Source organism: Drosophila yakuba, chromosome X (assembly GCF_016746365.2).
Source record: "Drosophila yakuba strain Tai18E2 chromosome X, Prin_Dyak_Tai18E2_2.1, whole genome shotgun sequence".
Taxonomy (NCBI): Eukaryota; Metazoa; Arthropoda; class Insecta; order Diptera; family Drosophilidae; genus Drosophila; species Drosophila yakuba.
This window is the reverse complement of record NC_052526.2, coordinates 14,350,540-14,422,628: the sequence shown is the minus strand read 5'-3', so window position 1 is coordinate 14,422,628 and position 72,089 is coordinate 14,350,540. Positions and strand designations below refer to the sequence as shown.

At 40.6% G+C, this 72,089-nt stretch overlaps 4 protein-coding genes and 1 long non-coding RNA gene across 8 annotated transcripts in view; 2 read left to right on the top strand and 3 right to left on the bottom strand.

Moving 5' to 3' along the window:
* The window catches only part of LOC26536230 (transcription initiation factor TFIID subunit 7-like), a 4,733-nt gene extending 3,611 nt beyond the window's left edge, over window positions 1-1,122 (bottom strand). Inside the window, exon 1 of one of the 2 annotated variants that reach the window (XM_039376082.1) lies at window positions 955-1,122. In XM_039376082.1, coding sequence (XP_039232016.1) covers window positions 955-1,012 — 58 coding nt within the window. In that variant the 5' untranslated portion in view covers window positions 1,013-1,122. The remainder of the gene's footprint in view (window positions 1-954) is intronic. The other variant, XM_039376080.1, reaches the window with a different exon arrangement.
* Window positions 1,123-2,381: 1,259 nt separating this feature from the next.
* LOC26535448 lies at window positions 2,382-3,200 on the top strand. 2 transcript variants are annotated; one of them, XR_005562141.2, is made up of 3 exons: window positions 2,382-2,820; window positions 2,889-3,038; window positions 3,101-3,200. It is a non-coding gene; the product is annotated as an uncharacterized LOC26535448 (long non-coding RNA). The 2 variants fall into 2 exon arrangements; XR_001453854.3 differs by having other exon boundaries at window positions 2,382-2,824.
* An 18,038-nt stretch (window positions 3,201-21,238) lies between these two features.
* Window positions 21,239-65,275, bottom strand: LOC6525421. Of its 2 annotated transcripts, none has more exons than XM_015190798.2 (9): window positions 65,198-65,275; window positions 64,349-64,449; window positions 25,461-25,761; window positions 24,890-25,403; window positions 24,604-24,822; window positions 24,306-24,533; window positions 23,952-24,245; window positions 21,464-23,886; window positions 21,239-21,378 (listed from the first exon to the last, which is right to left on the bottom strand). In XM_015190798.2, the coding sequence occupies exons 3-8, from the start codon at window positions 25,716-25,718 to the stop codon at window positions 21,470-21,472; spliced, it is 3,930 nt and encodes a 1,309-aa protein (XP_015046284.1). In that variant the 5' UTR covers window positions 25,719-25,761; window positions 64,349-64,449; window positions 65,198-65,275; the 3' UTR covers window positions 21,239-21,378; window positions 21,464-21,469. The 2 variants fall into 2 exon arrangements, with proteins under 2 accessions (XP_015046284.1, XP_015046285.1); XM_015190799.2 differs by having other exon boundaries at window positions 25,461-25,723.
* Window positions 43,351-43,876, top strand: LOC6525422. Its single transcript, XM_015190801.3, has one exon. It carries the CDS (start codon window positions 43,467-43,469, stop codon window positions 43,824-43,826), a length of 360 nt encoding a protein of 119 aa, XP_015046287.1. The 5' UTR covers window positions 43,351-43,466; the 3' UTR covers window positions 43,827-43,876.
* Window positions 51,799-53,120, bottom strand: LOC26535967. The gene has a single exon (XM_015190800.3). It carries the CDS (start codon window positions 53,009-53,011, stop codon window positions 52,013-52,015), a length of 999 nt encoding a protein of 332 aa, XP_015046286.1. The 5' UTR covers window positions 53,012-53,120; the 3' UTR covers window positions 51,799-52,012.
* Window positions 65,276-72,089: the final 6,814 nt, after the last annotated feature.

Sequence of the window (72,089 nt, the reverse complement as noted above, 5' to 3'; positions counted from 1 at the left end):
AGAAACGAGAAACTCGACGAGGACGACGGCTTGGTGACTGGTGACTTGGCCACTTGAGCCACTTGGATCGCAATATCTTGGGATCCCGAGGGTCTGGAAAGTGAGTCCGGTATGGTGAAGCTATGGATTCGCGGCACTGGATGGCACTGCCAACTGGCCATGGCACGCACGAAAGGGTTTCAACTTAATTAAACCGTTTCTTCTTTTTTCGTACTTTTATTTTTCCCTCTTTTCGACGCAATTGAAAATGGTCGGTAATATGCCGGGGGGGGTGGAAATGGAGGGGGTAAATTGGGGGGAAAAAAGGGGGTCTAAACTGGCAACTGTCATCGTATTGGCCACTGCGAAAAGTGGGCACAAATTGACATCTAAAGTGCTTAAAATTTTCTTTAATTAAGTGTGACAAACTGTGGGCAAAATAACCCAGAGACGGGTGATGAATACACTGACAAGGAGCAGCTTCTGCGTGGCATTGTGAAATGTTAATAAAATGTTTTAAATTAGAGCAAAGTTATATGCTTTGCTACTAAACAAAGTAGACTTTTGAATATGTGACAACTGAATAAGCAACTCGAATAATACACACACGAATGCAAGTTCGCTTCACGCAAATGACTCATTGCGCACCTTTGGTATCCCAATAAATAACCAAAAAGTGCGAATAAAGATTGAAAAAGCCAGGTGAGGACAAAAAAAAAGAAAAAAAAAAAACGCAGGTGAGGAACAGGAGCTGCCCACGCAGAAGCAGATAAAACGCGGAGGACACTCAATGGTAGTAATTTGGAGCTCGTAAATAAGCAAAGTGCAGCATTAATAGTTGCTGATTAAGGAGCGCCTACGATAAATTAAAATTAAGTAATTTAGACCCACGTAGTATGTACATATATGAAACCGAACCGCATAAGAACGAACTGGTTAAAGTGTTGTAGTGAAACTGGAACTTGAAGAACTTACCGAAATCGCCATTCGGGGCATTCGAGAAATGTAAGAAATCCAGCTTGCCACTATCCATTTTTGCTTTTATTTCAAGTTACAAAATATATATGAAATTTTTCGAATAAAATATATTCTGTTGAAAGTAGCACGACCTTCTCACAGGCTTGTAGTTATACAACTGACCTGAAACTCAACAGAACGAACTCACTTGCTTTCACACAACTAACAAAGCCAACTAAGATGCATTACATTTTCAAACAACCAAACACAGATAATACAAATAACTTATCCATTTAAATTAGTCGCTTTTGAGCTGAAGAGTATTCCAAAAGTATTTGAGTATTCCAAACCATTTAGAACTATGGCCAAATTAGCTAAGGGGCAGAGGCAATTGGTCTCAATTCGACATAAATAATAATCAATTTGATATCAAATCGAGCCACCAACAGACGACAATGTCCTTGCCGAAAAGCGAAAGAAAACCAAACACAAAACACATGAAAAGAAAAAAAGGAGAATCAGAATTGATGATTATTGCTTTTTGACAGAGATTCGCCAAGGCGACAATAAAAACAAGCCGGGCCAAAGGAAAAGTCCGTACTCACATGTCCTTTTATGAGGATTCGTGGGTTTTTGTGTTAGTATCAATAAAATAGCCACACAAACACACATACGCATACACCAGAAAACTGGGAGGCCGAAGCAAAAATATTTATGTGCATGTTATAGTAAGTGCAAAATAATAGCCGGCGGTCGAAATTAGGGGGGTGGAGTGACGAAAAAAAGGGGGGTGGAAATGGGGATGGGGATGGGGATGGGAAATGTGGTTGGGTTGTAGTGGCAAAAAGGACGCAGACACGTAGCACGCAGACTAGTACTAAAAATGTTTCAACAATTACCAAGGAAAATGATATGTGCTTCTGTTCGGTGTTTGCGTGGGCGAAGGCATATGTGTGCGTGCGTCTCCTTCTGTCTGCGTGTGTCTGTGTGTGTGTATGTTGGCAATAATGCACTCGACACTTTTATTTCTTTTTCATTAGCCAAAAAGCGACTTTCGCTTCGTTCCTTTCCTTTTCTTGGCATTTGCCATCCAATTCCCCCTCCACTTTTTGGCTCGTGACCTACACATGTGTGCCTCGCCACGCCCACTAAAAAGAGAGAGGCGATATAGGCACTGAACCAAAAACATTTTCAATATCTGCAAGACATAATATAATAATTATATAACATAATTTCTTATAATATTCAGAATTATACATATTTGAAGTGATTATCTTTTAACTCTAAATTGGCAATGATTAATAATATTTTAATTTAATTTATTTTAATATTTTAATATTAAATCGTGACTTAGGGTTTTATTAAAACAAAAAATAAAATCTAGTTGGCATTCATAAAAGCAAATATTTCTGATCAAACTATCCATGCTTTGTACTGTCACTTCCAAATTTCCACCTAAGCTCACCGGCCGCAGCAGAATTCAGTCAACACACAGATCTCGTAGAGGTAACAAGTAAAAAATTCCAAAATAAATAAGCATTCAAATATTTTCGGCCCATTTTCGGTTAACTTTTTATTTCTGTTCAATTCAGTATTTTGTTTTTGAGTTTTTATTGTTTTGTTTTTGAGTTTTTATTAGGCTTAAGCATAAAGTGTCAAGTATTGTGGAGCGCTATAGAATCAAAACCATTTTCTAAAACGCTATAAAATCAAAACCATTTTCTAAACACACAAAATTAGATTTAAGAATACCATTTAAAAAAAACACTTGAAAAATACGAAATCGCTGTATGCTGCTGCAAATTATTTAAATGGCAAAAGCTTACAAGTTGAAAAGGAACTTACACTCGAGTCACTCAAAAGGAAAAAGAAAATAGGGTTGGTGTAAGTAAGTACATATGCAAAAGCTGTGTGTTGGTGTGTATGCATGATGTTAATCATCTAAATTTTAGCTAGCAATTAACTAAATAAAAACACGCCAAAAACTATGATGCACACAAGAAGACGATGGACCTAAATTCGCAGTTAAAATGCAGACAAAAATTCCCGGAAAAGCAATGCTACTTATCAAGTGCAATGCCATTGATCATCAAGGAATATGGGTAAGTTGTCAATATATAGTTTGTGTTGTACTTCCCATGATAATGTTGCCTATATATTTCAGAAGAAGCCTGACTCCAGCCGGAAACGGTTGTAAATCGAAGAGCTGCTCCACCAAGCCATTCCATATTCCATTCGACCATGTCTGCAATTCCTATTCGGCACTATTTGTTAAACAAAAATACACTTGCCAAACAAGCAAAAACTAACTTCGTCTTTGTGTCTTTGTGTCTTTGTTTCTCTATATAAATTCCAAGATTTACGGCCAAGGCGCAAATTGCCCTGCGCTGTCATAATTTCTAATACCCCAAGGCCCCAAAAATGTATAGCGCTGCATAACCCTACTTTATTGGCATTATTAGACGCACTGTGTGTGTGGTGTGTTCGCCAATAGTTTGCAATTAGATGGCGGGCAATAAAAATGGCAATCAACATAAAAATAATCGGGAAAAATCCGTAAGCTGGTCATTTGTAGAGTCTTGTCTTCCCTTACAGCAAATGGCAAATGGCAAATAATTGAACATGCCACGCCTACTATGCAACATACTTATTATCAGCAAACAACAACTGCGCACATTTCCCACCGCAGAAATCTATTAAAAAATTTGGTAGAAAGTAGCCCAAAAAGTGAGTTTTCGTTTCGTGTGCGCGTTGTAACGTACAAATTATGTAAACATCGTGGGTCGAGGGGGTGAAAAATTATGAACCTTGAGGCAGATTGAAGAGAGGTTTTTTTTTTTGGATTTTCATTTTTTATTTTGGGTTGGAGGGCGGTAAAAGAAAACAGGGACAACTGCGGGCCCAGATGAAAAATTCGACCCTAGGCAATATTTACAATTAAAAAATTAACGTAAAACAGACCGAAGAAGGACGAAAAATTGGGGGTTGTGGCTTACGGGGCTTGCTTGAAATAAAAATTGTGGGGGGTGGGGGTAAAAATGGGAAAATTTCGGGGAAAAAACTGTGAAAAAGCCCTAAAATCAATAGGAAAAAACCTCAAGTGGAGTGAGCTGTGAAATATCTGACAATGCTTAAGTTTTGCATGCATACACTGCAATGAAAGCGGTAGTAGTTCTGATCGTATATTGCTGGCTACTTTATATCATCATTTATTACATACTTATCATTTATTACTGCATACGTCTTTAATAAAATAATAATTGCTTTGACAAGTGTCTCCTAAATAAATAAAGTCCTACAATATCTATTAGTTGATGTATAATAATCATTTAAAATATATTTTAGGAAACATTGTTACACATATCGATAAAATGAAATTTTTGCTGTGCATTTATTTATATGGATAAGGAAAAGTATGAATGCGGTTCCAGGGGATTTTCCGCGAGGCCTAATGGAAATTGTATTTATCTCGTTTGAAGTTTGAAGTTTTCCTCGTTCCACCACCGAAAGTCGTGTCTCGCACCTTCACCACCCACTTTTCCCCCGCCCACCGGGCGACACTTGGCCTCACCTTGCGACCCCCCCTCCCAAAAAACGGCCACCCCCCACCCTTGCCCATCAAGCGGCCTCAAGCGTTTTTTCATAAATTAACAAACGAAGAAGCAGCAGCGCAAAAATGATCAGAAAAAAAAGCATAAAAAAAAGGAAAAGCGAAATGAATATTTTTTTCCTGATAATTTCCCTACCATTTTCATACTCAGTTTGCGGCTGTCACGAATGCAGGGGGAAAATGAAAATGTTTTAAATATTTTCATAGGTAGTTCGGTGGTGGATTGGGTTATTCGCCGCTGATCCTTAGTGTTTTTTGGGCCAATTTAAGCGTTAAACCGACTCCGGACAGCTAAAAATATAGAAAAAGTACAAAAAGGGGGAAGCTGTAAAATGAACAGTTGGCTGAGTGATTGGGCGGATGGCAGGTGGGTGGTTGATGGTGGGTTGGTGGGTTGGTGGGTTAGAAATTTCCGGATTGGGGGTGGGGTGCACCAGAACTGATTATTTAAATCCGGAAATCTGTGGGGCCAATTTGAATTACTCTACTTTGAGTATCGATGGCATAATTTATGAAACAAGTTAACACCCAAGAAATTAAGTAAATACAAAAATGGAAATAGGAAAATTAGTTAAACATTTTTTGAACTAGAATAATGAGCCTTCAAAGTGATTAACAGATTTTTCACAACACTTGATGATGCATTGTTATGCATAAAACAAAGTTGAAATACTCGTTTCCTAAGCGTTTTGAGTCTAAAAATTGAGTGCTGGCTTCACTTTTAATAGCCAATGCCACATAACACATATCAACACAAAATAACTATTTATACGAACACGTACGTTGCAGCGCTTGCAGAACACTTCACAAAATAGCCAAAAATTGCCAATAAACTTTTGCACAGATGTACAGATACAGATACATATGTACAGATAGAGATACAGATATACATATGAGGAGTTTCATAATGAATATTCCCATTTACAATTGGACACGTAAAACGTGTATGTGGTGGCCAGGACGTGCCTGCTTTGGCCAATTGCCGCTTACGCTTCGATGATGGGAAAACTTTTTCGATAATACTCAAAAATAAGTGCGAAAATTGTTGAAAATGGTTGAAAATGTTTGAAAATTGCACAGGCAAATGCACACACAAACAATTGACAGAGTTATGCACATAGACACCACACACAACACACTGCATTAGATTTTATTGTATATTCAGTGAGGAGGAAAATCAAATGAGTTTTCACGGAAAAAGGGTCGAGAAACTTGTTGCAATTCTTTTAATGACGAGCTTTAATTACGAGCTCAACGAGGTATGCCACTCCATATTCGGACCAATATTTCGAAAGTTATGATCAAAATACTGATATTTATAGTCGCAAAATAACAGAAAACCGATTTTCGGCAAAAATCATCATCAAAAATTGGAAAAAAAGTGAAACAAAAATAATTTTTTTTCTGAAAACACAGTTCGATAGGAAATTTAATTACGAGTTCAACGAGGTATGCCATTCCATATTCGGACCAATATTTCGAAAGTTATGATCAAAATACTGAGATTATAGTCGCAAAATAACAGAAAACCGATTTTCGGCAAAAATCATCATCAAAAATTGGAAGAAAAATGAAACAAAAATAATTTTTTTTCTGAAAACACAGTTCGATAGGAAATTTAATTACGAGTTCAACGAGGTATGCCATTCCATATTCGGACCAATATTTCGAAAGTTATGATCAAAATACTGATATTTATAGTCGCAAAATAACAGAAAACCGATTTTCGGCAAAAATCATCATCAAAAATTGGAAAAAAAGTGAAACAAAAATAATTTTTTTTCTGAAAACACAGTTCGATAGGAAATTTAATTACGAGTTCAACGAGGTATGCCATTCCATATTCGGACCAATATTTCGAAAGTTATGATCAAAATACTGAGATTATAGTCGCAAAATAACAGAAAACCGATTTTCGGCAAAAATCATCATCAAAAATTGGAAGAAAAATGAAACAAAAATAATTTTTTTTCTGAAAACACAGTTCGATAGGAAATTTAATTACGAGTTCAACGAGGTATGCCATTCCATATTCGGACCAATATTTCGAAAGTTATGATCAAAATACTGATATTTATAGTCGCAAAATAACAGAAAACCGATTTTCGGCAAAAATCATCATCAAAAATTGGAAAAAAAGTGAAACAAAAATAATTTTTTTTCTGAAAACACAGTTCGATAGGAAATTTAATTACGAGTTCAACGAGGTATGCCATTCCATATTCGGACCAATATTTCGAAAGTTATGATCAAAATACTGAGATTATAGTCGCAAAATAACAGAAAACCGATTTTCGGCAAAAATCATCATCAAAAATTGGAAGAAAAATGAAACAAAAATAATTTTTTTTCTGAAAACACAGTTCGATAGGAAATTTAATTACGAGTTCAACGAGGTATGCCACTCCATATTCGGACCAATATTTCGAAAGTTATGATCAAAATACTGATATTTATAGTCGCAAAATAACAGAAAACCGATTTTCGGCAAAAATCATCATCAAAAATTGGAAGAAAAATGAAACAAAAATAATTTTTTTTCTGAAACCACCGTTCGATAGGAAATTTAATTACGAGTTCAACGAGGTATGCCATTCCATATTCGGACCAATATTTCGAAAGTTATGATCAAAATACTGATATTTATAGTCGCAAAATAACAGAAAACCGATTTTCGGCAAAAATCATCATCAAAAATTGGAAAAAAAGTGAAACAAAAATAATTTTTTTTCTGAAAACACAGTTCGATAGGAAATTTAATTACGAGTTCAACGAGGTATGCCATTCCATATTCGGACCAATATTTCGAAAGTTATGATCAAAATACTGATATTTATAGTCGCAAAATAACAGAAAACCGATTTTCGGCAAAAATCATCATTAAAAATTGGAAAAAAAGTGAAACAAAAATAATTTTTTTTCTGAAAACACAGTTCGATAGGCAATTTAATTACGAGTTCAACGAGGTATGCCATTCCATATTCGGACCAATATTTCGAAAGTTATGATCAAAATACTGATATTTATAGTCGCAAAATAACAGAAAACCGATTTTCGGCAAAAATCATCATCAAAAATTGGAAAAAAAGTGAAACAAAAATAATTTTTTTTCTGAAAACACAGTTCGATAGGAAATTTAATTACGAGCTCAACGAGGTATGCCACTCCATATTCGGACCAATATTTCGAAAGTTATGATCAAAATACTGATATTTATAGTCGCAAAATAACAGAAAACCGATTTTCGGCAAAAATCATCATCAAAAATTGGAAGAAAAATGAAACAAAAATAATTTTTTTTCTGAAAACACAGTTTAATTGGAAATTTAATTACGAGTTCAACGAGGTATGCCATTCCATATTCGGACCAATATTTCGAAAGTTATGATCAAAATACTGAGATTATAGTCGCAAAATAACAGAAAACCGATTTTCGGCAAAAATCATCATCAAAAATTGGAAGAAAAGTGAAACAAAAATAATTTTTTTTTTGAAAACACAGTTTAATTCGAAATTTAAATACGAGCTCAACGAGGTATGCCATTTCATATTCGGACCAATATTTCGAAAGTTATGATCAAAATACTGAGATTATAGTCGCAAAATAACAGAAAACCGATTTTCGGCAAAAATCATCATCAAAAATTGGAAGAAAAATGAAACAAAAATAATTTATTTTCTGAAAACACAGTTTAATTCGAAATTTAAATACGAGCTCAACGAGGTATGCCATTTCATATTCGGACCAATATTTCGAAAGTTATGATCAAAATACTGATATTTATAGTCGCAAAATAACAAAAAACCGATTTTCGGCAAAAATTAATCAAAAATTGGAAGAAAAGTGTAAAAAAAATAATTTTTTTTCTGAAAACCCAGTTTAATTGGAAATTTAATTACGATTTCAACGAGGTATGCCATTCCATGTTGGGACCAATATTTCGAGAGTTATGATCAAAATACTGATATTTATAGTCGCAAAATAACAGAAAACCGATTTTCGGCAAAAATCATCATCAAAAATTGGAAGAAAAGTGAAACAAAAATAATTTTTTTTCTGAAAACACAGTTCGATAGGAAATTTAATTACGAGTTCAACGAGGTATGCCATTCCATATTCGGACCAATATTTCGAAAGTTATGATCAAAATACTGATATTTATAGTCGCAAAATAACAGAAAACCGATTTTCGGCAAAAATCATCATCAAAAATTGGAAAAAAAGTGAAACAAAAATAATTTTTTTTCTGAAAACACAGTTCGATAGGAAATTTAATTACGAGCTCAACGAGGTATGCCACTCCATATTCGGACCAATATTTCGAAAGTTATGATCAAAATACTGATATTTATAGTCGCAAAATAACAGAAAACCGATTTTCGGCAAAAATCATCATCAAAAATTGGAAGAAAAATGAAACAAAAATAATTTTTTTTCTGAAAACACAGTTTAATTGGAAATTTAATTACGAGTTCAACGAGGTATGCCATTCCATATTCGGACCAATATTTCGAAAGTTATGATCAAAATACTGAGATTATAGTCGCAAAATAACAGAAAACCGATTTTCGGCAAAAATCATCATCAAAAATTGGAAGAAAAGTGAAACAAAAATAATTTTTTTTTTGAAAACACAGTTTAATTCGAAATTTAAATACGAGCTCAACGAGGTATGCCATTTCATATTCGGACCAATATTTCGAAAGTTATGATCAAAATACTGAGATTATAGTCGCAAAATAACAGAAAACCGATTTTCGGCAAAAATCATCATCAAAAATTGGAAGAAAAATGAAACAAAAATAATTTATTTTCTGAAAACACAGTTTAATTCGAAATTTAAATACGAGCTCAACGAGGTATGCCATTTCATATTCGGACCAATATTTCGAAAGTTATGATCAAAATACTGATATTTATAGTCGCAAAATAACAAAAAACCGATTTTCGGCAAAAATTAATCAAAAATTGGAAGAAAAGTGTAAAAAAAATAATTTTTTTTCTGAAAACCCAGTTTAATTGGAAATTTAATTACGATTTCAACGAGGTATGCCATTCCATGTTGGGACCAATATTTCGAGAGTTATGATCAAAATACTGATATTTATAGTCGCAAAATAACAGAAAACCGATTTTCGGCAAAAATCATCATCAAAAATTGGAAGAAAAGTGAAACAAAAATAATTTTTTTTCTGAAAACACAGTTCGATAGGAAATTTAATTACGAGTTCAACGAGGTATGCCATTCCATATTCGGACCAATATTTCGAAAGTTATGATCAAAATACTGAGATTATAGTCGCAAAATAACAGAAAACCGATTTTCGGCAAAAATCATCATCAAAAATTGGAAGAAAAGTGAAACAAAAATAATTTTTTTTTTGAAAACACAGTTTAATTCGAAATTTAAATACGAGCTCAACGAGGTATGCCATTTCATATTCGGACCAATATTTCGAAAGTTATGATCAAAATACTGAGATTATAGTCGCAAAATAACAGAAAACCGATTTTCGGCAAAAATCATCATCAAAAATTGGAAGAAAAATGAAACAAAAATAATTTTTTTTTTTGAAAACACAGTTTAATTGGAAATTTAATTACGAGTTAAACGAGGTATGCCATTCCATATTCGGACCAATATTTCGAAAGTTATGATCAAAATACTGATATTTATAGTCGCAAAATAACAGAAAACCGATTTTCGGCAAAAATCATCATCAAAAATTGGAAGAAAAGTGAAACAAAAATAATTTTTTTTCTGAAAACACAGTTCGATAGGAAATTTAATTACGAGTTCAACGAGGTATGCCATTCCATATTCGGACCAATATTTCGAAAGTTATGATCAAAATACTGAGATTATAGTCGCAAAATAACAGAAAACCGATTTTCGGCAAAAATCATCATCAAAAATTGGAAGAAAAGTGAAACAAAAATAATTTTTTTTCTGAAAACACAGTTCGATAGGAAATTTAATTACGAGTTCAACGAGGTATGCCATTCCATATTCGGACCAATATTTCGAAAGTTATGATCAAAATACTGAGATTATAGTCGCAAAATAACAGAAAACCGATTTTCGGCAAAAATCATCATCAAAAATTGGAAGAAAAGTGAAACAAAAATAATTTTTTTTTTGAAAACACAGTTTAATTCGAAATTTTAATACGAGCTCAACGAGGTATGCCATTTCATATTCGGACCAATATTTCGAAAGTTATGATCAAAATACTGAGATTATAGTCGCAAAATAACAGAAAACCGATTTTCGGCAAAAATCATCATCAAAAATTGGAAGAAAAATGAAACAAAAATAATTTATTTTCTGAAAACACAGTTTAATTCGAAATTTAAATACGAGCTCAACGAGGTATGCCATTTCATATTCGGACCAATATTTCGAAAGTTATGATCAAAATACTGATATTTATAGTCGCAAAATAACAAAAAACCGATTTTCGGCAAAAATTAATCAAAAATTGGAAGAAAAGTGTAAAAAAAATAATTTTTTTTCTGAAAACCCAGTTTAATTGGAAATTTAATTACGATTTCAACGAGGTATGCCATTCCATGTTGGGACCAATATTTCGAGAGTTATGATCAAAATACTGATATTTATAGGCGCAAAATAACAGAAACCCAATTTTTGCAAAAATCATCATCAAAAATTAAAAGAAAAGTGAAAAGAATATTTCTGCTGAAATTCTCGCACTGGAAATATTCCTAAAAATCTACTTTTTAGGTTTATATTCCTCAACGTGTAAACAATAAACGCAGACACTGGGAGAAGGGCGGCAATCCTTTCCATCGGCCTTCTTAAATGTGAGCATCCGTTTCCGCCGGGAAATATTTGCATACTGCCAGCGAAAGCGATTCGATGAGGCTGCCAATTGGTGGGGGTTTTTGTGTTGAGAAGAGGGCCTGTCAAATTTTATGATAGCGCCACACATAACTCATTGACAGCTTTGCATTTTCACATGCCGCCCTCGCCACGGGGGGCCCTGATATTTCCCGAGGGGGTGGGGAGGTGGTGGGTGGTGTTTGGTGGGTGGCGAACTTTGTCGCCTTCTGCATATTGCACAAAGTTATGAGCCGCAAATGATAAACGGCCTTGAGGGTTATCCTGCTCTAGCGATTTGAAGACGGGGGCCAAGTTATTGATTTTTATATGCTTTGCATATTTAAGAAATTATTAACATCAATAATATGACTGTTTTATTCTGCAGCAGGCAGCAGCACTTCAATTTACGTTTTCCAATTCCATTACGTATGTTCCTTTTCTATTTTTTTGTTGTTCTTGTTTAGCTCATCAGCAGCGCGTTTGTTTTGTCATCAAGCTAATTAATTAATTAGAAGCAGCGGCAACAACAGCCAAACGCAAGTGGTGTGAAAAATCGCCGGGACACACCTCGAAAGGCACACACACCCCGCCCCCCTTCCACGACCTTCGAACTCTAAGTGAGTGTGCAATAAAATGGTGTCCCCAGTCTAATTAGACGTGTAGTTGATTCCAGTTGTTGTTTGTGCTACTATGCGTGTAATTCATCAAATGTCAAAGCCAAAAGCCAACTGACATCGACTGCACCTTTTGGGCGTGTTGTTTTAATATGCGTTGTACCCCTAAAACGAACTCGCTTTCTACCTTCAACTTCATTGCCCCCTTGCATGGCAGTCAAATAATTCAATAGTTACTACTACTTTTGCTATATAATCTTGATAGCAGTAGTTCCTATCTAACATTCCAGAACACTATCCCCAGCATAGAGATGACTTCATCGATGGAATATGGAATATGAGATCAATTTGGAGCAGATTGCCGTATATTAAACCCTTTCCGATTCAAGGACCCTTCTTCACCCCTCGAAAAATAAATATGCGAACAAAAAACACCCAGACAAGCCGCAAAATGCTGTTAAATCTCTCGCTCTTTGCGACGATTTCCGTCTTAATAAAGATAGCATATTCTCATATATCCGGAGTTGTCGCCAATTCATTTTTATTGCTTTGCTGTCAGTTCATTTTTTTTTTCCCTTTCTTTTTTTGTATTTTTATAGACGTTTATAGTTTTTTATGGCGCATAAATTTCTTTGTCGACAAGGGCACCCAAAAAAAAGGGTAGTTCAATTGATGAGGGGGGTTTTTGGATTTTGGGGCATTTTGTCAATTTCGATATTAGCGCGTGCGCCAAAAAATATGCAATAACAATTGTCATGCATGCAAATGACTTCATTTGCTGGCAATACTTTCGTCATGCTCTCGCCATATCTATGTATATAGTATGTCTATGTATGTACAGCCGCTTCCAAAAATTTCCCCCCCGCGATTTTCCTCTAGTTTCCTTTGGCTTTTCCGCTTTATATTTTTTTTTAGTTGGTCGCCACTTTGCATGATTGAACCGACTTCTGGAGCTTATGCAAAACCCCCAACCATTCCATTCCATTCCAGTCGAACTCATTTGATTTCTTTACAGTCGCTGGCTTGGAGTTTTATGAATTCTTGAATACTTTCAGGCGCTGCCCCCGTCCTTGAGTGTTGGGTAGGGGGTGGTGTTTGGGTGGTGTTTGGGTGGTTTTTGGGTGGCTTGTGGGTGGCTTCTGGCGAGAGAAGTGGTTCCTTCTATGACCAAGTTATGCATGCAGATTGCGTGACGCACGTAAATTTATTTAATTGTATTATTTGCAATGGATGGAACTCTGTGTGTGTGATTGTGAATTGAGAGTGAAAAGAGGGCAAGTTGAAAAGTGAAAGATTAAAGCAAGCTTGGTAATTGAATAAATCACTAGGCATATTGATCACAGATAATATTTTATTTATTTATTTTCATTACAAGTCCCATTTTGAGCCACTCTAATCCAAAGCCCATGTGCCACCAAAGCTCACGATCAGCAAATTATAAACAAAAAGAGTAGGAAATAAATAAATAAAAGGAATGCATTATTGAGTTCTTTATACACAAAGCTGAAACATGATTGAAGAATAAGTTTCTACACCGAAAGTAACATTCGCAAATAAATATCGCCGTAAGTTTGATAACTTCTAATCTATTAATCTGATTTATAGTGCAGTCAAAGCATATTCTTTGTTTTTAAGTGCTTGTTTCGCTGTTTCCCCCACAAAAAAAGTGGGTTTCCCGCCCCCTCGCATTTTGGTTAACCCTTGTCGAGTCGATTGGAGATTGCAGATTGGATGGGGTATAAAGTTGGCCCGGGGTTATCTGCCCCTTTTCATCGGGCTTCGGCTTCATTCATCATCCAAATCGACTTCCGTTCCATGCCGTTCCGACAGAGAGCGATGCAAACTATCGATAAGGTTTGTCGGGCGGTGCTTTAATGGCAATTTTATCGATAATGTTCGTGCTGAATTTTCGATTTTGTTTGCTTGCATGTCGCGTTTGAGCCAAAAGCGAATTATGAGCGATCGACACGCCAACGCGACAGCAACGACAGCAATAGAAACGACTACCAAGAAATTGTGCAAATCGCTGGTAAAACTGACCCACGACCATTCAAAATCCCAGGTCGAACCACCCTTTGATTTAGTAATTTAGCACACAATGTGTTTGTGGATTTTACCGTGGCATTTTGGTGCTTTGCTGTTCTAGCCCTTAGAAATGCCCGCTCCACTTTCGCTCAAATTATGAACACGCGACTATATATCGAACCGCTTGGGTGGCGGAGGCGGAGGCGGTGGTGGGCGTGCCCGCCCTATCAATTAGAACTGGCGACCGAACATCTTGATAAGAAATTTCCTAGCCCCCCCCGCACCCCCCACTACCAACACCCAAAAAGCAAAGGCAAAGCCCAAAAACACAAAGCCGATTCGCAGTCGTACGTAAATAAATAAAAATAAAGTGCCAACAACGAAATGCGCTTCAAATGGTCATTAAAATCGTTCGCCTTTGGCCTAAAAGCATGCACCGCTAATTGCCACATAAATAATAAGCCCAAACCAGGAACTGAATCTGAATCGCAATCGGAATCAGAGACCAGTTGAAACCCCCATTTTCGATTGGTAAACCCCAGTGGGCAGTTTCGCAGCGGGTCATTACAATTTATCCAGACGCGACTATCGATGTGTCTGCACATATATCATTGGTAATTATTGGCAAGGACACTAAGTAGAACTTGGTATCGTTTGTTGGAAATCTTCTATGGAACTGGAGTCTTAAATTGGGGGATTTGTTTAGAATTTGTTATATTATTTTATATATTAAGGGATATATAATTGCCACCTTTTCCCATTCAAGCACAACTGTACTTCAGTAATATTATCTTGTTAGGCGAGTTCTTCTTTCCTTTGCTGCAAATCTTCTATGGAACTGAAGTCACAAATTAGAGGTTTTGTTTAGAATTTGTTATATTATTTTTTATATTGAGGGATATATAATATAATTGCCACCTTTTCCCATTCAAGCACAACTGTACTTCAGAAATGGCATTTGTTGCAAATCTTCTATGGATCTCAAATTAGATGTTGTTGTTTAGAATTTCTTAAATTACTTTATATATAGAGGGATATATAGTGTATACTTATGAGTATTGCCACCTTTTCCCATTCGAGCACAACTGTACTTCAGAAACAGCATCTTGTTAGGCGACTTCTTCTTCCACATATCCAAGCATGTCCTTGCGTCTGCTGTGTCTATGTCGCATTAAGTTCAATTTCGGCTACTAGATCAGAATTTATGACATTGACGAAACGATAAAGCTGTTAGCCACTGTCCGTCGACATAAATGTGCATTACACACAAGCGGCCAATAGAGTGGATATGTACGGGGGTCGCGGGGTCAACGAAATTGGCGGGGTAGAGGCGGTCAAGGGGGTGGCCATATAACCATATAACTGACCAGGCAACGGGAAAATGAAATGCGATGCGATGCGATGATGCTGGGGACGAAAGCCTAAAACTATTAATTTCAACCCACGTGGATGGCGGGGTGAGGGAGGGGAAATGGAGAAATCTATATTTACGATTATTGAAGTTTATGACGAAACGTTTTCGTATCATTCTGCGTCGTCACATAAAGACAGAGAGTGCTTTCGCCAGGATGTGAGACATGTCCTCCACGGGGTTGGGAATGTTTCTTAAATGTTTTTGCACGCAAGCTGCTTATAACATTCCTGGGACTCGGAATGCACACAAAACAAAAGTTCAGCAATGACTTAACTTATTTGATTTTACAATGTATTGGCAGTAACAAAACTGCAATTTTTTGGCACAAATGTTGTATTGACTTATCCATGAACATAATTACAAAACACTAGAAATAATGTACATTTTTTGTTATAATTTCTTGCAGTGTATACCCACACAATCGCTGGGCGGACAGGTGGCACAGCCTTCAGTAAACAGTTTCAGTTTCAGTTTCAGTTACAGCTTCGGTTAGTCGGCCTTTCGGTTCGGTTATTGTGGGATAGTTATTCGTTTCGGGGTTGCTGATGATGCTCTGATGTCCTGATGTCCTGATGCCGAGAATGTCCTGGATGCTGATCCTTGATGATGGCCGCAAAAGTGCAGCACGCTCGTAAAACCAATGGGCAAATAGCCAGTGGCCAAATGCCCAAACTAAGAATGTTGTGTAATTACGTTGCGTTACGCACAGATAGACGTTTGGACAGCCAAATGAAAGAAAAGAAACGAAAAGAAAAGGTTTCATGCTCTTAATTGGGGTTGGGGAGTAAAGAGAACCGGATATGCCACCCCTCGATAATAACCTCCCAAGGCTGTTTTGACCGCTGTCAGTTGGAGAAATCATAATTAGCCCTTCGGTTCCTTATTCGCATCTGTATTTGTATCTGTATCCGCATCTGTATCTGTATTTGTATCCGCATCTGTAAATGTATCTGTATTTGTATCTGTATCCGCATCTGTATTTGTATCTGTATCTTTATCTGTATTTGTATTTGTATTTGGGCGTGTGTTCTTTTTATTGTTTTAATGAACACACAAGCACAATCTAGGCCAGAAACTGAGTTGCTCACTTAGGTGGATGGTTTCTAATTTCCAGTGGGCTGGGTAAACATTTCCCCAGGACACGCCATAATTGATGCTGTCGATATGAAACAATTAAGTGTGGGGGCAGCTCATATAAAGAGCAACTGGCAGATGCTTTAGAAACACCTTGTCACAAAAAGAAAAAATGGGTAAAAGTAAAGTACAAAGTAACCATATGCATAATTTATACCCACACCTTGCATTTTAAAAGTAAAGTACAAAGTAACCATATGCATAATTTATACCCACACCTTGCATTTTAATTGCAACGACAGCGAAGGAAAATCGTTTAAATGTAAGCAGACACACAATACAAAAAAAAATGCCCAAAACCTCAAACAAACCGCACTGCCAATCCCAAGTGATCCACTCGCAGCAACACAATCAGAATCCAGCGATGGAGTCGCAATAACAACAATGCAGAGATAACATTTAAGCGAAATCGCTTTAAAATCAATTAACCGTAAAATCACTCGGCTATTTGCAAACAATCGAAAATGCTTTGGGGGCCACGAGGCGGACTGCAAAAAGTGCCGCGGGCGCCGGGAAAATGGACAACAATCAAATGTGGTGGCAATAACATTAGCCCCGGTCGTCCAGGCTCCCCAGGCTCTCCAGGATTCCCGCCCCAACATCGCATCCTGCAAAACTGCAGATGCGAACACACATCGCACAACCCTTCTGTTTTGATGCTGCACTTGACCCTTTCCGCGGCAAACTGGACACTGGACGTGCTGCCAGGTATTAACCTCCATTTAATGTTAAACAAAGCCGCGTTACACATGTGCGATGAACGAGTTGGCGCAAAAATGGGGGGAAAAAAAAGTACAAAAATACATCCATATATGTGCATATGCTCGTATACTCAGCGCAACCCATTCAGGCCGCCAAACATTTCGATTAACATACGCAAACACGGGCTAAAAGAAAGAAAGGCGCGGTGGAAAAGTGAAAAGTGGGAGAAATGACCGGCATGGAAAATGCAAAAAAAAATAAAAAAAAAGAGAAAAAGCCAGAAAAAAATACATAACATTGGGCGTATGAGTATAGAAAGCCGGCAAATTGAATTGCTGGCAAACAAGCAGCTCCTGCCGGAAGTGAGGTGGCAAAAAAAAATCTGAAGGAAACAAAAAAGTTTGCTACGACTCAAAGGATACTCTTACAAATGGTACCTATACCTGAGGTATACCAAAGTAATTTCAAAAACTATACTTAAGACACAACTGCTTGTAGCTAAATAACAAAAGTAGAAAGAAAATTGGTTCAAAAGTGCGGCCAGAAAGCATGCAACTCACAGAAAGAGTATGGAAAAAGGGGCAAACATATATAAGCATGTGTACATGCATTTATCTGAATATGCACACAAGTTATATGCGAACGTAAATGGGGAACACGAGAATCATCATCAGCTCCATGGTCATCAGAATCGTTTTAAACAAAACGGACTAATTAAGCGCACGTTGGCCGTGTTGGTCCTTGAGTGGCTAACCAGGAAAAGGGGTGATATGGTATGGTATGGTATGGTATGTGGTGTATGCTATGGTCTATGGTATATGGTGGTGAGCATGTGGACTTGTGGACTTGTGGGTGGTGCTGCCAAAGGTGAGCCAAGGGCGTCAGGTGTTTGGGTGTGAACTGGCTTATTAATGGCTAGTCGCCTTGAAAGGCAAAAAAAAAAAGAAAAAATAGAAGGAGTGAAAAAGAACGAGAACGAGAAATATTGCGCATACTGGGATACAGATGCCTCATTTTCAATTGGCAAGTGGCTAGAGACTAAAAAGGATTTGCCATCCTCCGTCTACTCCCAAAACGCGCAGCCCGGATTTTCCTATTAATGAAAATGGCTTCGTTGGCACATTTAAGACAGGCAGAGAAATCGCTTTTAGAGCAGTCAACTTCTGCTTTTGCCCCGCACTTAAGATGCTTTGATGTATGTGTGTCAAAGTTTTTCATACTCCCGCCCTCTCACAGCAAATCCATTCCCATATGTATTGTACCGCTAAATCCGTCTTTGAATAATGATGCCGTTGATAGCTAGGATTATACTCATACCCACATCTACGTACTATATATATATATATAAATAAATATATATATGCGGTACACTGTAGCCAGGCCATTTATTTATTATGCCACAATATTCAATGACCCTTAATGGCATTTCGTAATAAAAATATTGGATTAGTTCGTTAGTTTTCGGGGGCAGACTGGCAGACTTCGTTGTCTATCAACCACCACCATGGAAGCAACCAGTCCACTGGCCACTCGTCATCACTTTATCAACTCGGCCCATGCACATTACATATTCCATTAAACGGCTAATGAGCCCATTGTGCTGCCGGACGCAACTCTACTTATTATGGCCAGGATCACGATTCAGGTGCCAGAAGTAACTACAAAGAAATATACATATCGTGAATTGATACAGTAACTTTTTGATAGTTATTCTCGTTTCAGTTCAGTTTAAAGAACTGCGAATTTTCATGTGGCTTATTAAAATATTAAAAACCTTTGGCCCCTAACTTATTGGCCAGCTGCTCGGTCACGTATTTTGGCTGCGAGTTTGGCATAAAGTTGAACCTGGAAACCGGATCCGTATCCTCGTATCCTCGTATCCCCGTATCCGTATCCGGGAGTCAAAGTCGATGTTTTGGTCCCCGGCGCATGCATGTGACATAATAAATATTAATGACAGCTGACCGACCGTCAAGGAGATCCGCACACCGCCCAGTGGGTGGTGGCACACAGATGATGATGTGTGGTGCAGGAGGTGGGTGATTCCGTGGGTGGTGGTGGTGGTGGGTAATGGTTAATGGGTAAGCTCGGTGGATGATCCCACTACTTTTCCTACTCCGCATTCACGCTGACACATTCGACATGTGACAGATATATTATGGCAATTGAACGGATGCCAACACACCTATGTATGTGATGTACACTGGAGATGTTCAACTCTGGCGATATATCTAAGGTACAAAGATTCCACAAAGTAATAATAAAATTCCAAGTTTACACAGATTTTATGTTAATATGCAAGCGGTGTGAGATTTAATTATGCCAGCATAATTGATTGATAATTTGGTTGATTTCCATATACTTTAAGCGATTTATTGATTTTTAATAAATTTTACAATTTCTGTGAATTTCTGTAAACTTTACAATCTATATCAAATAGTAAACGTTTACCTATAAGACAACAACCTCGCTAGTAAATGCAACCCCCCTCTTAACCCAAAAGTGCCCGGCAAGCAGCGTTAACCCTCCAATGGTCTCCCGTTTCACGCCATTTCTGCGCCGAGATCATTTTTCATTTTTTCCCCCTGTAACTTGCGCCTCGGTTGTGACATATGTGCGTTGTCTTTGGCCAAAAGCCCCATTTACTACTAATAGTTTTTCTTTTAGTTTGATGTAAGTGGAAGTTCGCAATCAATAAACGTCTCTCGTAATCGACATATTCAAAACTGAGCAAATGCTCTCCGCTGGGTTTTCATTTCGATTGATGACAGACGGATACCACCCACTAGCCATCCCGCAGGTCATTAGTTCACAGTCCTGCGTGTTGACTTTCATTAGAGGCCAGGACATTCGGTACAGGGTCATTGTCAGGGCGATTTTTCAACCTCCACGAGAGATAAATGCGAGGTCATCAATATCAGGCCAAATAGGTCGAGCCATACATATGGAATCGTAGAATCTTAGATCCAGGTGGGACATTGGCTGCCATGGACGCTCATCTGGGGTCCAAGAATGTCCTCAAGTAACCGCAATAAGTCAGCTACACTGGGAGAAACGCTTTTCACACAACTGTTTAAGTGTTTGTATAGGATAAGTGATGCTATACAATTATAAGTACAGAACGCGAAGCCAACTCAAATTGTATTTAAATTTTCAAGCAGCTATCGGTTGACTTTGCTCAATGCTCACGAACCAATAATGTAGAAATAAAAAAGGCAATACAAAGGCATCGCAGATTTATTTACAAACAACGCTCTTAAAGCCAATTTCAAGCGAATAAAAGAAACCCCAGCAAACAAAGTAAACTTCCCTGCCCCCAATTTGTATCGGTAGAGGGATAGAGGGGTGTACGAGTATAATGCGCGTGTATAAAAGAATCAAAAATCTTGATTTTGATTTCAGATACTCCACCCCCTCCTCTCCCCTCCCCTCCCCCAAGGGAGCTTTCGTTTACAGGGGCTTGGGGTCACAAGTCAGAAGCCAGAAGTCAGAAGTCAAGTGGCGCTTAGTATCCAAAGTCCGGAGTCGCCGAAGTCCACGGCTTTCTATGAATTCCACTTCAATGAATTGAAAAATTGCCTCGAACAAATTTGATGCGCTCTCTTTTTTTTTTTTGGCTGCTTTGCATTTCAGTGCGAGTAACTCGGCATTTCAGATACGCGTGCTCTTCCAGATACAAGATACCGAGCAACATCAAAAAATTGGGGAGCACAAAAATTAAGGAAGTGGGTAGAGTCACCGAACATGACATTTGACATTTGATAATGTCATTTGCCGCGTAATTGTTTTTTGATTTGCTGCCACGCTTTGCTTATTTTAAATTTTCCATTTTCCATTTTGTTTTTCTTTTTTTTTTTTTTGGCTTTGATTGCTTTGCTGGCGATAGCAAAATATTAAATGATAATAAATAAACTAAAGGTTTGGCTCCCCTTCGCACCAAAATAACAAGTACATTTCATTTTAATACCCGCCACCAAAAGTGTTTTTTTTTATTCGATATAAACTGCCATTAAGGCATATAAAATATATTTCAAATATATGCAAATATGCAATCCAGATCTTGTGCACATATGCTTCAAGTTGCCTTTTTCAAAGGTCCTGCAATGAAATTGAAAATAAAAACGATAAGTTAATAAGCTTGAGTAAATGCATGGAAAGGATTGCAATAAATCTAAGATCTAACCTCCCTTCATTCATAGAAAAACTCATCACCAGAGTTGTTGGCATCTTCCAACAGCTTATTAACGTATCGCACCTCGATGAAGAGCAGCTCCTTGAAGTCCGTGGTCAGCGTGGCCATTGTCCCATAATCGATGGCCAGATAGCAATCCGGTTGAGTCGCCAGCAAATGGGTCACCCCTTTGAACTCGGACATTTTGACAAACGTCAATGGGGATTTACCCCTGACACAGCGATCCTGGCAATACACAAGCAGTCGACAGCCCACATCCTTGAGTTCGTAATCGGCAATGGCCAGCCAAAAGATGAACACAGTGTCTGGATGCCTTTTGGCACATTTTTCATGAGCAACCGTACTTGGCTCCGTCTTTCCCTCAACGATGAATCTCGAAACCGGCGCGAACATGAGGAAACAAGCTCCGTGCTCAACAAAGTATAGATATTTCGAGGGTAACTCCTCGTTCAGTATATTCTGCGGTATCGGCACCTTCTGGCTGGGCATCCGTGTCAGCAAGGCGATCACGCAAATGCAGTACACTTGATTGGGCGGATAGGAACTGGGATAGAACAGCAGCACCATGCGATCCGTGAGCCAAAGTTCCTCCAAACGGCGACAGTGATCGCTCAAGAAGTGCGCCATTAGTATTTTCGAGTTCAGACCCGTTTGGCAACCGGGAATGGGGCACACAAAAGTGGCACAAGGATCCTTGCGATTGCTCGGATAACGCCTGATTTTGTTGAACACGGGATTGATGGCGAGTGCATCCGGTTTGGGCAACACCTGGCGACGATAGAACTCCTTGAAGGACTCCAAGTTGGGGGTGCGCATCACCAGGCACGTATGGATGCTGGCCCGTTCCTCGGCATAGTACAAGGGCTCATCGTACAGCTGCTTGACGCGACCCTCGTGCTTGAGGGCCCACTTCATGAGGCGCCAGCAATCGATACGATCTCTCAGTATGTGTCGACCTCGCTCCTGCTGATAGAGCTCCACCATCGAGATGGCAAAGCGACATCGCAGCAAACATCTATCCTTGATGGGGCACGTGGCCAGCTGGGCTCTGTGGCATAGAACGCGAAAGTAGGAGGTGACCATGAGGTGCGCCATTTGTCTGGTTAACTTGATTCTCTTCGCATTCACGTCATTTACCACATCTATATACCGCATAATATCCCTGTCCAGCTGGCAATGCGGAATGACCTCCAGCTCCTTGGCAGTCTTCACCTCGGTGAGATAGTGAGCCGGAAAGAAACCCTCGCTGACGAACCAATGAAAGTACAGACCATCGTGCGTTAAATGCGTCCAGTAGAAGTGCTCCATGTAGTTAGTCATCTGCGGCTGAATCTCGATAAGATTGCTATTATTCTTAGGCTTTATGTTCGACATTAGCTGCAGAATGTGTCGCGATACGAAGTCTATATCGATGAACCGCCTGAAATCCACACGTTCTTCGGTTGCATCCCTTGCAATTGGCTTGTCAAATGGATCTTCCAACTCGTTGAGGCCCAAAACGCCTTCATTGCTGATGAGGAAATCGTCATGCGAATCGTTTAAGCTCGATATCGAGTGTTTGGCATCGTAGAATACAGTACTAAATGAAGCTGACGATCTGGTTTGGGGCAAAATCCAACTAGTTTTGCTCCACTGGCGCCAAGCAGTGGAGCTAGTAGTGCTGCTCCTCCAATGAGCCGCAGCGTTTTTAAGATTTGTGTGCGATGGCTTTTGTTTCTTATCAAAGTACCTAAAAGTCTTGTGGCGATGGAAAAGGGGCAGGTAGATGGCTTTTACCGGATCCTCTGGCAGTACCAAGTGCTTCAGCTTCAGATGTTGATTTAGGCGCTCTTCGTCCATGAGCAGATTCTTCAAACGCTGACCCCTGTCTACTGGAACGTTGAGACCAGGAACAGAATCAGGATCAGGATCAGGATTCTGATCCTCGGGGGGCTCTTCAACTGCGACCTCTTCTTCCTCAACAGGCAGTTCAGGCTCTATGGTTTTCGGAATGGGCCTGGGTTGTATCGGTCTTCTAGGGATAACATTGAAGAGTCTGCGTCGCATGGCAAGCAGTTGCTTTTTCGACCATTTTATCTCGGGCTCGTAGAGATCTTGTGGTCTGTAGAATGTTAGATACTGAACTTGTTTAAAGTCTTGTTCCGCCTTTAACCATTCCTTTTGCTCTTTAATGGCTTTATAGAACCTAGGGCGTAGTTTTGGCCTTTCTATGGGCACATACGAGTATTTCCGTCGCAGTTCGTTTCTACGCAGCTCTCTTTCCTTCAGTTTTCTCAGTTTACTCAACTTACTCACGGGTTCCGAATTGGAAGTTGTGTCCTTATTTGCTAGGCGCTCCCTTCGTCTCTTTTCCCTATTAAAATTCCTCATAAACATAACGATATTCCATTGCCAATCCTGCAATGGTGGCGGTCCTGCGACCATCGCAAACTCTCTTTTTTGGGAATGAATGTAACTGAAATAGTTGCTAGTGACTTACCTCTGGCCCTTAGCAGCTGCCACGTGTTTAAGACATTTGATTCGCTTTTCTCGGGCTCCGATTGACCTCTTAACTGCTGATAGAACCTTGCCTCTGCCGATGTACTGGGCACATCATCGTTGATGGGCGTAGTCGGTCTGGTGATGGGTGTACTTGGTCGCGAAGTGAAGCTGTAGTTTTTCTTCTTATGTTTTCGCTGCTTTTTGAATGCTTCGGCCATCGCAATCTCAAGAAGCGAGAGTTCGCTTGAGAAATCCGAGTTCGGTGTAATAGTTGTCGCACTTTCTTTACATTCTAAATAAAAAGAAATATTATGAAGTCTGAACATTTTATTGCTAAGTGCATCAAAATAACCTTCGTCGATCTGCGGCACTTCTTTTTCCTTAGCATCCGCACTATCAACCTGTTTTTCTTGGTCGCTTTCAGATACGGATACGTTTACGGGCTCGGCTCTGCTTTCATCTCGAACCTTGTTGGCACGAAACTTTTCAATAAACTCCATTCCGAACTCACAATCGACATCGAGTATCTCCGGCAATTTGTTATGCGAATGCACCTTACTCCTGGCCAAACGATGATTTTCTACGGTTTGCAAGAAGGAGCTTTCATGAATGAAAATGTTTTGCTGTTTGGTTTTACTTATCTGACTCACTGGACTGATTGTGTGGCTTGGGCTCCTTGAAACGAGAATTGACAGTGATCGTGTACTTGGCATGGCCCACTCGATCTATTTGCAGTTTCTGTTTGCGCCTGGCTTTGGGCACAGCTCCTGTGGCTGCCTTTTCCACGGCTCCTTCGGCCATCGAATGCTCGTTTAGCTTAAGTGATCGCTCCATTTGCAATGCCAGACTGTCCACCAAACTGAAGATGTCTATAAAATCGAACGATAGACATTATTAACTTGTGTTTGATTGATTTCAATTCATGGGCTTACTCACACTTTACACGACTTCGCTCGTTTTTGGCCACAAACTCGGGGTAGAGAAAGGGCGCATCGAAGCCCTGACCTATGACCTTGGGTGGTGTGCAGTTGCCCACCGTGATGGGCAGCGGGATCGAGCTGTGGTTCCTGCTTCGATATGGATACGTTCGTAATGGAATTGTTGGCAGATCTTCAAATTTCGGAGGACTCGATGAGTCCACATCCTCGGCCAGAATTGGAGTCGCTCGAGCGGAAATTGTCCTTAGATCCTCATAGTTTGGAGGACTCGATGAGTCCACATTCTCTGCCAGAATTGGATATGTTCGTAATGGAATTGTTGGTAGATCTTCATAGTTTGGAGGACTCGATGGCTCCACATCTTCAGCCAGAATTGGATATGTTCGTAATGGAATTGTTGCCAGATCTTCCAAGTGCCCAGGACTCGATGGCTCCACATCTTCGGCCAGAATTACGGAATGTAGTTGGTTATTGAGCTCCGCTTGCTCCTCCTGCACCGACTTCTGCTGCAACTGCAACGACATGAAAACGAATAAAAATAGGAACTAATTTCGTTCCAAATCGTTTACCTTAAAGCTGGGCAATTGCTCATCAAGGCCATCCTCATCCTGGATGTCGAACTCATAGTTGCTTTCGCCGCCCAAATCTTCCAACTGCGGCTTTATTCCAGGACGATTGCTGACCAACAGGTTGTGAAGTAGATCCTGCTCCTCCAAAAGCTTTTGCAAGTGATTCTCTAGAAGATTTTCCGGCGTGCAAGGACGAGCTCGTGACCTGTTCCTATTGCGGTGCTTTGGCCGACCTCGTGCTCTGTCGCCATTCGGCATTTTTCCTTGCAAAACACGAAAAAAAATACGCTCGGTGCCACGCCTGCAACAATTTATACACAAATATATATATACATATATATATACATCAGTGTGTAAGCAATAGGAACTCATTGGTATTGGCTAGTGGCCACGGGTCACAGGTCATGGGGTATTGGTTATTGGTTATCGATTGATTCGATGGACAGGCGCAGTAGAGACCCGAAGGCGGTTCCCTACACAAAACGAGAGCTCTTGGCTGCTCCGCACTTTGCATTGTTGTAAATTTAATTAAACGCCGAAACAACGAGCGCATACAGTACATCAGAATGTGCGCAGCAGAGGGTAGTGAAAATACAGAAAAATGCCATACAATCAAATGGCACATACCCTGTAACTAGAAGTGCATTCCATTCCATATGTGGTACACTTTAAATGCATTTCAAATGTTTTGTAGCTTGGTTTTGATTGGCTGTGAAATTTTTTTTATGTGCCTTGGGAAACAAAAATATATACCCAGCAGTACTTTATAGGGTATTAGAACAAGCAGGCATTGGGGAAAAAAAAGGGGGAATCAGGAAACAGAATCAGGAGAATCAGGAGTCAGCAGCAGCAGAAGATTGCTGCAAGAGATGAGAGCGATGTGAACAAAACAGGAAGAGCATAGCATGAAATTGGCAGTAGTTTTCCATGCTTTCACTCCCAACCCCCCTACATTTTCCACCGCCTCGTTGACTTTCCTCCGGGTTGTGGCACCACCCACCTCCCAACGCCCCACCCTTCCGGCCAACTGTAAATTGCACTGCATTTTTATTTAGTTTTCGTTTTCGCTGGTCAGCCAGCCGATGTCAATTTTCATGCAGCAATCGCCGCAATGGAGTTCAACACCTATATACCTTATATACCTTATATAACTTATAGCTTGTGAGAAAATCTATGAACTTTGGTTCGTACATAAACACATATAGTAAACCGCTTTTCTGTGCTTTGATATAAATAATAAGGCATAGGTTTGCAGCAGAAGAGGAAGCAAATAATAAGGCATAGGTTTGCAGCAGAAGAGGAAGCAAACTTGTGATTATTATATACTCGTACTCGTAGTTTCCGATGCCACATTTTCCGGTTCCCCGCTCCCCGTTCCCCTTGCAGCACCGACGCTTTTAGTTTATCAATGTTTTCCGCTTGCAACGTTTTCGGCGCATTTTTTCTCGAGTGCTGAACTAGACATTTATCGCCGCTCTCGTGTTCACTCAACCCACCGATGGCCCCGACTAATAACTAACGTGGCTGGCTCAGCTCGAACTGGTGCTACCTCTTACCCCCCCCGATTTTTTTTCGTGCACCATCTAAAAAAGGCGCCCAGCCCATCCTGCGCAACATCAATTCTCCCTAGACACTATCAAGCCCCACCCGACAAAGTTAGTTTACGGCCAAAGTTTAACATAAAAAAATAAAAATAGAAGAAATAATCAAAAAAAAAAGTGCAAAAAATGCGAACTGAAAAAGATGACCAAAAAAGGAATATCATAAAAAACTGTGTGCAAAAAAATCGGAAGGGAGTTGAATTTTTGGTCAAAAGCTAGTCAGAAACCATGCAGGGAATCATGGCACAAAAAAAAAAAAATAAATAAAAAAAATTGGTAAGAAAAAGCGAGAGAGAGGAAAAAAATTGGTTTGCAATGCATTTTTTTTCGCGCGAAGCTTTTCATTTGGCGCTGGCATCCATTAGAGCAAAAATCAGCAGCATCCATGGGCGTGGGAAAAAGGGGGAGTGGCAGAGGGTAGGGCGGGTAAGGAGGAGAAGGGGGGGGGGGGGGGGGGGGGGGGGAGTGGAAAAAAAAATGTTGGCGCTGTGTGGTTGTTGCTGCCACACATGTGGAAATTGTGCGCGTTTTGCAGTTTTTTAATTGACCAACAAATTTATTTGATTCGTTAGCAACGCGAATATTTTCTTCCACTGTCCTGGCTTTCACCTTTCGACCCCACTGTACTCCCCGCCATCGCAAACATTGCTCCCTTATGTTTAAATTTATATCTGCATATATGCATACAGTGCGTTTCATTAGGGGTTTTTAATCTAGGCACTACCACTAGTTGGTACAACAATCGAACAAAAATCCATTATTAAGTTGAATTAATACATTATTAAATGAATTAATCCATTATTAAATGAATTAATCCATTATTAAATGAACTAATCCCTTATTAAATGAATTAATGCATTGTTAAATGAAATAATCCTTTATTAAATAAAATAATGCATTATTAAATGAGTTAATGCATTATTAAATTCGAACTAAAACTCCAAAGTCAAACTAGACAGCACCAATTACGTGAAACAAAGTGCTAAGCTCTTTACCTGCGATTTGAGTTTCCGCAACGTGCTATCCTTAAAGGCAGTGCCAATATCCTGATGCCTGTTGTCCCGCACCATGAAAATCGAGTCCGGGGTAATTGAAATTCAAGGCAAGCAGACCAAACAGCCAGCACCCTAAAATCTGAAATCTGAAATCTGAAATCCGAAATCTAAAATCCAGAATTCAGCATCCAGAATCCCAGGGCCAAAACTGGAAACCGACAACAAGGATGCGCAGAGGATGTGGCAAGGAGATGGCCTCTTGTTGTTTCTAAGGATTACATATTGGTAAACAGCGATTACAACAACCAAGTAACGACAACTTATTGTTGCTACAAATTGGTTTGTTTGCCCTGCCCACCGCCAACCGCCCCTTTTGTGGGCTCGCTTTTCAATGGGGGGAAACTGGGAGGGGAACTGTTTGATTTGATTGTTGACTTTATTGGTCAACGCAACGGCGGCCTTTTGGGCATTGTTCTTTGGCCTATATTGCCATGACCCCCCACACCCTGGATTTTGTTGTTTAACGATATTTAATCTATGATTAAAATCAATTAAATGCTACACTTGACTTAATTTATTGTCGCCGGCGAAATCAGACAAGAAATTTGTCGGTTTCCAAGACAAGTAGCCGCCTCATACGAATATATGTACATATATGTGCGAGTATAGTATTCCCCAAATATCCGATGCAAAACGAAATGAAATGCTCGTAAAAATCAAAATGTTGCCTCTTTTTCTATCTCGTTGGCCAGTTGGCCAGTTAGCCAGTTAGCCAGTTATCCCGAAGTTGGCTATCTCTTTCTGCCAATAAAAATCTGGCAGCAAAAATCTACGAAAAAGTCGGAAACACTTTGTCGGTGGCTTGGCTTGTTTTTCGGGGCTTTGGTTTTGGTTTTGGTTTGTCTTTTCGTTTTGCTTTGCTTTGTAGTCTTTATCTTTATGGCTCGATCTGGAGTCTCGGTTTTGTGTTCTCCATTCCCCCCCTCCCCGCACCGCACCCTCCCCGCCATCACTCGATATTGAAATTCTGGGTATTGTCTTCTCGTAGAGCAGATAATTGTCCACCTTAAACGGAAACGGGGGAAATGGCCAAAAAAAAAACATTCATATTATAAAACCATATATGGAAATATTACAAAAATTTATTCTTAATATATTAATAATACCTAGTGTATTATATAAGTAAAAATGACAAAATATGTCAGTTATACTCTAAAAATTTTTAAGATTTCGTAGTCAAACTTTTAATTAGATATTATATGTTGAGTACTTACACAGATAGTTATTTTCCTGATGGTAATGCATAACATTCTATATTTGCAAATGCCTTTGGATAGAGTATTTGAGTAGAGTATTATTTACATAGGTAGTTAATCGCTTTTGGGGAGCGGCATTAAATTTTCTGGAATTTTTCAAGCCTCGATTTGCTCGCCTTTTTGCATTTGATTGATCAATGAACTCTACCGTTGGCCTTGAATGTAACAAACAAAACCACAGTCTTGATGGCTTGAAATCTGTGAAGAATCTCGTAAGATCATCAATCGCACATCATCACATACGCATTGAAAGAATAATGAATCAAGTTTGCAAGTACGAAAAGCAATCGCATGCAAATGAAAAGGTTCAAAAAGATGTGAATTGTTCTATACGAGTGGCGTAGGGCGAATCAAAATCAAATCAAAAATTCCGTTTAATGATGCAATTGGAGTTTGATGAGTTGGAAAACTGATGCGACAAACATCCATATCCATATCCATAGCCATTCTATTCCATTCCATTCGCTGATGGAACGCAATCAATGCAGCTGGATAGGATGAGTTCTGTGCTGGCCGCCAGGTAAATTGCAACCAATAATAATGAATAATTGAAAATCCAATCAAACACCAAATGAAAACGGAGACCAGTCGTCGTCGGCTGGCTGAACGGATGGCTGACTGGCTGTTTGGCTGGCCCATATCCTCATATCCCCATATCTCCATATACCCATATCCCCATATCGCCATATCCATATCCCCAAAATGTGCGGTGGAGTGAGCTTGTGTCCTTTGGTGGCTGGTGGTGTTGATTTTGCCGGCTTTATCGAAGGACATTAGCAAACGGTCGTTGGGTTTTCGCCTGCAAATGCAATCAAACGCGTGGGGCAATAGCAGCAACAGCAACAGCAACAACAACAGCAGCAGCAGCAACAACAACAACAAGAACAGCAGCAGCAACAAGAACAGCAGAAACAACAACAACAAAGCCAGCAGCAGCAGCAACGTGGAAGGATAAACCAAAGCAACCTGCATAGATGACACCCCAGGGACATGGCAAAAGTCAATGAATGGTAATAGGTGTCGACATGGCCTTCTCACACATACGCACACATACCCACCCATTCACACCCATACGCCCACCTTTGAACAGAAATTTGGGGGCGTGGCACTGGCCTTTTGTCCTGCTGTTGTTTTTGCTGATTGCCACTTTCGGCAATGGATCGAATGCCAGAATACTGGACTTTCGCAATGCGATTGAGAATGGGCACGGCACTTGAACTGAAGAACTCGGTAGCAGGCAGCCGAATACATTAATTGCCAGTTAAATTGAGTCTGAATGGAGATTTGAGATGGAAGTGAAGTGAAGTGATCTAATGCCAATCGAATCAAGGCTCAATTCAATGATGTGTGCACAAGACAAAGTTCATTTGTTTTAACTGATGCATTTATTTTTACCTTATTTTATATATAATTTGTATTATTTAAATAAATGTACTCACCCCTTTCCTTAAGCTCTCCTCTCTGCCACGTCAGAGCTGAGAGCTGGTTGTAGCTCCTGGGAAATAGCCAGCTCAGGCACTTCCTCCAGTAGGTCGAAATCACATTATTGGTATCCTCTGCTGCCACTTAAAATCACTGCACTACTCACTCACATTTAGTATTTTTTTTTTGAAAAACATCGAAAAAGTGGTTTGCTTATGTAGAACTTTTGAGAAGCGCAGAGGAGGGCACTAATATTTTGGTATTATTTAGTATTATTTGGTATTAAGTATTTAGTATTATTTGGTATTTAGTATTATTTGGAATTTAGTATTATTTATTTAGTATTAGTATTTAGTGCTTATTATTCATTATTTCCTTTTAATTTAACGTAATACTTTCAGCTATTTTACTTATAATTTTATAATTTCACTTTAAATGCCAGCTAGAACATTATTTGATAAAGATTATAAAAAATATACAGCTACATAGCAAGCAAATTCATTGTTAAGATATCCTTATAAATTCAAACTTTTCAAATAGTTTCTTAATGTAAGCTGCAAGTCATTCAGTTGCTGCTCCGAAAAGTAGGCACCTCCGAAATTTGGGGGAGTCCCCTGCTTACACACACACACACACACACACACAGAGACATCGGCTGTTGTAAATTACCGATTCGGTAAATTCGCGCCGCCGGCGAATTGGCAAAAAATTTGGCCACCACACATCCGCGGCATTTGCAGGCACAAGGACCAGAAAGGATGGCACTCGATGGAGTAGCCGAAAAACCGAGTAGTTCACTGGCATGGTCGAAAAATGTTAATTGATTTATGTTTATATTTGTGCAACATGTTGATGCCGCACAACGCGCACCGCACACCGCCACATTTTGCAGTCGGCGGAAAACGCTCGCGGTTGTCATTTTGCTGCCAATTTTGCCATGTGCAGGAAGAGGGGTGCGGGGTGCGGGTTGCGGGTTGCGGGGTACGCCGACAGACAAACCAAAACAAAAACAACCCAGCCACGTTAATTGAACAACATTCGACGGGCAAAACTGAAACCGAATCTGCACAAAACCCCCGAAACCCATGGCGAAACTCAATTTGAGGCGAATTTTCAGCGTTAGCGGCATATTTGCTTGTAATTATATCTATCAAAAATATATAGATACATATGTATATATATATACACATATGTGTGTGTGTATGCCATTAACTTTTGTCTTTCAGTTTAGGGTTGCGAAAATGCAGGAAATCGGGTGGAAAATATTGCGGAAAACCGATCCCGCCTGTGGCCGTTTCGATATTTTGTTTGTTTATTTGTGAAAAATCAAATTATAAATGCTAACAATTGGTTGAAGTTGCATTATTTGTTATTTTATTTTAGTATATAAAACTAAAGCCATGCTGAAATATTTTTGCAAAAGATCTTATGCTATGAGCAGTGGTTTCCGCACTAATTATGAATAGTTACCTTCCCTTGAACATGAAACAAAGATTTTTCCGCAGTCTGCTGCCCAAGGGCAAGGATAATAGCCCAAGCAGACGCCAAAAGGAGTGGAAATCCAAGGGGAGAAGAGGGGAGCAGGGTGCGGATCGATGGCGACACAGATGAAGATGAAGTCCACAAGAGTAGATAGATATATGGTACATATACTCAAATATATATGTATTTAAATATACATGCGAATGGCGACAATGGGACACACATGCCGACAATGACTTGTCCTGTGGAAAACTTCAGCTGCAGGACCAAAAATAAAAAAAAAGAAACGATACTGAAACGAAAACAGAGCTGAACCCAAAAACTGAGCCGAACCGAAACTTGTTTCATAAATTTCCTATTCAAAATGTAATTAAACCCTTGCGCTGCTGCTGCTGCTGCTTCTGCTGCTCATCTAATTACAACAAAAAGGCGACCATTTCAGATACGATTCGGTAGGAGGGGCAGAGGGGAGGGGAGGGGAGTGGCAGAGGGGCGGCTACGCAATATACTCGATAATTGCGAACGAAATGGCACAAAGGCTTTGGGCCCAAGACTTGGTCTAATTCCATAAATATCTTCAAAGTCATTAAATTTCACACATGTTGGCGGTACGGCGCACAGAATTGTTTTAATTTTAAAATTATTGTCATTAATTGATTTTTGATACAGAATGTGGAGCGTACATGGATGGCCTTCCTCCCCGACCATAAATCTCCATGTGTGTAAATCTAAAAAAGGGGGTTGGAACTGGAACTTAAGAGCACCACACCGCACCGCAGCAAATAATCAGTGGAGTCCGGAAAAAAGGCAGGGCCCAAAATAAAAAGGGGTAGCTGCATAGCTGGCTTTAATGGCACTGCCTTGATTATTGAGACCATTATTTTTGTTTAATTACGTTACGGGCGTTAATGTGCGGATAGCACTAGCTCTCATCGTTGTGTGGAGGCTGAGTCCTGAATGCTGTGTCCTGAATGCTGAGTCCTGAATCCTGAATGCTGAGTCCTGAATCCTGAATGCTGAGTCCTGAATCCTGAATGTTGAATGCTGAATTCTGAATCCTGAATGCTGAATGCTGAATGCTGAATTCTGAATCCCGAATCTAGAATCCTAAATCCCGGGAACGTTTAAGCAGAACCACATTAATTTCAGCAGTAAAACCGGTATATATATATATATATATATATATATATATATGTGTATATATGCGTTTTAATTGAATAACACACTTGCAGTTGCTGGTAATGGTAATTTTTGAAATTCCACTAAACTACTTTCGAATCAAACTAAGAATCATGCAATAAACCAGAACTATTCTAAAACAAAGCCAAGGCAAACTGTTACCAAAACCAGCACTTTTTTTGCTCGCTTTTTCTTCATTTTTTTTTGTTTTTTTTTTTGATGCCTGGTTTACGTAAGTTCATATAGAAGTCCGTAATGGACCGCTCCGTAATCCCGGAAAGTGGGCAAACGCGTTGCCATTCCGATTCCGCTCGACGTTCGACGGACAAATTTGCGACACGTTTCCGACACGTTTGCCATGTCGATTTTTCTTGAGCCAAGCGTTTGCCCCTTGTCGCCCCCACTCATATATATTTTATAACTGTAGACGACAACGGCGATACATATCAAGTGGGCGGAATGGGTGGCTGAAGGCTGAAGACTGAAGACTGAAATCTGGGGGCGTGGCAGGGGTGCATACCTGTGCTTTCTGATGGGTGGTGGTTGAAAGATAAACGTCGCTGCCGTTGACTCATACGCAAATTTTTACTCACATGCTGGCGAAGGGATGGCGTTTTTACACAGAAAACAAAATATGAGTAATAATATTAAAAAAAAAATAAAAGTTACATATACAAGTTACATTCTCCAAACATTTAATAAAAAAATCTCTGTTGTAACTGTAACTATTCAGTGTTGCTGTTCTGTTGTATTTGCTTATAATTTCTCCCAGTGCACGTGTAGATGGCAGAACTGTCCCCGTCCTATTGTTGTTGTTGTTAATGGTTTGATGGGTTTAAAGTCGTGTAGCTCCGTTTTTAGTTGACGACATGGGGGGGGGGGAGAGGGGGTTTTCTAGAGGGGGTGCGTCAAAATGTATCGCTCACAAAAAACACAAACTCAGAGCCGCACACACACACACATCTATAATAAATGTATCTGTACGTATATGCAAAATACGTATGCACGTACATCTTTACATACGAATATATAAGATATTTCTGTTTTTTTTGCTTTTTTTTTGCATATGGACGCCTGGCTGGTTGGGCATTGAGATTGGATTGCGGGCGCCCGTCCGCCTGGCTGTGTGTCTTATGGCTTTAATAACTTTAGTGCTGGTACGTGCCATTGATCCTTGATGTACGAGCAAGGATGTGGCCCATTTGCCCATTTGGCCATTTGGCCATTTGGGTATATTTCACTGGGGCACATGGGATCAAGGCGACAGATTTTACTGAAAAGTTGCTGATGTTTTGCTTAGTGACGATATGCTGAGGAAAGTCACTTGGGTTACTAAATATATAAATATGTGAATATCAAGGGGCCAACAAAATGAGCAATAACTCATGGCAACAACTCATTGAGCAGTTGCAAAAGCATTGCATACTTGCAGACACCTTCGTCACAACACAGGGCATATAGGATTCGTTTTTAACTTTCAGCCACGTCTCAAAAATCAAGTGCTCATAACAGAAGAAGCACAAGAAGTGGATGTGGAAGTGGATGTGGAAAACCCCACCCACCAGCACATAGAGCCAGCCATCAATTCATCCAATTGCTCTTCCTAGTTTGGAATTTTCTTGTTCTTGTTTTTTTTTTTTCTTGCATTTTCTTTTTTTTTTTTCATTTTGAGTATTCCTCTTCAGTTTTGCCTTTTATTTGCCGCTTTTTTGATGGGCCATTCGCCTGCGCGCTTTTCGGCATTATGCATAAATTTCATTTTCGCCCCCCGCGCTTATTGTTCATTTTTTGTGCATTTAGTATTTCTTTTTTGTTATTTATTTACGAGTGTGTGCGCCTCTATGTTATTAATCTTCGTGGGAGTTATTGCTGCTCTTTTTTTTTTTCTTCTATTTGTTGTTGGTGCTTTTTGGTGGTGGTGTTGTATCTCTCGATTCGCGTTCATTTGTGTATGAAATTAAAATCACACCCATGAGATGTCCCACGAGAAGAAGAATGCGTATTCTTCTGCATTTTTCTTCGGCAATTTTCCAGCGAAAAAATGGCCGACCCGTGGGCAATGGAATTTCGCTTTGGTCAAAGGAAATTCAGCCACAAAAATAATAAGAAAAACAAAAAAAAACACATTAGAAAAGAAGAAAAATCACCAGAAACTGGCAAAAAAAAACAAAAAAAAAAGGCCAGCAAATATAACAACTGTAAATTGAGTTGTTGCCCTTTCGCCACCGAGAGCCAAACTTTGCCCACCGACTAATTCATTCATGAAAACCGTTGCCCCAGCCCCGCCCCCTTTTTGAAGGCCCCTCCTCCTCGCTCACGACCCTTCCTTCCATCCAAAAAAAAAAAGATATATATATATATAGAAAAAAAACGATTGCATTTGCTGCTTAGCATACAATTGCCACATTAACTTGCCAGCCCAAAGATAAATCGCATGGCCAGACTGCAAATTGTTGCTGCGCCAGCAAACTACCAAAATGCACTGTGAAAAATACTTACAATTATGCGGAAGTGTGCTGGAAACTTTCTGCGCAGTTTCCTCTTCTTTGGTATAAGAAAACAATTTACTATATTACGATCTTTATGTATTAACTGTATTGGCAAGCACTTTGTTAATGCTCAAATTAGAGTTGCTTGGGAAGAGAAAGAGCTGCGAAATGTTCTCAGTGTATCACACTGCTTGTGGACTCGCACAAAGAGAGCTATTTCGCACTGAAATCGCCGCGGGGCAAGCAGCAAAAATCGAGACAAGTTTGGAGGAAATGCTTTTTTCGCAAAGTGCATTTGAGGCCTCAGGCCAAAATACAATGGTTACTGGAAAAAAAGTTAACAAAGTTCGAAAATTAAATACACTACGCATTCGAAATGTTCTAGTTGGTTTTTTATTGAAATTGTAATGAGCGTCAAGGCAAAATAATTAATGCGTAAAACACTCCAATTGGATCAGTTATCAAGCAGTTCAGTGCAATTAAAGCAGTTCTGCCAATCAGATTTGACAGCAATTCATTAAAGTAAAGCAGTTCAGTGTGGCAGTTTATTCTTGTTGAAAGTAATTCATTTATAATCAATTAAAGCAGTTTTACCAATCAGATTAGAAAGCGATTCTTTAAACAAAGCAGTTGTTTGTGGCCGTTTATTCCTATAGAAAATTATTAATTATCAGCAAAACCACACACATAAAATTGTAAATAATTCTAAAGAATAAAATTAATATCAGGTGGAATTTCATAATTTTCCAACTGCCAAAGATGTTGGTTACTATCCCAGTCACTCGATTTCTTAGAGTATTTTGCCAAACACCAATAGCGACAGCAACAATCTAAGGCAGTTGCAAAGAAATAAGACGAAGACGAAGACGAAGAAGGAGCAATTTTTAATGTGTTTGCGCTTTAGCCAAAAGTTGGCGTTGGGCCCATTTTTCTTTGGCTTGTTAGACGTTAGCAACCGAAACGGCGGAGAGATTCCAAAACACTTTGCCACAAAGGTTCCCCAGAGGAACTTGTAGTTGTTGCTGTTGTTGCTGCGTCGCAAGTTGCTGGTTGCTAGTTGCTAGTTGCAGGTTGCAAGTGCAAGAGCAACATTGCGATTTGGCTGTTGATGTTTATGATACACCAGTTGTTGCAGTTGTTTGAAGAAGTTGTAAGAAATAGGCTTGCCCTGGCGATGAGCTGCACCAGTGGAGCCAAAGGGAGCGAAATTAGACAAATGATCGCCAGCACAGTGAAACAAAGCCCTGATGAACAACATATCCATGCAAAGATGACTTAGCCACTAGAGGGTATTGATTGGTTTGGTTAACTAATCATTAACTGATTACAGCACATTTACAGAGTGCATTTGTGTCAATTGTAGTGTGGATTTCTTCGAGTGCACCCATTGGAATATTTTTCGCGCTGCGAGCTCATGCAAATGCAATGGCAAACGAAACCCAAACGAAATCCGCTGATGGATTACGAGCTGCCTTTGGGGCAACGGGAAATGCTCGTCCTCTGGAAAAGACTTCTTTGCATGCTGCAAATGTTGCAAATGCTGCAAATGTTGCAAATTCTGCGGAGGCTGGAATGGGAGACAATTCATTTATTAAACTGCACTTAACATCAACACCACATCATCATTAATATTAACCGGCCGGCGGGATGGGGAAAGTCAAGGTGTTAACAATGTTATGCCGCGTCCGAAATCCCAACTGGCCATCAATTTGTGGCAATGGCGACTTGTACTCGGAATCGGTGGGAATTTGCCAGTGGAAAGGGCATTTTCTAGTAATTTTATATAATTTTATATTATTTTTATTTTATGTATATGTATGATAAAATGATAGTTAAAATGATAGTTCGTTTGCTATCCAATCCAAGGTCAGAATCAAATCAATAGGCTGCCACAAATAAAAATTCAGTTGCCAAGAGCCCTACCCCTCCCCGTGCCCCCTGCCACACAAGAGGCCCCCTTAACCCCTTGACACATCCAAACAAATCGGCGGAGAGAGAAAAGAAATGTCAAGAACTCATGTTCAAATGTCAAACTGAACCGACAAACCGTTAATTAGCAAATCAAAGATATGCCACGCCACAGACACACACTTCCAGAACACAGGGGGCACAGAGGGGTTAAACGGGTGGTTAGAACGAGACAAGGGGAAGGGGAGGGGAGGGGTCTTAAGCAGGAGGAGACTGGGAGCCAAAGAGGGGCAGCACGGTCTCCACGGCAGAGAGAGCCACTGACAGCTCACAAAATCCGACAGTTGCGCACATTCGAAAAAAGATCAATGAGAATTGTAAAAGAAGTTGAAGAAATCCAGCAGACGGCGAGCAATTAAAAGGCGAGGGGTGTGGGGGCAGGCTCAGGTGAGCTGCAGTGCACTGCAAACAAATCTAGGCAAATTGAGCAGTTTTATGTGTCTATATCTATATAGTTTGTATTAATATTAAGTAAACAGATTAATGCTATATCTGTATAATTTGTTTCTATATTTCTGTAGCAAGTTTATGCATCATAGATATACATAGTTTGTTTAAATATTTTACAAATTTGCATTATATATATAGTTTGTTTAAATATTTCTTTCACCCTTTTATGAATTATTTATATAGTTTGTTTAAATATTTCTTTTACCCTTTTATGAATTATTTGTATAGTTTGTTTAAGTATTTCTTTCACCCTTTTATGAATTATTTATATAGTTTGTTAAAATTTTTCTTTCACCCTTTTATGAATAATTTTACTTATACAGTTTGTTTAAATATTTCTTTCACACTTGTATTAATTATACATACAGTTTGTTTCAATATCTCCTGATACGTTTGCATATAATATAATTTCATTTATAGCACCTTATCCCATCAAATCAAATTAAAATAGAAATCATTTTAGTTTCCATCTAACATTTTCTTTAAGTGTTTGTGAGAGGAGCGGTGAGGGAGGAAACCGAAACGTTTAAATCGCCCAAAGGCCGTCGAGCTGTCAGGGATTCGCGGATCGCCAAGGTTCGGTTTTCCGTTCCGTTCGGTTCAGATCTGTTTGGTTAGGTTTTGGTTTGGTTTCACTTGGCTTTGGGTTTGGGTTTGGGATTGGGTTCGGGATTGGGATGGAGACTGGGCTTACAGCGCTGCTCAATCCAGTCGTTGTCAATCATAAGCCAGGTCCAGTCCAGCTTCCTCCACCACATCCAATCCAATCCAATCCAATCCACATCCACATTCACACATCCCCAACCAAAGGGGAAGGAATATAAAAATAAAGGAGAAAAAGAACTGCGATCTAAGATGTTCTAACAGTCGCGAGTAGAGCGAGTTGCAGAGTCGCATCTGTCGGATTTGCATTACCGCGTCCGACTTGCCTTGAAATTATGTGAAATTGATCAATTTCAACGTTGCCCGTTCGCCGTGGCCACTTTCCGCGAGCTCTGGGTGCAGAGCATTTAATGTAAAATGTCAATCAAAAATCGCACAGAATGGAAAAGCAACTTTGAAAATTTAATTAGAAATGTGTACACGTCTCGGGCATTGCGAACCGCATGGGAAAATGGTAAATGGTAAATGGTAAAAATGCGAAAATGGGAAATCTTCTCAATTGAAGCGATGAGAACCGAACTGCAAGTGCTGCAAAAATCCAAGGAAAGTGTCAGTAGTTGTACTAATTGTTGCAGCAAAAATCGCTGTCCGCGGAAAATTGCTGGAACTGATTCGCCGAGATCTTATGGGATTTAAAGGGAAAACAGAGGGAATTAGCTACAAAAATGATACAGATAAATTAATAACTAGCACCAAACACTTATTTATAAACGAACCTAATAGTTTATTCTTATAAATATGGTACGTATTTTGTAGTTTCCTGAAACTCAAACGCCCTGCGCATTTTGTCACGACTTTCCATTGAGCTCAACTAACATGGATGCATAGAGACATAACTCTCAGTTTAATGTCTATAAATTAATTGCCGCGCTTGAAATTTTCGTTGGAAATTGTTAAAAAGGCGTCTTAAGTTATCATAATCGCAGTTGTAAAAATAATCGTAAAGTGAATGGTGAGAAAAGCGTAGTTTTCGGCTGTGGCAATCAAAGTATGGTTTTTATAGCACTAGCCAGCTGCTCGGTTCACTTCAAAAAGGGTTTAGTTTCGTATGTTATTAATTTGTCAACCACAGACACAGAAACAAAAAATAAGAAGTAAGCCAAAAGTGGAGTTATCAATGGGCGGTGGCTCCATGCTAATTTAGTTATGAACATTTGTGTTTTTTTTTTTTTCTTTTCATATATCATATTTCTCGTTTGTTTCGAGATGGTTCGGTTTAATGCTTCATTTCTTTGAATTTCATAATTACACGGCTTTGACCGCTCAACGACGGTTGCTAACTGTTTTTTGTCATTGTCAGCCGTAGCTTTTCTTGAATGAACTTCGGCTTTGGGCCAACTGGTTTGCTTGCCTGTATTTTTTCCTGTATTTTTCTGTTTTTTTGTTGGTTGTTTTTTCGTCTTCTTGGCTTAATTAATTATTGTTGTATAATTAGTAGTTGGTCGGGGGCATAATAATTCAACAGAAGTCTAACTAACTAACTAACTGACTGACTGACTGACTGGCCGGCCGGCCAACTAAGCGATTCATTCATGGCTCTTTGCATTTTCACACATTTCCGGTACAGTTGGCCACAAAAGCGGACAAGCTGAGCGGACAAACTGAGCGGACAGACAGACTGATTTGGGAGCATTTGGAACGACCGCCCCAAGTTGGCAAAAGGGCGTTGTGGGCAATGTCAATCAATTGGTTCGTCGACTTGGTTGGCTGATTTCTTGGCCAGATCCCCCCCAGTTTCACTCATTCACTCATTCAGCTTCTTCAGCTGCAGAGTAGTCGCCAGACTCGCGAATCTTGAATCTCGAATCTGGAGTCTCGAGTCTGGAGTCTGGAGTCTCGAGCCAAGCAAAAATGGCAGCTGACTGACAGACAGATCGAAAACGCTGGTTCAGTTCGGTTCGGTTTGGTTCAGTTTGGTTGGACCCTGGGCGCTTATAGCCTTTTTTTTTTTTTTTTTTGGTTTTGGCTCTTTTGGCCTGGCCAACAGCAGCCACGGCAGCAACAACTAACAACTACCAACAACTACCGACTAAAATTGTGCCGACTGGTCGCTGAATTGGCCGATTTCAACGGCGGCAACGTGACACGAAATATTTTAAACTGAAATAATGAAATATATAAAACTATAACTGTGGCATTTCTTTGTTTATTACTTGTTGCAATATCTATGCAAAAATATCAATTGGGTAATCAACTCTTTTATATGCTTAATTTGTGTGATTTAGCTGAATAAATTGAACAGTAAAGTGCCATCGCTGAAAATCGGATCTGCAACTGGAACTGGAAATTGGGTTCGGGCTGAGGCTGAGGAGGAGGAGGAGGAGGTGGGGCTGCCACGATTCGCAGCCAGCCAAATCGATCGAACTGCCTTCATTAAGTGGAAAACAGAGCGCAAAATAAGAGCAAAACCAAAGGCAGAGACCCTGGTGGCAACCTCTGGCCATCCCTTTCTGTCTTAATAACTCCTTTCCTGCCGCCGATTTTGCTGCAAAAGTAGGAGCAGCAACAGCAGCAACAGCAGCAACAGCAGCCGTGATCTCCATCTCCATCACCGATTTTTCGCCTTTTTTTCTTCGTTTTTTTTTTTTTTTTATTTCGATCGCCGCCGCTCCATTGCTCCATTAATTTCCATGTTGGCCACAATTTGACTTCTGTTCGCTGATCGCTCCTTCTCTGTTGCTCCGTCACCTGGATATACCTGGCTATATATGTATATGCTCCTTTTTTTTTGTTATTTTTTTGTTGGATTTTTGCAAATTGCCAGGCACGCAATTTGCGCTTGAATGGAAAATAAAAACAAAGCGAGAGCTGCAGCAAATTGGAAGCCAATAATCAAATGTCAGTCAGGATCCGCCTGGCCAGCCCCCCGCGATCTCTTTTGCGGTTCTGTCACTCAGTTAGTCATTCGCTCAGTCATTCAGTCATTCAGTCAGTCATTCAGTCATTCAGTCATTTAGTCATTCAGTCAGTCACTCAGTCAGTATTCTCATTCTGTCGGTTCACTCAGGGCGGTCAGTGAAATCGGTATTTGCCACGGCTCTATCTTCAGGGCTCATTATTCAAACTTCAGCCAAAGCTTGCTTTTGAATTTCCTGCTGCACTGCTAAAAATCTCAATTTTGCAATTATTTTTATTAAATATAGAAATACTTTAAACGGCGGAAATTACTTTAGCTACTTACTCTATTAACTTGGAAGAAGAAGCTGTATTGAATAAAGCTTTGTAAATTAGCTAATTATGGAATTATCTTTTAATAAGTTATTTTTCTCAGTGTAGTGCCCAGCACCTGGATGTGGGACTACAACTTGTCGGCTTGTCCGATCCGCCTGTCTATTCATTTGAGTGTTTTTCGAATTCGATTTTGATTTGATTTCAGTTTCGGTTTCGGTTTAGGTTTCTGTTTCGGTTTCATGCTTGCCTGCCTCATACTTTAATTAGTTCGGCAAATTAATTCCCAGTATTTCTCCAAAGCAAAACAACAACAAAAGCCCAAAAATAAAAACAAAAAAAAAGAAGGAAAGAAAATAACAAACGATTAATACCGAATTTCAATTGCCAGGGCGATATTGTTTATTGGTTCCACATTACGCCCGTCGCGTATAATTAACAATAAAAAATTTCAAACACATTTTGACACAATTTTAATAGTCAATAAAACTCCATGGAGCACATGAGGGGTGGGGGGGGGTTCCACTTGAGAGGGTGGGGAGGGGGAGGGGGTTCCCAAAAGCCCCATCAAAAACGAGCAACAATGAACAAATGACATTCTCGCCGCTGATGTGGCCATTGTTCGACTTTGTTTGCGGTTTATTGTTGTTGACAAATCGATAAACAGCTCAATTAGCATTTTTGATGCTCAATCGTTAAAGAACTGAGTGCTGCTTCACCCTTCGACTGCCTCACAAACTGGCTGGCTGACAAACTGACTGGCTGACAAACTGACTGGCTGACAAACTGACTGGCTGACAAACTGACTGACTGACAGCTGCATGGCGATCATAAATCAAACCATAAAAAATATATATATCAGGAATTCAGTTCAATAATCGATTTGTATGCGCCGCCCGTCGCGTCGCACAATTATGCAAAATGAGCTGTCAAATGAGAGGAGGGCTTTCTTTTCCCCTTGGAATTTTTTATCCGAAAAGGAAAAGCCACATGTTTATTGCTTGTTCGATTAAGTTGCGTCTAAAATTCACAGAAAAATTCTATTATTTGCACATTACATATCAAGTTAGTTATTGCAGCAATACCAGCTTTAAGTCAACATTTGGTTTTATTCCCAATAAAAGTATATTTCTAATAAAATAGTATATGTTTCTTGACAAAGTTGGCCACGTTGTATATATATTGCTGCCAGTGAAGCGCTCACAAAAATTACTTTAAAAGCACTGCCAAATTATTCGTTTCAAGTAAATCGTAAAGTCACAAAGTCATCACAATGGACGGAGATCAGATCCGGAAGAGCAGCAGTGATCGGGACTTGGAATACAGTCGATGTCGGCGCAATGGTGTTCACTACGCCACCATTGCCGATTTTCTGGCGAGTCTCAACACCAATGACACCAACTTGGAATCGGTTCAGACACGCAGATCCTTGAGCCTAGAGGATTACCTACGAATCGTACGAGGCGGTCCTCCGGAAAAACAATCTGGAGATGGGGATAAAAGTATCGCAAGGATAAGCGAACGATTGCGAAAGACACCTGCTCAGGATATTAGCACACAAACGCAGTCAGATGCGAAAATTGCTGCCAAATCCAAGCTAATATCTCAGTTTACCGAGAAAATATGGATATGAAATGTCGAATTAACTCTTAAACGTGTGATTAAAAACATATTAAAAGTTTATTTACTTGTTAAAAGCTAAGAAAACTGTACACATCTATTTTGAGGTATATTTGCAAACAAATAGGCAACTGAATTAAGTTTTAAGAATATTTAAAGATATATTTGCAAGCAAATAGGCAACTAATAAGATTTAAGAATAGTTTAAGGTATATTTGCAAGCAAATAGGCAACTGAATTAAGCTTTAAGAATAGTTTAAGGTATATTTGCAAGCAAGTAGGCAACTATATTAAGATTTAAGAATAGTTTAAGGTGTATTTGCAAGCAAATAGGCAACTATTTGAGCTTTAAGAATAGTTTAAGATATATTTGCAAGCAAATAGGCAACTGAATTAAGCTTTAAGAATAGTTTAGGGTATATTTGCAAGCAAATAGGCAACTGTAATAAGATTTAAGAATATTTTAAGGTATATTTGCAAGCAAATAGGCAACTATATTAAGCTTGAAGAAATCACATGGCATGTGAACTCGAACTTAGTTCAATAATTCAATCACGTGGGGCATCGTATCGAATAATTGAATAAGTCATCGTGTCGAGCGACACAAATTTCATTTCAATACGCAGAACGTTCAGCGAATGAAGCCGGGCCTCAAAGGCAATCGCCGATGATTGAACGCTTGGGGAAAGGGTGTGGAGCCAAGGGGGGAGCTAAGGGGGCTATAGGGGGCTATGGAGGGGACGGAACCGCCAAATGGCAACGTGAGTGATTGTCGCAAAAGCTCAAAGGCGACAACAGCTCTTCGAATTGTACTGATTTTTATTTATTTTATGTTTGAACCGAAACGCTCACGGAATCCCAAATGAAATGCGACTGCGCTGCGCTTTTTTGTTTGAAGAGTTTGAAGAGTGAACTCGGGAAGCCGATAAATCGGTGTTTTATTTATTTATTTATTTTTATTTTTTTTTTGGTACTCCCCTTGTCAGGAAATCACCAAGTCACTGAAATACCCATTCGATTGCCAATTGGTGTGGGAAAAATGTGTGTGATTGTGTTAACAGGCGTGGCGATCTCTCATTAACATGTTCACCTCGTGGCGATTTCAATCGAATTTTAATTGCCCCAAAAGTGGATCTAACCGATTGCAGAGCGATTGCTTTGCTTTTTGTCATTGGGAATTTTTCGCTACTTGTTCAGTTAATAAACATGTCAAATAGCTGGTTTTGCTTATAGTAAATATAAAAAATAAATATTAAACAGCTCGTAATATATTACTTACAATTCGTAGAACAAAACAGAAAACTCTTATATTTTTATAGATGGAAATATTATTTATTAATAACTGAAAAAGCAACTCCTTACTCCCATTTAAGAAGCCAAGAGCTACCTGTGCACAACACGTAAACTAGGTCGATAACTGACCTACAGAACGCTTAGGAATGCAATTGATTTCTGTATGAAAGAATCTCGCATCGATTCTCGCCCTGCGATAGATTTTTGACATATTTTGATGGGCACATTGAACTGAACTGTTGATTGTTGTTCATGCGGCCTTTTGGGCCATTCACACGCTTTTTGGGCCGTGGGAGAAAAATGCAGTGGATCGCATGGGGCAGCGAAACTGCTCGGTTTGGAAGCCCAAAAAAACGCGGAGAGTTAAACAAATCAATACGAAAACGATGCAAATGGCAAAAGGCATGTCAACAATGCTGCCGAGTAATTGGCAGTGGTCGGCTGATGACGCTTGCTCTGATGTTGATGATTGCACATTGCTAAGCCTTTGAAACTGGGACCTCTGCTGCAACCTCAAGCTTCAAGCCAGAGTCTGAACTTCAAGCTGAATCTGAAGCTGAAGCTGAAGGTGAAGCTGAACCTGAACCTGAACCTGAACCTGGATGTGATTGCGATCGCAGGAACTCCTCATCGAGCCGCCAAAGTGCAGCTAAACATCTGGAGCAGGCAGCTCCAAAAGCAGTCGAATCGAGCAGCTCCACCCATCGCCTGCTGCCTTGTGAACGCCGATCACAGATCTTTGCCGACGTGCCAGCACTGAGCGAAAATGCAGCCCCACTATGTATCAATTTTAATAGAGGATGATGGATGAAGTGATAAGATATCTCAATTGATTCAACAGCTTAGTGAATAAACATTGTAGCTTTGGTTTTTAAAACATTTATGCTTCAAAGCAATTTTTCTCTCAGTGTAGCAAGCAGGGGCTTTGATCTGTCACCGCTCGCCAATCGAATCACGGCAGACGCGAGCGGCGGCAGATAAAATTATTGAAATTACATTGGCAAGACGCCGTCGATCAGGCAGAGGGTTATGTTGTGGATACCAGGGGCGTACCAGGGATTGGGATCGGGATTGGAGCTGGAGTTGCGATGGGTTGGGTTGGGATGGGATCGGTTGGGAATCGGTGCAGCAAACAGCTGCAACAAACGCTGCCGCGAAACACGATCGCCAACACTTACAGCGCCGCCAAGTTGGCAATAATTATCGCTTTTAGTCCCGTCCCCGCCTGTCAATGTAATTCGAAAAATGTCGTCAGTGCCGGGTTAGTAGCTCATCATCAGTGGGATACTGGGATACACGGATACACGGATACTGGGATACTGGTATACTGGGATCCTCGATCTCTGATTCCTCAATTCCCCGGATTCCCCGATGCCGATCCCGATGCCGATTCCAATCGGTATACCCATCAGGCAGGCCCGTGATTTCTCTCATTCGATTTCGTGATGCCATTGCAGTTGGCTCGTTGTTTTTAAAATGTAATCATCATTAAAATATTTATGGGTTATATCTCTCGCTCTGGCCAACAAACGGACCTTCAGCTGAACTGGTCGGCTTGTAATGACCATACATAGCAATTGGTTCTCACGTTCGGTCCACAAAAACGGGGCAACAAAAAAAAAAAAGACAGAAACAGAAACAGAAACACAGAAACGCGTTGCCAATTTGGCGTCATCGTTCAACATGAAGTTGAAGTTGAAGTTGAAGTTGCAGTTAAAGCTGTGATTCCAGCTGAATCGGGTGCTGAAGTTGTCATTGTCATTGTCATCGTCACCTGTGTCTGCGATTCGGATTTTATGTCTGGCAGCTGCTGAAAGTATCTGGATATCTGAATATCTGGCGGGGCATCTGTGCGAAGATCGATTGGGGATTGTGGATTGGGAATTGGGTATTTGCGATTTGCGATTTACACAGTAATTTATTCACATAGTTAGGCAAATTTCTGGTTATCAACCCTTTATCTATAGTGTATGTCCTTTTGGTAAACGAGATACTTTTTATATGCATATGAATTAGATGGCAATTTCTCAAGCTCTTTCTTTCGATTTGTATGTTCATCGAGGCGTGATCACAGTCACTGTCATAGTTACTGTCACTGGCAAGGCAACTGAGATCGCCGTGGTCCACCCTTAAATGAAAAAAAAGTGCCCACTTCGATGGCTGTCTTGTCATTTTGCTGTAAAGACTATTTTTGTTTTATTTGCCGTGTTTGCCGTGTTTGAATGGAGGAGTCTCTCGAGTCGAATGTTGCTGTTGTCGTTTATCAATTATGACAAATCTTTGCGCATGCGTGGCCAGCGGCGTCGTCAACGCAGTTATTTATAAAGTTGGTAAAACTCAAAGTCCCCCCCTCTATTGTATATATACATATGATCTCAAAGCCTGGCTCTTCCTCATGTGTGTGTGTGTGTCCGTCTGAATGTCTGTCCCATTCCGTGTTTCATTTTAATTTGTAATTATTTCTTCAGTTTTTTTTTTTTGCTGCTGCTGCCTGCGTTTTTCCACTCCCCACTCGTATTATTTCAAACGATTCCGTGGTCGCTGGTTATGTTGACTTTTCTTGGATGCCTTTGCATGTCGCTCGCTTGCTTTTTTCGAACTTCATTTGCGCTTCGGTTCGGTGACAAATAAATTAAGTGGCAGCCTCAACCAGAGAGGGAAAAACAACAAGGGGCAAAAACCAAGAAAATAAAGACTGCCCCGGGGCAGTGCCCAGTATTACAACAAAATCAAGCAGCCAGCAGCAACAAGTGGCTATCCTTGAGATACTCAGAAACCCGACTACAAGATACCATAGCTTTTCAATCATAGTATTTTAAGTTTTTAAGCACTTTGCTGGTAAAATTACTAAAAGAATCTAGACTATGCAGTTGATAAATACAAATATGAAATGAATTTTAAGCCAGCTCAACACATGAACTACAAATTTGATCATACCCGTTCACACATATGCCTATAGTAAACACAACAACTAGTTGCAATTAAGAGTAAGTTAAGCTAGGTGGCTGGTAGTGAAGAACGCCCCTTTGAGATTTATTAAATGTTCGGTGATTGGAGGAAGGTAATTACTGGCAATGGCGACGCTCGAGGTTAAGTAAATAAATGGTTTACCCCTTAATGGAGACCTCAAAGAGTTTCAATTTCTATATATTTCTTTGCTAAGCTTGTAGGTAAGCTCTTGTTTTGAAAATCACAGTTTTAGTAAGCTAACTTCTCAAAGAAAATGTATATGGATCACAGCCACCTTGCAGACCTCACACATCTGAAGTGCGAAAGCTGCTTTGCCCAGCAAAACTACTTCTGCCTCAACTCCATTGAAACTCACGCTCCATTGAAACCCACACAGCTTCACCGACAACTCATCCACTCAATCAAAGGACCGATTGTGCCAACTTGAAGCTTCAAGCCAAAATCAGCTACCGTTTTTGGGTTGGTAGCTTCGAACTGCGAAGGCAAAGGTGCATGTTGGCCAAGTCGTTTATTAATTTGGCATGTGACAAATTGTGTGTTGGCCAGCAATTAGAATTGTGCTCGGGCGACGGACAAGTTCTTGAGGATTCCCAGCTAACTTGTCTTCGCTTTAGCTTTAGCGCTGATTTTACAAAATTTCACTACCAAGACACGTACAAAACGGCTTCGATCTGTGGCGTTCTGGGATTTTCAGTGCGGATACTGGGACTTCTGGGGGCAGGAAAACGGAAAACGGAGGACGAGGAGCGTCAACAGACGACAAGTGGCACTTTGGCGCATTAAGAAAATCTGTACAAGTGTCACTTTGGCACACAAATACACAAATCCACAAATACACAGGAACAGAAGGAAGCAGAAGGCAACAGAAGGAACCAGAAGCAACCTCGCCACAAGGAGTACTGTCAGCTGGAGGAGATCGGGGCCAAGGAGGAGAGACCCCCAAATGGAGGTGGGCTGCTCGAATGGTGGAATGGTAGAATTATAACGCCAACGTTCCGCACTCCCCAGTCAAATGCAATTCCACTGCACAGCAAGGATTACGCTGGGAGCTTGTTTAATCACCACAAAAAAAAAATGAAAATAAAAATAAAAATAAATAAAACAAGTATAATACGAATTTGTCCAGTCATCGGCATTATTTAATGAGTTGCCAACAGGTTGCCAGGCGAAGCCAAACCAAGCGGAAAATCATCGGCTTCAGTTGGAGGCCTTCGCCTCGGCTTCATCATCTTCAGGCTTTTGGCATTTGGCTTGAGGTTCAGGTTCAGGCTGAAGCTCAGACTGAAGCTCAGATTCAGAGTCAGAGTCAGATCTCGAACTGGGGGATTCAGGTGCAGATTCAGCTGAGTCAGCGCCGCAAACAGAAGCCAACAGCCAAGTCCGTCAGTCAGTCAAGCGGCCTACGCCCGGAATGGAACTCAGACTGGGTGCGATTCCGAATCCAAAACCAAGACCCAGACCAAGACCAATACCAAGAGCAATACCAAGAGCAATACCAAGACCAAGAGCAAGGCCCAATCCAAGTCCAAGTCCAACCAGAGGACTTGCTGCACTGGCAGAAAATATCATATATATGTTTTTAATCTAAGATAGAACCCTTATTTTGTAAACTCTGCCATTTATCTACAAATGTGCCTAGATGTTTGAGAGCTCCTTGAAAAGAGCTCTGATGCACTGGCAGAAAATATCAACGCTCTTATCAATAATTTTATCTAAGCTAGCACCTTTTGTATTTGGAAATTTGGAAGCTAACTACAAATATTTCTTGATATCTGAAAACCCTTTGAAAAGTGCCTCTTTTTTGCCAGTGTATGAAGCGCAGAGCCTTTGACATGTAAATGCAACTTGTTGGTGGTTCTGCCGCTGCCGCTGCCTCTGCCGACACTTGACTTACCCTCTGCCGGCGTCGCAGTCGCGTCGCTGCGTGCAATGTCAATTTGACAGACAAACTGTCGACCGTTTGAAGCGTATGCAGCTACTGTCTACCGTCTACCGTATACCGCGTACCGTATACCGCGTACCGTATACCGCGTACCAGCCACCGATTATGATTGGTATGACGTGGTGCGCTTCCTCGCCAGATGCCGGCTATGTGCATCCACTATCGATTGAAAAATATCAAAAAATGCCAGCAAAGGTGCCGGTGGTGAAGGTGCCTTAAGAACTTACTCCACAAGTATCTTTCATAACCATGGAACGCTATAGTTTGTCCTTTCCAGGGAGAATGTCCTCTAAGAGAGTTAAAGGATTCATGTCCTCTAAGAGAGTTCAAGGATTCATGTCCTCTAAGAGAGTTAAAGGATTCATGTCCTCTAAGAGAGTTAAAGGATTCATGTCCTCTAAGAGAGTTAAAGAATTCATTCCAACTAAACCCTAGAATTTAACACATACCTTACAAGACTCTAACAATCGGCTAGCTACAAGTTTGCTTCGATAGCTGGGAAATCTGCGCCAAGAGATCCTGCAAATCTATGCCCAAACCAATTCGAGGAAGAGGAGGTAGCACTGGCTACCATAGGCAACCACTTCAGCTGGAGAAGCACACTCGAAGTGCCACTCCACTTGGTCTTAGGGATTACACTTGTATGGTAAACACATACAAAAATATATACAGCGTTCTGGCATCTACAGCATTCAATAAAGAATGTTTGCGATTTTTATCTTGCTGCCGCCGCGCGCGCGCCTCACATTTGAGCTCTCTCTCTCACTCACCCCAACGATGATCGGTGATCGGAGATACAAGATACCAGAGATACACAGATACACAGATACACAGAGACGGCGTCCAAAGTCACCCCAATCCCTACATGAAATACAGCGGAATACAACCGAAATCCCCCCACTCCCCCAGCGATCCCCATATGGACGGTTGGCCCCTTGGCTTAATACTCATAATTGATTAAAAAGAAAATTTCCATGGCATTTATGCGTACCACGCCACTCATACACACAATGTCGAGTTGTTGACAGCCTCCGATGGAGTTGGTTCAGTGGCGGGGTGCACTGCAAGAAATCTTTGGGTTTATTTGCATAGTTTATAGCATCTTTTTTATAGAACTATACCATTAACCTATAGATAAATGGAAATGCTGCAAACTCGACTTGTTACTTTCATGCAGACCACATTGGTATATACACCTGTTATTTTTCTCACTGTAGCAAAAAGGGAATTGTTTATTTTTTGGTTTTGAAGTTGGCACTGCTGTATTGCGGCTGCGGGGAGAGCGTTCTTTGGAAGTAGTTGTCGAAATGTTTTTATTTGTTATCGATTAATCGCTTGAATCAACAAGCAGTTGTACGTACGGTGGCAGTTGCCCGATTCCGATTATGCTTTCATGATTCCAACTCAGATTCAGATTCGGATTCGGATTCGGATGCGAAGACTGAGACTGAGAAACTCATCCCCTAAGATACGAGTATGCATATGCGCCTGTATCTTGAAGATACACAGATACTCTCGGCTCTTGGAAATGTTGCTGTGTAATTGTTTTGAAGTCTCGACTCGCAGATTGGTAGCAGACTGGCTGTCAGCCAACTCTCCCATCCAGACCCAATCCCCATCCCCCAATCCTCAATCCCCCATTCCCAATCCTCAATCCCCAGTTCCAATCCCCAGTTCCAATCCCCAGCCAAAACCAAAACCAAGTCGGTGATTCTGAAACCAGCTCACCCAGCGATTTGCGGGCCTGTCAAATCGCTGATTGATCGATTGTTTGCACACGTTTTTGTGAGCGCATTTATTGAGTATTTTATTAATTTCAACTGATCGATGAGCTTGCCGCCTGTTACAATTGCCGCTCTTTTTCCTCGTTTAACTGCTGGTCTTTTTAATTGTGTGAAATCGGAATAGGGGATCTCACCAGTTGGCGGCTCATTGAATGGACTTTTAATTTTTAATTGGCAAATGACGCCAAATTCTTTACATTTACAAGATAGCTAATAAATACTGCTCAAACTTTGGCAACGCCTAATTAGCGAGCTTGTCCTTAAATATTCCAGATTAAGATCCGACTGGGATTGCGTAATCTTTGCACGGAATTCATCGGATATTGAAGAGTTCCATGATGGCTGTGTCTCGGTTTCCAGCTCCTCATTCAGATATTCTGCGTAGAAATCATCGGAGGGCAACTGCTCCTCCTCCTCCTCCTCCTGCTTGTCCAGCCCATCGGATTCCGAGTTCAATGTAAACCTGACCCTGGAACGCTGCCATCTAGTACTCCACTTCGTTTCCTTTCGAACTCCAGCCAGCAGCTTATTGCGCCTGGATGGCAGATACTTGGACCACCTCGTTGGTTCTCGGAACTTCTCGCCATCCAGCAGGGATTCATTAAGTGCCACCAGCATTTTGGCACAACGTCGCCCATCCATCCAGGAATCGTCGCTAGTGTTGTGCCACGTGGGTGAGAAATACCGGGGCTTACTGTACTTGCACAGCGGTTTGATCAACATGGGTGGGTCAAAGTACAATGGATCATAGCCCACGGCGCCCTCGCACACCGGTGGCTCCATGAACTCCTTGGCCCGATTATATATGTCCGGCATTACGTGCTCGAAGATTTTGTGAGTGATGTAGGGTCGGCGATTCACACGCAGCGTATTGGGCAACTTGGACTCTAACAAAACGGGCGGATGTATGATCTCCGGATAGGGAAACTTGCTTAGATTCATCAGCATTTCCCTGCCGGTCGTTTGGAAATCGAATTTTCCACCCGTCAAACGCCAGTCGCCATAAGCTGATGGATCCCGTTGCGTCACCATCGATGTGGAGCTGCTGCCTGTTTCGGAATCCGAATCCGGAGTGTATCGCCAAAGGAATGACCATCGCTGCACCGATTCCTGCACCTCATCGGGTGTCAAGAAGTAATCCTCCGTATTACCTTGATCACTTGAATGCCGTCGCAAGTGCTTCTTTCTAATCACCTTACTGCGACCCATTTTTGTATGTATTTCCTAATGTCTTCACTTTTGCAAATATCTATATCTAAAGTTGTAATTTCTCTGGTGTAAGTTTTGAATTGAAATGAATTGTGTGTGTGTTCGAAGTCACTGACAGTTTTCTCTTGTTGCTTATCAAAATAAAAATTCTGCGGAATATGCCATAATTTATAAGTGTAGAACTTACTGGTTTTCCTCAAAAGTAGGCCCTTCCGAATACCCCGAAATCGATTAGTGTGGGCCAACAAGTCGATAAGATCATAAAGAAGCTATAGGTCTTATAAGTTGGTTTTGGAAGCTCTTCTGCGAAGCGATTGATTGTGTGTGGCTTCCATTGAAAATTGGCTACCGACCACACCATAGGCACCACCACACCATGAGCCAACTAGATCATAGCCCATTGTATCTTTACTCTATGCGTGTAGATCGAAGGGCCGAGATAACCGACGTTTAGTTGGAGAACCTTACGGTTAGTTGGGCTGAGCTTGAAGGCGACAATCTCATCTCGTGCACCCGAAACCCGCTACAAAAACGCGGAAAAAACGTATTAAATACAAATTTCCTGGTAATAAAACAGAGAGACAACTCTGGCCACTGGCTGCCAAAATAAAGAAATAAATCTTAACGCCCAGTTGGCTAAAGAGAGACAACGAATCGGTTTTCGGATTCGGAATCGGAATCGGGAGTGACTAACGTATCGCAGCCTTTATTGTTACTTTTGTTCATTTTGTTACTTTTCTTACTTTTTTGTTACTTTTGTGTATATATATGTATTTATATTCTTGTATCAGCGTGTAAATCTCGCTCACACACCAGATGAAATACGGAGACTCGGCCGAAAACCGAACTCAAGTCGACAGAAATTTTTATTGGAAATCTGTACGCAGAAATAGTCATCATCCCATTCCATCTCCGCCATCATCATCATCATGATCATCATAATGATCTTTTGGATTCGGATACGTATTCGTATTCGTATATGGATTCGGATTCGGATTCAGCCGCATCTTCATCTGCCGCCTGATCTTTTTCTTGTTTCTGATGCCTCAGATGCATATCGCTGTTCGCGCTGGCAATAAAAATATATATGAGCTGTTGATGACTGCATATAAAAGCACGAGGGAATGCTAAAGTCCAGTTGCTCGACTATCGGCTACCCGTTACTCTGCTAAAAGGGTATGCGAGTAATTACGATCCTGTTAGGATATATATATATATATTGTATAGGGTGGGAAACGCCTGCTTTCTCCACCTGTCACATACTTTTCAGCCAGTCTAGCATACCCATTCACTCCACGTGTAACGGGTATAATTATACGAAACTGGCAGCGAACAAACCGAAACCCTCGGATATACTGTGATATATGTGTGCCGATGCAGTTGACTCCGGGACCCAAGTCAAGGAATTCGGAAACAGTCCTCCTCCTTACTCCATCCTCCTTCCCAAGAAAATAAGCGCCAATAAAAGTGTGATCAACGATCGAAAGGAGTTGGCGATCTCAAATTATGAAGGATAATAGGGGTCGTTGGCATAATTCGATTAATAAATGCATTATTTTGTATTTTTCTTTTAAATCTAATTAAGGGTTTTAAGCACCATAACGAAAAGTGCAATGAGCTGAACATTTAGCTAGCTATCCAATTGCCACTTTCATTGATGCAGCTCTTTAAAGGCGAAACCGCAGTGAATCTAATCCCATTTCGCATTGCCAAACCAACTGGACCTTGGTCAATTGCGTTCAGTCTTCAGTCTTCAGTGTTCAGTGTTCAGTGTTCAGTATTCAGTTTTCAGTGTTCGTCTTTGCCGGCATTTAATTGCAATCATTTTTCAATTGCAACAAAAGGCAAACGGAGACAATGGGCCAAACAAAAGGGGTCTTGACAAATGCGTGTATCCAAATGGGAATCGGTATCCAAATCGTTATCCAAAACCGAAGGCATTCAAGCACTTTCAGGCACTTTCAGGCAGGTGTACTATGAATGTATGCAGATAGAGTGAGACGGTTGAGATTTCCTGAAATCAAATCTAGCAAATCAGACCAAAGCCACCCATACACCGAAAACCAAACTAAGACCGATGTCTGTCTATGGCAAAATGCTAGTTGTCAGCAGAAAACTAAAATTTTAAATGCTCTCCAGGGGCGTCTAAAATGGGAGGTTGATTGTGGGTGGCGGGTTCAGTAGGCGGTGGTCGGTGGTCGGAAAAGTGGGTGGGGCAGTGGAAAAGCTAGGCGGCGGAGCGTGCCATCAATATGGCAAACGACGACAAACGCAAACTTAGAAACGACTGAGTGAATCGACGATGGCAACTACTACTGCGTACGGCGACGGCATTGAACAGAAGCCAACAGAAGAGCCACATATCTATCCCAGTGACACCCCCTCCACCATCAGCCCCCCCCCCCCCCCCTCCTTACCCCTCCCCCCCTCGGAAACGGTATGCTCTGAGATACAGATACACATGTGCACCGCAAACAAAAAAGGTCAACGAGTTTTACCTCTCAAGAAAGCTAAGCTTAAAAAACCAAACTAACTTTTTCTCTCACTTAACTTTAACTTTTAGAAATCATGAAACCATGGCAAAGTGCAAAAATATAGTTTAGTTACGTTGTGAGACGAATTTTCTCGCAGTGCTGGCTGGATCGGCCTTGTCTAAACTGCTGCCTCAGTTGGCAGCCAGTTGGCTGGGTGTACAATTACCTTAACGCATCGACAATTATACGAATGGTTGGCTGCTGCCACTTGGGCCTGGGTCTTTGGCTTTGGTTCGGAGCATAGCAATCCGGCCAAGAAAAAGATGGTGCTGGTGGTGCTGGTGGTGGAAGTGGTGGGGCCAAAAGGGTGGAGCGGTTTTAACCGCCTGTTTTGGACCAGCCCATCAGGTGCGATATGCGATACGCAAGCGACGCGTCGACGGTTGAGACAATTGCGCCACAAAACGGTTGCGACTGGATGCCCCAGAAGATTGCCTGCCCCACTCTGAAGCTCTGAAGCTACAGCATGACTATGGGGACTCACCGCCCCCCCAAAATAAGAATAATTCAAAAACAAAAGAAAAACATATATACGTATGTATGTCAAGCATTTTTGATTCTACCAAACTTGGCAGCAAAAAAAAAACAGCAGATGTGATTACAAGAAAATGAGAATAGCTAAAAAACACAGAGGGCTAATTTCTTAAAAAAAAAGAAGTGAAAAATACAAAATTAGTTTTAATAATTCTGCAAATATTATAGCTATACTTTCATTATTTTTCCTTTCCATTTCCTTTAAACTAAATCATATATATTTGTTGCATTTATTTATATGATTAAAAAGGGCCTTTATTGCCTTTGGCAATTTCATTTGTGCGGGTACAGTGGGCGAAATACCGCGGTTGCCATGGCCAAATCTCCAACCACTGTGCGGCTTCCCCAAAACAGAAAAAAAAAAACTGATTGAATTGAGCCAGGCACTTGGGGCATGCCGAAAATGATTCCAAGCGAAGGGGGGCGTGGCAATGCCTGTGGCATTCATCACTCACAATATATACATATGTATATATATATCATCCATCTATCCAAATGTACAAATGTACAATGTGCAGATTGGATTAAATTGTATTGAAAACTTTTGCGCGCCCACAACCGAAAATGGTACTACATCTCTTCCCAGCGAAAGATACCCTTCGCAGTTCGAAAAGAGATGGGGCAAATTGGGTAGATATCCAGCAAAAGGATGCAGGCTCTATTTACTTTTTAATTGGCAAAATTAATGCAATGCAATGAAACGAAGCCCGTCGCGATGATACGGGATATGGCAGAAGTTTTGCGGGGGATCAGGGATAAGGGATATGGTAGATGGGGTATGGGATATGGGATATGGTTGATGGGTTATGGTAGATGGTAGATGGGTTATGGTAGATGGGATCATATATGTACATAAGTATGCATGGGACTTGAGCCAAGCCAAATCGGCATAAGATGGTGGTGCGATGGTATCGTATCGTATCGTATCGTATCGTATGAAGCATATTCGACGGGGGATTGGGATTCCCGATTCCGTTTCAGATTCAGATTCAGATTGGGGTTGATTCGGTTTGGTTTTGGGGGGGATGCCAACGCGAGATGCCAACGGCACTTTGTTGCTCTGTTGCTGTTTTGTAATTCTTAGAAATTCAATTTTCAACTTAAAATCCCAACACTTGCCGTCTCGCTCTCAACAAGTGATTAAGTGAAAACCAACAACAATAACAACAAGAGCAATAACCAAAACCAAAACAAGAACAACACTAAACGGAGCACATGCAAAAACAAAAACACAAACAGAAGAGCCATAAAAAAAAAGGAAAACAAACTAATTATGCATGCAGCAAATCGAATTGGCAAATACCCTTTCAGGACTAAGAAAAACTAAACATACTATACTGACTAGTCTATACTAGAGTATAAGTATGTAAATTCTTCAAAAGCAGCAATCAATTAGCGTTCAATTTTTAAATTGCAATAAATTATATATATATTTATTTAAGCGAACTAAAACTAAAGCTCGCATAACTTGAATTTCTAGAAAAAATAATTCAAGCTCCACCTAAAAGTGAATATACCCCACGTAAGTTAGGTTTCGAAAAAAAAGCAAGCAACGAGACTTAAATGTTGTTGGCGGCGTCGCGGTTTTGATCCACTCGCATAATGATAATGAAGATCATGACGATGACGATGACGATGAAGATGACGATCTGGGACGACGTTTTGGCATTGGCATTGCCCTGCGATCTCCATCCATACCGTCCATCCGTCCGTTTGTCCGTTTGTTCGTCCGTCCGTTCGTCCGTCCGTCCACCCATCCATCCATCCCTCCGTCAGTTGGTCCGTCTGGCAGTCAGTCATTCGAGCAAGTCAGTCACACATATTGAAATAATTATTATCTGCATTTCGAGATCGGCACAGCGCGACTCCGGAGCATCGCCATCGCCATCGCCATCGGCATCGACTTATACTTCGACTCGGAGCGGAGAGTTCGGCATTTGGCCCCACATTCACATCCACATCCACATCCACGGCAAATTGAAGGCCATAAAAAATCAACGCATATTGCACACTGTCAATCCCACATCGTGCCGTAGATGTACTGAGAAAAACTGGATGGGCTGCGGGAATAGGAAACTACACTGTGAGAAGTGGGAAGTGCATACAAAGTGTAGTTACTGTTGCTGTTACTGTTGCTGTCACTATTTCTGTTACTATTACTGTTGCTGTTACTATTTCTGTTACTATTACTGTTGCTGTTACTATTTCTGTTACTATTACTGTTGCTGTTACTATTTCTGTTACTATTACTGTTGCTGTTACTATTTCTGTTACTATTACTGTTGCTGTTACTATTTCTGTTACTATTACTGTTGCTGTTACTATTACTGTTGCTGTTACTATTTCTTTTACTGTATCTGTTTCTGTTACTGTTGCTGTTACTATTTCTGTTACTGTTTCAAATGAACTCAGTTTTCTTCATTTTAGAGCTAAGACGAGCTGTTGGAATTAATTTTTTTTCGCTGTGTATATAAGGGGAGTCAGTTAGGGACACACCTCATTAGCAGCGCCCTGCCCCCCAGAAAGGAACTCGCTCCTTGCTCCCTGCGCTCCTTTACACTGTCCCCCAAAAGGAAGTGATAATCCTTTGACAAAGGCAGCCACTCCCTATCACCCCCCCCTCCACCGCTCCCTTACCCCTTCCCCACTCCCCCATTCCTTTGAAAACCTGAGAGATTTCGCGCATTTCGAACGGCGCGTGAAGTGAACAAGAAAATCCGTGCAAAAAAGTAAAAAAAAAAAAAATGTAAAAAAAGGAAAAAGGAAAAAGGAAGAGGACAAAATGAGAGGCAACCCCTTGGCCCGTTTGAAAATTCCCCAAAGAATCGGAGATGCGAAGAACCAAACCAAATGACAATACTCCCCCTTGTAATGCGACGTGTTTGCCTCAATTCGAGCATATGAAAACGGTTTATTTTGCTCGATTAAGTTGCCTTTTGAAATGAGAACCGAGGCAGCAAACACACACAAAAAAATAAAAAATATATCAGGAAAAGTAGGGGGAATGCGCGGCAGGTTATCCCAGGAAGTTATCCCAGGAAAAGCACGACAGGAAGCAATAAAAAATTGAGCTATAGCAAATGGCAGGCCCAAGATATTGAAAATCGTTTTGGCCAACGAAATTTCCTTTGAAGCGATTGAGTTTGAGATTGAAATTGAGGTTGAGATTGAAGTTGAGGTTGAGGTTGAGGATGTTCAATGACAATGGACGCACAAAGGCAATTGAAAATGCTAATAAATGCAGGAGGCTTGGCTTGTAAGAAGCTAAAGAAGTGGCCAGAAATATAGTGGGAAAATTGAGCTATAGGATTTTTAATAATTGATTAAAGGCATAGAAAACTTAACTGATTGAATCGGAATTGAAAAAAACCTATATAACTTTGTTGGCCTTGGCATCATCTGAGTGTGGCGAAAACGCTCTGTAGATTAGATCGCATCTCGGCGTGGCAGTAAAATACCGATGGCTACCGCTTGGGAGTATTGGGCGATGGGTGTATTTATGTACCTAGGACAGTTACGAGCGTAACAGGCCATAAAACTTTCACCGATAGCCCGATAAACATCAATGGGCGACCATTTCCCTCAATGGGCAACAAGGGGCAACAAGGGGCAGCAACAGGTAGCCCTGTTGGCGATCGCTTTACGATCGCCATAAACCAAAAACCAAACCGATGCGATCCGATGCGAAAGGCAGGAAAGAAAGGTTTCAATTACGCAAGTGTACTATGTACAATCTATGTACATACATACATACATACATACATACATACATACATCGATGTATCGAGAGCGGGTTATATCCGAAAGTAGGACCGCAGACAGTAGCAGCGGCGCCATAAAAAGAATTTCAAAACTGTCGGCGATCATAAATCCGAAGATCCGTAGAACTTTTACGAGTGCGTGCGATATTTTACGACTTTATTAGATGTCATGGTAAATATGCGCTGGGAAATGGGAAAATGTCAGGGGGCATGGGGGCAGAGAGGTAACGCCTCTTCGGATACCGATGAGTATATAATTGCTATCTGATTTAGATGTCAAATACAATCGAAAGAGATATAAAAATTCAGTAGTATATGCTATAAAACCATGCCCTGATAGCCATCATCTACATGATCTCCCATTGCATCGCATTGCATCCCATTCGATTTAATGAAGTTTTCGATTGGTAAGAGAAAATCAGTGATGAAAGTAAAACATAATTCCCTCGAGGCAATTATCCTGCCCCTCTGGCGAACACCATTTCACCACCCCTCCCCCCTTGATTTTACATCACCTTGTGGGGACATATTTCCACTCGCTGCGCCCACACAAGGATCACTGTATGATTTTGAGTTTGCAAAAACATCGCGCCAAAGTCGCAAAAGAGCCAACAACAAGGCGGCGATGACGCCCCTCTAGGGACAATATTTATAACTTTTCTGGCGCGTCTCAATTCATTTGGGCCCCCCTCCCCCTGCCCCTGCCCCTCCCCATCTCTACTTCTTTCTCCGATTTTTGCCAGAGTGTCTGCCACCTACGTAAGCGTATAATTCGTTTAGCGTCAAAAAGCAGTCCCAGCAAATACAACAAAAAAAATCACAAAAAAAACTAAAAGACCAAAAAAAAGGGGAAAAAATAAAGCGAAGAAAAAACTGGCAAACGCAAACTTAATCAGTCACTTTAACACCCAGCAGCCGCCACTTACACACCGCCAATGGAGAAAGAGACGGCCTGATGGGGAGCAGAAAGAGATGGTCGCCAAAAGTGCGTGAGCGTCGCGAAAGAGACGGGGCATATGGAGGATCTGGAGGATCGCTGGTAGACCGAAGAACGAAAGACTGGAAGACTGGAAGAGACTGCGACTGTAGACTGCGAATGCGACTGCGTCTGTCATGGTCGATATTGCGTTGACACCAAATTTGCATTAAAATGCAATTGTGAACGCAGAACTCGCGACGCGTCTCTCCTCGTCTCGTTTCGCATTTGGATCGGATTGGTTTGGTACACCGTGAGAAGTTCCTTGTACTTCCTAACAAAAATTACTTTCACACGAAAAAAGTATATCAAGTTAAGATTTATTTGCGTGTGAGCAGTTGGATTTAACAAAACACCTTGCACATTCATGACTACTACATATATCAAATTAGAAAACCTTTTTCGATTTTTCACAGTGCACTTACTTGGGTAGTGGGTAATGCATCTTTAGTGTCTATTGAGCAGGACATTAGTCACGTGGCTGGTCGTGGGCAGAAGTGGAGTGGTTGGGTTTAGTGGCTAAATGCGACAGACACAACGCCGCAAAATATCAATTAAATAGCAGAAAATAGAAAGTGAATTCCATTTTAAGGCGGCAGTCAGTAGCGCTTTGATCTCTTGCCTGGTTTACGATCTTCCGGGAATTGCGAATAGGTTCGGAATTTGGATTCGTATTCGGGATCGGGATCGGGATCGGAAAAGGGAAGAAAAATGAAAACAGGGACTCCACTCTGAGTGACTGACTTGCAAGTGCAATTAAAAATAGTTTTGACACATCGCGCAAAGTCGCGCCATCGGGGCAATAAATTAATTACGAAATTGCCAACACAGAACGAGAGAAAGATGGGTATGATGGGAAAGAAAGCCCTGAAGATGAACTGAATTGCATTTGGAGATTTTCAGATTTTATGGCCATGGCTTTGCTCTACGCGAATTGTGGCAAGGTGGGCGTTTGCTGTGTGTGTGTGTGCACTCCAAAAATCAGAAAAACTGGCAACTTGTGTGTGGGCGTCTCACAGGCTTCCCCACACAATCTTTCCGATCCCTCAAAAACTTCCATTCCCTTTTCTTGGGTCTTTAGCACAGCACAGGAATTCAATTTCTGCACAGCGAACAAATTCACCAGGTTTTGCCATCGTTCAGATATTTAAATATCTTAAATATTTAGTTATTAACAAGTTGAATATAAGCTAAAAGTGTCAAGTTATTTTAGCCGTCAAGGATATCGAGTTTTTAACATTAATATAAATTCAAATGAATTCATTTTAGTGGTATTAAAATCAGGGAGCAGTTGGACTTTCTTCTCTTCTGATGATGATGATGATGATCTAGCAGGCTCTTAAAGGTTTTTTTATGAAGTGTTTGCTAGCCTGTTGTTGGCAGACAACTCAGCCACTAGGCTTGAAAGTTAAGCCAGCAGCTCAAGTCGCGGAAAAGCTCGTGCTTCCTCTTCGCTTAACCCTTTAAAGACCCTCCCCCTCCACGTTCGCTTACTGACAAAAATACAACCTGCTGCCGCTTGCAATTATTCACACATCATCAATGGGCCAAACATAAACATAAATGAATACATATATACACAATACATTTACATATATGTGCATGGCAGGCTGACTTGGCTGAAAAGGTTTCTTGGCCACATTTCATTGTCTGCCATCTGCCAGGCGACCTTAACTCTCTTCAATCCTCTACCCTTCCAACCAACCAACCAACCAAACAGCCGAACGTGTCTGCATATTGTTTCGTTCATGTCAAATTATTGACCCGCGCCAGGCATTTTGAAATGTTTATGCGTTTTCATGACTGAGATGTGCAATTGATAAATCCCCAACTGGAAATTATGAATATGCAACGTGCCAGAGTGAATCTTGCTCAGTGCCAAGCATTCAGCTTCCAGCTCCCAGCTTCCAACTTCTTGAAACCCTGAATTCGCAATCCCAGAGGATCTTAAAAGGAACCACCCGCCGGCATTTGTGCCAGGTCGGTAGCCAGCACTAGACATGGTCTACGTTTATGCGTTAAGAAAAATGATATACTGGCTCACAGTTGCAATCGAAAACGATATGAACATGTTTCAGTTTCAGTTCTAAATAGCTCAAGTCACTCTTCTCATATAGTTTCATACTTTCGTAAGAGGTGTTATGAAGAATGTCAAATTTCTTGCATAAATTATGCATAAACGCATTCGTTGGCATTCGAAGCTCATCATCATAAAGCAGGCAGTGTGTCATCTGCAACTTTGGATCCCACTGTGGTGCCCCCTTTGGCCATTCGTTTGTTATCAGCAACAAGCGATCAATACAGCAGCAATCAATATGGTCAATAAAGTTCAGAGAGCTTCACAACAGACTTTTCGGTACGAGTGCCTACTGGGGGGTTAACAGGGGGTTTTAGTTTAGCTTTTTATTTTTTTTGCCCCAGAGAGACGTTGCGATGGCAAACAACAAACAAGGCGACGTGATGTACAGCGCTGAAACCCTAGAAGCCTGCCCCACCACCAGATCACACTGGGTGTGTGTTATATGTGTGTGCATATGGAAATGGTTAAGAGATTCTGGGTACTCAGTGGGTTAAGGAGCAAGGAAGGATGGCGGGTGGCGGGAAGACAGCGGGACATTGGGCGTCCCGTCACCGGCTCTTGTTGTCACTGTTGTTGTCGCTTGATCGCAAATTTGCCATGGCAAGCTTGACAACTTGCAACGAGCCAACAAGGATACACACGGAGAAATAAATCAAACAAATACAAATAGATGTTTATCAATTATAAGCACTTAATAAGTGAAGCAGCTAAAGAACAGCGCCACATGGCAACATCTTAATGTATGTTTTTCCATACCTAAAGCGCATTCAAATGAGTGGTTTTTTTTCTCAGTGCTGCAGGCCTAGCAATCTGGCGAGCAGAAAGGCAGCGAATCAAAGAAGCAAGGTAGCAAATGCAGTCGCAAAGCCGGCACCTTAAAATAATGTTACAAAACGTTTCCTTTTTTTCGGCTTGTAGCTCAGTGCGGCCCTGTAACCAATTCGAAGCAACGCCATGCCCAAAAGCCCCTTCCCAATCCCCATCCCCATCCCGAACCCAATCCCGATCTCCGATCCTCGTTGCGCCGATCCTCGATCCTCCAGTGCAGCAATCCAACAATCCAACAATCCTCCAATGCAGCAATCCTCTATTCTCGCTCCACGGCAACAACAAATTGGAGATCACGGTTTTCATGTACTACATGCAAATTCATTGCTACTGTTGCCCCCTGCGATCAGTCGGGGGAACTGAGAGTCTGTCTCTGGAGCTCTGGGGCTGCCGTATCCATAACCATAAAGCCAAGCAGCCAGTAGCAGCCGGAAGAGCCGCAAGTTAAATAAACAATTCCGAAACAACCGAAACAACCAACTCGCTGGAGGACCAACTTGCCTTGGCAAACTGCAAACTCCAAACTGGCTGCTGACCAAAGCCAAAAATTCAACCAAGACTCATTCACAAAAGAAGATGAGGCTGCGGAATTAATGCGCTACGCACTGGGTTTTCAGTTCTTACCTTTCGTAATTTTGCAATTTCACATAGGTTCTGCACTAGAACAGCGAATAATGTAGGACTTCTCGGTATCTTATATGTATTTGAAAAGCCAAGTGCCTTACCTGAAATGTAATGCATATATTAAAACATAGCTCGTTGTTTAACACTTAACAATAAAATCATATGTATGCTTAAGCTAAAAGCTAACAACTTTATTTCTCCCAAAGTCGATGTACCCTTCAAAAGCCTGCGTAGTTTCTGCGGCATTATGCAAAGTAGATAAGTCTGTTTGATCAGTCTGTTCAACTATCGAGTGTTCGTCGCCTTCTTTTTTGAGGTACGAACAATTTGCCAGGCACAGGAAATCGTAGACGCCTTCACCAAACCATTATCCTTACCCTTTTCCCTATCCCTTGCCCAAAAAAAGAAGAAAATATAAAAATACAAGTAACAAAGCACGTGGCGTCTGCGAAACTGACAATGGACAAGTCGCATAGGTAACTTGGGGAACTGAGGCAACTGAGAGATCTTGTTGCAGGACCAGAAACCACAACCACAACCAGTACCAGTACCAGTACCAGAAAAAGAACCAGGAGCTGAAGCTGCCAAATCTCAGACAGAAACTAGTGTGTGCCACTTGTGGCGCCATCGAATAAATGGCGATTCTAACACTCCTCCAGCTTCGAATCTCGGAACTGCGACCCAATTGAACACTTGGCACCAACTTGATTGCCACGGCGACAAAATTCAATGGAATTTTCACACAAGGAGAGCTGCTGATCGTATCGGATTTCGGCGACGCGTCTATCAGGCACCCACCATGGATCGTTTTTGGAGCTGTTAGCGTAAACACTTGCTGTAAACACTTACACTTGACAAAATACTTAGGAGGACACACTTGTTGTACTGGTCGAACTCACTCGTCGACTGATAAAAGCTTACTGCTGCTGCTGGGCAGCAAATAGAATTTGCTGAACTGCATATATGGGAATATATATATCAACATGCGATCGATAAGAACCGATAATGCGATATCATTTGATAGCCAGGGCTGCGAATTTCTGGGGCGGGAAACGAGCTTTGAGCTGGATCAACAAAGCCAACGACTTTGGATTTGAATAAATTAATTTATGCACAGTTTTCCTGACAGAGCCCATTTTCTGTACCAAAAAAAGTTTTAGGTTTCGAATCCTTCTAGTCCAACACCAATTTGTAGCTAGAACGCATCATTAGCAGATCATAACTATCATAACTACATTTTTACTATATTTATTAAATATATAAAATTCAAAAACTCTAAGCTTAAGTATAGATTTTTAAATAATTAAGTTACAAACTTTAAGATGCTGCAAATTGCCAACTTTACTCAAAAATATGACATGAAAGCGTGTCATTTTTATTGTTACTAAAGAATTAAACGCCACAAACCAAAATTGCAGTTATTAAACTCATTGCAAATATTGTTGCAAAAATGTTGGCGTTATCAGCTGTCCTAAATATATTATTCAATAATTTAGACACGTCCGTCCTGAATTTAAGCCAAAAGTGATATTATCTTAAAGCCACAATATGAATTGCCTTTTACTCAACACCTTGTAATTGGGGCTATATGTTATATATTTTTTGGAATTCCCCGAAGGGAGCCCGATCGCCGGGGTCAGCATTTGGGTCCAGTTTTGGGCTCGGGTCAAATCTTTTTCCAGTGATTTGCATGTTGCTTACACTCTCCGGAAACGCGACCGAATTTGTAAGAAGCCCGAAAATCAACGGAAGACATTTCCTGTGCTTATCGTCGTCGCAGGTAGCGCACTGCTCAACTTCTCATGAGATTGGCCTTAAAAATTATTTATATTTTTTGTTAGAAAATCAAACAATTAACCTCGAACTTGGTGTTGCCGCCGTTGCCACTCTTTGCGCTTACAACATGTTTGAGACATAAAAATTTCCAATTAATTTTTTCACCGGCTTGTTTCTGTTGTTTTTATTTTTTTTTTTTGTTTTTTTGGGCAAGCAACTTCCACGGAATGGGATGAACGAACACAAAAAAAAACAAAATTGTCACAGCCGCCGTTTACAAATAATTTTTGTGGCTGCTCGTTTTTTCGGCTCTTTGGGGTTTTCAATGGAAACGAAACACATAAAACATGGCCAAACAAGACCGGACAAACGGACAAGCGGACAAACGGACAAGCGGACAAGTGGAGAAGCGGACAAAGTGACAGTCGAAGCGACCGGAATGCCATAAAAAATAAAATATAATAAAAAGCCAAACACTCGAACGGGAGCAATTAAAAGTTTGCTCCGATTGACCTTTTCTGACCGCCCAAAACGAAAGATACTTTATTTCTATTGAAACCAGGAAAACGGAGAGATACTTCAAAAATCATATTAAAAATGATCTTTTATTTAGTTAAATCATTAGGTTCGATTAAAGACCCCCTTTTTGGCGCAGACTCGCAATTGATTTTGATCAATATCAAGAGCACTTCCACTTCCATCGTGGCGAATTAACCCACATGTTGGCCATGTGTGGCTGGCAATGACAAAAGTTCATTAGCGTCGCCTCAGTGGGTTAAGCAGTGGACACTCGCCTTATTATTGAGTAGAGAAACCACATCCGGTACGGGGGTGGCTTCTGATTTTCTGGATTTTCTGGACGCCTGCTGGGCTTTATGAGTAATAAATATTGGACCATAAATTCATAATTAATATTGCGCTCCAAGAACAAGGGAAGAACTCGCATATACAGTGTGTATACTATGTACATGGGATGTTCGTACATGAGCCTTGACGAATCCATGAGAAATATAATTCGCAAAAGACTAAACACTGTCATTTAACCCATTCCCCCAACATCCAAACGGGGAAAGAACACAGCAAATGTGTAAATGTAATTTAAGCAAATATTTTAATTGTTTTCGGTCCACGAGCATTTCATTGTCATTGCCGTTGAGTAAGAAGACGGCACCTGAAAATACTCACATGTGAGGCGGCGTCTTAGCAATGGCTATGCTAAAATTTTATCGCCTGGAAATTTTTCAATTTCAAAATGAAACGACTATGGATATGGAAATGAAGATTTAAGCGCAAGCTTTTCTAATGCCTCCAAAACCAAAAAAAAAAAACCAAAAAAAAAAATGAAAAAGGAGTGGGGGCAGCGGTAACAAATAGTCCACCGACAGATGATGCCTCTTATTAAGGCTAACAACCCGCAACAAAACGGGCATGTCGAAGCCCTCAATCTTGAAAGGTTCCCTCACTCAGTTCTCCTGGGTTGTAAAAAAGGACATGTTCCACTTGAAAATAACAATTTCATTCAATTTTTGATCATTTGCTACCAGAAATGGCAAATCAAAAAGCCATAAAAACCGACAAACGACCAAAACCAACAGAAATACATACAAATATATTTATATATAAGACCCAAAAACCAAAAACGGACCAAGTGTCCCATTCTGTCGTCCTGTCGTCCTGCCGTGTGTCGAAGTACTTGCTCCTTAAGCGATTTCCAAGGGCGGGTTTTCGCGTACCCTTACCAAAAAGTCCATTGCTTTCGAAGGTAGGTGCTTATTTATACTTACATACATTTATTTTTTTCTATTTAGAGGATTAATACTATTTTATAGTTTATTTGTTCTTACTACTTTCGTAATGTATATTTTTTCAAATTAAATATTTTTATTTTAAGTATATAAAGGGTAGTCCAAATTCCATGTTAAAACTTCTGCCTCTTGTGTTTTCTTTTTCTCAACTGCCCTGTGGATTGGGCGGGAGGCGGAGGAGGGGGGTCAGGGTCGCTGGGTCTAAGCTCGTTTGGTTTTAAAATTGAAATGATACACACACACACACACCCGCAGCCAGTCCACTTGCACTTGTGATTGAGTTTTCCGCCCCCGCACTTTTCCAACCCCACTTCGATTGTTTTTTTTTTTTTTTTTTTTTTTGGTTTTTTGGGCGATGGCCAGGCAAATCCTGCACGCAAAATTTATGTTGCATAAAATTTTTCAATGAATTTTATACCAGGAATTTGACTTGGCTTCTTTGCGTTGGCTGTCTTCTTAAATTTTAAAACGACTTTTGTGCGCTGCACGTGGCATATGGAGCGTAAAGCATTTGAATTGGGTTTGCTTATCTTTTATTTTTTTATTTTTGTACGCCGCCACCCTCCAAAGGATTGGCCGATGTCCTGGGAAATGGAACTAGAGCCACCACCAAAAAAAATGCTCAGGGATTTTGTAGAGACAGTAGAAGAGGTCAGGTTGGTCAGGTCGTAAAATAATTATTCTTCATCGCTTTTGCTGGTGATCATGTAACCAAATTAATGTTTACAACACCAAGAACTTCAGTCAGTTGAAGAGGAACAACTGCCAAAGGAGTTAAGCCACTGCCCAAAATACTTGGCATAAAGTTGAAAGTTTATTTCGCTGCCACTGTGCCTTAAACTTAAAGGCCTCAGTCATTTTTTGTAAAGTGCATCCGTGGGTGCAGTCACAATGTTGCGTTGTCGCTCCTACAATTATTGCATTTTGCTGTTGAACAAAGCCAACACAAGTATCCACAGCTATCCTGGAGGACTTGTCCCGATCCTCCTTCGAAAATCCAACAACTTGTAACAAATTTGTCGCTGTCCATTTGCCAGTTTTATTTTCTACTATTTATTTCGTTTTTATTTTTGTTTTTTGATGGCCCGAAGGTGTGAACACCAACAGCGGCGGTATAAATTTAGAACCAACAATGCCGGCAATAAAGGTGCATTCATGAGATAAATCAAAATTTGTTGCAGCCAAAAACACCGAAGCCTTGGGACCACCAGCGACAGCTAAACAACTGAAACCACAAATCGAAGCGGTGCGGGCATAGAATAGATAGATCTAGTAGTCTTTGGAGGATGATGATAATGGGGGTTAAGTTAGGTTAGGTTAGGTAGCCCAACACGAAGATCGATTTCCGAGCCCGTAACTCATTTGTTGGTCCAAACACACGGCCACTAAAGCGGATTGACGGGCGAGGAGATCTCAAAACGCTGCCCATCGATATCAAATCGATTTGCCTGAGGTTTCCCAATCATTTGTGGTGCATTACACTGGGGAAAAAATCGAATTCGCTATTTAGTTAGAGCTCGTAATTAAATTTCAAATCAAACTGTGTTTTCTTCCAATTTTTTATGATGATTTTTGAACTTTTGGCCGAAAATCGTTTTTTTGTTATTTTGCGACTATAAATATCAGTATTTTGATCTAAACTTTCAAAATATTGGTCGGAATTTGGAATGGCATACCTCGTTGAACTCGCAATTAAATTCCCTATCAAACTGAGTTTTCAAAAAAAAAAAAAATTTTTTTCACTTTTCTTCCAATTTTTGATTAATTTTTGCCGAAAATCGTTTTTTTGTTATTTTGCGCCTGTAAATATCAGTATTTTGATCAGAACTTTTAAAATATTGGTCGGAATATAGAATGGCATACCTCGTTGAACTCGCAATTAAATTTCCTATCGAACTGTGTTTTCAGAAAAATAATTATTTTTGTTTCACTTTTCTTCCAATTTTTGATGATGATTTTTATAATGTATGTGTTTTCCATTACGCAAGTGCACAAAGTGTTTATATCCTTTCCACTACGCGCACACATTTTCTTCAAGTGCACTGGGTGTTTTGCAGCGCACAGGTAAAGGATGCTCATTAGTAGAGGGAAATGGACGGGGGAAAAGTGAAAGTGCCGCGCCAAGGAGAAGGTAGGTAGGCGTAGGCAGGCAAGGGACATGGCATGGAGAGAGTTTCCCATTGGAGATCGGCAACGGAGGAAAATAAGGAAATATCGACCCAGCGAGAGTAGCAAACATTTTGACTTATTACAGGTGATTTGTCAGCATCGGACATGGCCTATCTCCATCCATCTTGAATGCATCTATGTTCGAGTTCTATGAAACGAACTAGAATTCTTCTAATAAGTTTCCGTTGCAGACGTGATCCATTGGAAGGCATTCACCCCTCCCCCTCCTCCTCCCCCTCCCCAAATTCCCCACAAGGCTAACAAAATATAAAAGACCAAAAACAAAACGGTAGATAAATCTCAGGGCCCGATCTTTCCACACACATGTGCATATGAAATGAATCGTTTGTCATCCGTAATACGATTTGAGTCTGAGAATCGGTTTCGGTTCGTGATCAGCGAAGCTAGCGAGCTAGCAATAAAGTGATCGTGAACAAGCAATTAGTTTGGTAATCGCCATAAATCAATCAGGAATCTGCAATCGGATCGCTTGTTGGGCCAATTTTTCTGTATTTATATTACTTTTTTTTTGTACGTTCGCCAGAGTGCAAGGTCAGTTTTGTGATTTATTGCGATGACACTGCTTTCTCATAAAAAAGTTTTGGTATGAAAAGTTCGTTGCTGCAGTCTTTTAATTTATGCAGGCATTTTTGCAAGTATTTTTGCAAGTATTTTAAGTACAACGAAGTATCTGCTTTGTGGGCCGGCAATCTTGTGATATTATTGAAACGATAACGACCACGATGATTACCCGTATTTGTCGCTCCCAAAATTTTAACGATCCTCCCTCACAATCTCCACACAATTCTCGCACTTTTTTTCTCTTTATGCCGCTGAGCGTTCTGCCCTTTGATTGTTGCTTTCTCCTGCCGCTTACTCATTTTATTGCCCTGGCCAAATAAACAAATTACTTGTTTGATTTCTTTTGAACGAGCCCCGAATATTTACCACAGCCTCAATAAATTCTGCAGCAAAGCGCCCAAACGAAAAAAACTCAAAAAAAACTCAAAAAAAAAAAAACAGAAAAAAAATACAAAAATGAAGAAAGAATTAAAGACGTACGAAGACCGGCATCGTTTATTGAAACGTTGCGACCGCTCGCGTCTTGTTTAGACAACAATTTCCATTGTTGACTTTACTTGTTATGTTAATGAGTGTCGAACCGTCGGTCGGATCGTTTGTCGGAAAAGTGGGCGGCGGGGCGGGTCCCTTTTGGATGGGGTGGGGGAGTGTAAGGGGCAGGGGCGAAGGGCCGCGATGTCTGATATGAACTGCGAGTGCGAGTGACGCGTGGCCATGGGCCTGTTGACATTCCGTTTGACACTATTGACACACGAGTCAAGCCAAGTGCTTGTGGAACACTATGAATTGCCCCAAATTACACGGCCTTTATCAGTTTATCGAATTAAAAACCAATGAAATAAACTATTTCTTTAGTTAACTCCAAGATATGATTTCCAAAGGAGATCATCACTTTCAGCAAAGTCTTATAAACTTTTTGATTGGCTGTTTTTATATGGAAATCTGTGCCACTGCCAATTAGTCGAAAGATCAGCTAATTCACATTCACATTCGTATTCATATTCACATGGCGATATCAAGATATTCAATAAGTTTATGACAACGCGCCGAGTGAAACACCAAAACATAATTATATATAAAAGACCGCCTGCCGCCGTCTGTGATTCTAAATGGAGATTCTCGTTTAAGAGTTGAGAGTTGGAGCCGTAAGACTTATCTGCAATTTGGCGATCGTAACAGTTTTGACAAATCACACACACCACACACACTCATGTGTGTGTTGTATTGTAAAAGGTGACTGCCTCAAAAAGGTAGTCCCCAGAAAGGGGGCTTTAGAGGGTTAAAGGGTAGGGGGGGCTGTATGTCGGCTGGCTCTTTGAGCTTTATTTTGATTTCAATCTAAAACACACAAATCGTTCATTCTGCCTGCCGCTTCGTCTTCTTCTTCTTTAGTCTGTGCGGCACAGTGG

Bases quoted from the DNA above. Each gene is read 5' to 3' on its own strand.
- LOC6525421 (XM_015190798.2), bottom strand. From the start codon at position 25,718: ATGCCGAATGGCGACAGAGCACGAGGTCGGCCAAAGCACCGCAATAGG. The intron at 24,823-24,889 runs GTGAGTAAGCCC...TCGATTTTATAG, and splicing joins CGAGCGAAGTCGTGTAAAGT to ACATCTTCAGTTTGGTGGAC. The intron at 24,246-24,305 runs GTTATTTTGATG...CTTTTTATTTAG, and splicing joins AGTGCCGCAGATCGACGAAG to AATGTAAAGAAAGTGCGACA.
- LOC6525422 (XM_015190801.3), top strand. From the start codon at position 43,467: ATGGACGGAGATCAGATCCGGAAGAGCAGCAGTGATCGGGACTTGGAA.
- LOC26535967 (XM_015190800.3), bottom strand. From the start codon at position 53,011: ATGGGTCGCAGTAAGGTGATTAGAAAGAAGCACTTGCGACGGCATTCA.